Source organism: Muscardinus avellanarius (genome assembly GCF_963383645.1).
Source record: "Muscardinus avellanarius genome assembly, chromosome: 17".
Taxonomy (NCBI): Eukaryota; Metazoa; Chordata; class Mammalia; order Rodentia; family Gliridae; genus Muscardinus; species Muscardinus avellanarius.
In genome coordinates, this window is record NC_137803.1 from 53272432 (window position 1) to 53344059 (window position 71628).

The window sequence follows — 71628 nt, forward strand, 5'->3', positions numbered from 1 at the left end:
TGGGAGCTTTAAATGCTCTCTGCACCGAAAGATCCCGCCTGGCTGTTCCGCATCGGCTCTCCTGGCTTGCTGTAGCTGTCCATTGAGTTCGCCGCTGCCGCCGGCAGTATGGCGCTGCTGCCGCGTCCTCGGGCACGTGTGTCTCCTCTGTGGCCCTGAGCTCTGTTCTCAGTCCACTTTCTCTCTGGAGCCTGGTGGGTTTTTTTGTTTTTCTGGTGATGGTGTTTTCTGGCTATGAAAGGCGCTCTTTTTGTGGTAATGGAGATTGGTTGTTAGCGGGACTCTTAAGCCCCGCTTTTCTCGGTCGCCATCTTCCCGGAAGTCGATGGCAAGCCTGATATGACTTCTAATGGAAGACCTTGTCGCAGTTATTAAGGGAAGTTGGCAGGCACTGTACTAGTAATATATTATTACTGTACTCATAAGATCTTAGGATAAAGCTGGGCGTGGCGGCACACACTTAAAATCCCAGTACTTGGGAGGTTGAGACAGGAGGATCGCGGTTCGCAGACAGCCTCAGCTACTTAGTGAGGCCCTCCACAACTTAGTGAGACTCTGTCTCAAAATAAAGAATAAAAAATAGAAATAGGTCTGGGGGTGTAGCTCAGATGTAGAATACCCCTGGGTTCAATCACCAGTACTACCAAAAAATAAATCTTAGGCTAAAGCCAAAGCAGACAGATTCTAGACTTTTTCTTTTTTTTCTTTCTTTCTTTCTTTCTTTCTTTCTTTCTTTCTTTTTTTTTTTTTTTTTTTTTGTGGTACTGCAGGTGGAACCCAGGGGCTTTTCTACCTCTAGGCTAAACTCCCAGACCTATTTTATATTTTATTTGAAAACGGGGTCTCACTAAGTTGCTGAGAGCCTCACTAAGTAGCTGAGGCTGGCTTCGAACCTGTGTGATCCTCCTGTCTCAGCCTCCCAAGCACTGGGATTACAGGTGTGTGCTACCACACCCAGCCAAATTCTGTACTTTTATTGATGACAGGAAGAACAGGTAATTCCATATGGCACTTTTGTACTTAAAAAATCCTCTCTAGGGGCCAGGATGTAGCTCAGTGGCAAAGCGCCTGCTTTGCAGGTGTGGCACTCTGGGTTCAATCCCTGGTTCCAAAAAAGACCAAAAAAAAAAAAAAAAAGAACCCCTTTAAAAATCCTCTCTAGCCAGCTGTGACGGCGCATGCCCATAATCCCAGTACTAGGGAGGCTGAGAAAGGAGGAAAACCACGGGTTGAGGCCAGCCTCAGCAATGTAGCAGGACTCTGAGCAACCTAGCATGACCTTATTTCAAAACAAAAAAAAAAAAAATTTTTTTTTAGGGGCTGCAGTTGAAACACAGAGGTAGAATATCCCTGGGTTCATCTCCAGTTTCACAAAACTACAAAAATTTATAATTCCCCTCTAAAGTTCATCCCCAAGATGCAAATTAAAATGAAGACATTGTCAAGGAGTTCCGGTGCCCTCACCTGACGCCCCTGAAGGGTTATCCCGAGGCAGTCACCATCTCTGCTTCATCCCTGGCCCTGAATTTAACCTGACAGGACTCACAGCGCTCCGGAAAGTTGAGTGGACAGCACCCCGTTCTAGCACACACACAGACGTCAGTGTCTCCCTGACCCTCTTGTAGAAGCATGGGTAAGAAGTCGATGGCCTCCTTGTGAGGACCCTTTTGCTAATGGTCCTCCCAGGAAGCCCCCCATCTTTTCTAGCACTCATCTCACACCCCCCCCAGACCATCATCACCTAGCAACTTCCTCTTCTGCACAACTTAGCACAACAACGACACACATTTGCCGAGTCAGGGCTTGGGACGGAGGCAGCACAGAATATTTAGACATGTCACCAGATCAAGAGGCTGAGAAGATCAAGAGGCCGTGTCTGCTCCCTCCGCATCCCCTCCGCCTTCTGAAAGGAGGCAGCAGGCAAGGAAAGGGGGTGGTCCAGATGAGGCTTGGCCAGGGATGGAGGAACGCAGGAGAAGCCTGAGGGGCAGCTTTGGGTTGAGGGAGATGGAAGAGGAGTGGGAGAGGTTAAAGGCAGAAGCACAGAAGGAAGCGGGACTGAGAAGGCGCTTCAAAGAGCAGACCCGAGCCGGGCTGGTGGCGCCCTGGTAGTACCAGTACTTGGGCGGCTGAGACAGGAGGATGGTGAGTTTGAGGACAGCCTCAGCAACTTGGGCTATAACCACTTAGTAAGACTCTTTCAAAAGGGCTGAGGGTGTAGCCTGGAGATGAATGCTCCTGGGTTCAATCCTCAGTGCCAAAAAGAAGACTGGCCTCTCCTGGATGGCATGAAAGTCCTGTGTCTCCCCAGAGGGACAGAGGCAGGACAGAGGTGTGACCCCTTAAGTTCTTTTTAATGCTCATTTCTAAGATTTCCTTCAGGACATGATTTCTAACTATACATACACACACACACGCACACACACGTTAAAACAAGCGTAGTGGTACATGCTTTGTAATCCCCATACTTGGGAGGCTGAGACAGGAAAATCACAGGTTCACGGCCAGCCTCAGCAACTTAGACTCTCAGCAACTTAGTGAGACCTTGTTTCAAAATAAAAAATAAAAAAGGATTGGGGTATAGCTCAGAGGTAGAATGCCCCTGGGTTCAATCCCTAGTACCACATACACCCTAAAAATAGCATAATACCAAATAATATATTTGCTATTCAATACTGAGTTTGCCCAATGCTAAATAAATGTGTACTTTTATGGACAGACACTAGAAAATATGCAATCATAAATTGGGCGTGGTGGTGCACATTTATAACCCCAGTATTTGTAATCCCAGTACTTGGGAGGCTGAGACAGGAAGATTGCAGATTCACGGCCAGCCTCAGCTACTCAGTGAAACCCTCCATAACTCCATAACTTAGTGAGACCCTGTTTCAAAATAAAAAATAAGCCGGGTGTGATGGCGCACGCTTGTAATCCCGGCACTTGGGAGGCAGAGACAGGAGGATGGCGCAGGTTCGAAGCCAGCCTCTCTGGTTTAGGAGACCCTGTTTCCAAATAAAAATATAAAAATAGGTCTGGGAGGGTAGCCCGGAGGTAGAAGGGTTTCCAGAAACCCCAGTACAACCAAAATAAATAAATAAATAAATAAATAAATAAATAAATAAATAAATAAATAAATAAATAATAGGGCTGGAGGTGTTGCTCAGACGTAGAATACCCCTGGGTTCCATCCTAAGTACTACAAAATATTTTTTTTTCAATGCTCATTTCTAAGATTTCCTTCAGGACATGATTTCTAACTATCTACTCAGAGGTATATATAACTATCTATTTTGTAGCTATATATATAGTATATATGTATATCATAATATGCTATGCAATCACAGGGGTTTGCTGTTCTTTCGGCATTTTTGATATCTGTCTTTTCAAGGATAAAGTCATTCACACCCCGGTGGATTCAGTAACGGATCCTCCCTCCCCGAGCTGTTCCGGTACTTCACAAGAGAAAGAGAGAAGTCATTTTCCTTTTTAAACACCCACCCATGATTCAAACGGCTTCATGGCGAGAAGGGTGCTAATTAGTCATTTCTCACCTGGAGGTGGGCATGTGGGCCCAGGCCGGGCGCAGGGTGCGTTGGCTTGCAGTGGTGCTGTGAAGGCCTGCCCCTGCTCCACGCTCAAGTTCTGATTGCCCCTTTGGCACCAGGGTGTCACTGGGCTTCCTCTTTAGGTGATTCAAATGAGTCCTGAGCTTCCCAGCTTCCATTACTAAGCCACGCCTAAACATTTCTCTCAGGTATTTTCCCAGATTTTTTCATTTTCTTTTTGGTACTGGGGATGGAACCCAGGGGCATTTTACCTCCCAGCTACACCCCTGGTCCTATTTTGTAGTCTTTTTATTTTTGAAACAGGGTCTCACTGAGTTGCAAAGAGCCTTGCTAAGTATCTGAGGCTGTCATGAGCGTCACCGTGCCCAGCTCCTTTTTTTTTTTTTTTTGAAACAGGATCTCATTAAGTTGCTGAGCACCTCGATAAGTTCCTAAGGCTGGTCTTGAACCTGCAATTCCCCTGTCTCAGCCTCCCCAAGTACTGAAATCACAACACTGCACCACTATGCCCAGCTATTTTTCCAGATATTTTGTTCCTTAAAACTTAGCACATTGCCGGGAGTGGTGCAACACACTTGTAATACCAGCATTTGGAGGCTGAGACAGGAGGATCACAGTTTGCAGACAGCCTCAGCTACTTAGTGAGGCCCTTTGCAACTCAGTGAGATCTCGTTTCAAAATCTCGTTTCAAAATAAATAAATAAATAAATAAACAAACAAACAAACAAACAAATAAATAATAGGACCAGGGGTCTAGTTCAGAAGTAGAATGTCCCTGGGATGCATCCCCAGTACCAAAAAAAAAAAAAAAAAAGCACATGGCCAGGCATGATAGTGCATGCCTGTAATCACAGGACTTGGGAGGCTGAGAGAGAAAACTCACAGGTTCAAGGCCAGCCTCAGCAACTTAGATCTCAACAATGTAATGAAGCCCTGTTTAAAAGTAAAAAATAAGAAAGTACTTGGGAGGCTGAGACAGGAGGATCGCAGATTCACGGCCAGCCTCAGCTACTTAGTGAGGCCCTCCACAACTTAGCTCAGAGGTAGGATGGGTTTAGTCCCTAGTACCAAGAAAGAAAAGAAAAAAAAAAAAGTAGACCATGGATAAAAAATAAGAAAGGCTTAGTTCGGCGTGGTGGCACTCATTTATAATCCCAGCATTTGGGAGGCTGAGACAGGAGGATCACAGTTTGTGGACAGCCTCAGATACTTAGTAAAGCTCTCTACAAAAAAACAAAAATAATAATTTACCTTTTTTGCGGTACTGGGGGTGGAACCTAGGGGCATTCTACCTCCGAGCCACACCCCCAGACCTAATTTTTTTTATTCTTTATTTTGAAACAGGGTCTCACTGATTTGCAAAGGGCCTCACTAAGTAGCTGAGGCTGTCCGCGAACCACGATCCTCCTGTCTCAGCTTCCCAAATGCTGGGATTACAAGTGTGCACCACACACCCGGCTCAATGTAAATTATTTTTTAAAAAGGGCTGAGGATGTAGCTCAGAGGTAGAACGTCCATGTTCAATCCCTAGAGAAAGGAAGAAAGAAAGAAAGAAAGAAAGAAAGAAAGAAAGAAAGAAAGAAAGAAAGAAAGAAAGAGGGAGGGAGGGAAGGAGGGAAAGGAAAGGAAAGAAAGAAAGAAGGAAAGGAAAAGAATGGAGAAACCATGGCCCAAGGAATCAGAGGCAGGAGAGCAGGGCCATGGTTTCCAGGGTCCCAGAGGGCTGGGTGCTCCCCAGCCCCTCACCCCCTGCACTGTGCAGTGCTCACCACGCACCCTGTGCTTTCCTTGGACTGACTGTCAGATGAAGAGCTCACCCAGCCTGACAGGACACCCTCCCTCAAGGCACCTTTCACCCCAAAGATTCAGGAATTGGATTCAACAGGCATTATCTTGCTGGATACCCCGTTCCTGGCAAGGCCTGTGGCCTATATGTTCAGTTTTGAGTAGACTGCAGAGCCAGTTTTACAGCAAAAATGAGCAGAAAACACAGTGTTCCCAACACCCCTCCCCACACGTGCACAGCCCCCTGGGCACTCTCATCCTGCACCAGAGTGGTCCAGTCTTCACAGCCGGGGAAACACAGGAGCAGATTTCCCACACAGACTCCACAGCTTACGTGCGAGTTCACTCCTCTTGCTTCAAGGAAGGAAGCAGGTAAGAGGAGCCAGGAATGCAGAAACCATCACTGGAGCGCGGACCAGAGCATCCTTACCCCACCCCTCCTATGAAGCCTTCTGCTTCAGCCATAAAGCGAGGGAGCGCAGAATGTATTAACATGTGGGACAAGATTTTTGTTTAATGTTCGCCTATGCCAGGCATGGTGCCACACACGCGTAATCCCAAAACTTGGGAGGTTAGAGACCGCAGGTTCATGGCCAGCCCCAGCAGCACAGCAGGACTCTCAGCAAACTAGGGAGACCCCATTTTTCAAAACAAAAAGTTTTAAAAAGAGCTGAGGTGTAGCTGAATCATGTACAGATATAAAGGCAATTTTCTGCATTTGTGGTTCCCAGAGCTTGGGATTTCCACAGGCCAGGAACAAAAGAAAAGAAAGAAAGAAATTGTAATTGGAGGTGTCACCAACTTTTGACCCTGTCAGGTCCCAGTACTTGGGAGGATTACAGGTTGGAAGCAAGTCAGCGAGACGCTGTTTCAGTCAACCAATCAATCAATAAAAATGCTGGGAGCATATGTAACTCAGAGGTAGAATGCTTCTGGGTTCAAACCCCAGTATGAGAGGGGGGAGGGAGGGAAAGAGGAAGGGAGGGAGGGGGAGAGAGAGAGAGAGAGAGAGAGAGAGAGAGAGAGAGAGAGAGAGAGAGAGAGAGAGAGAGGAGGGAGTCTGTGTGTGTGTTTGTAATCACCATTCACTATCATCATCTTCTCTAAAATAATTTTTTGGGGTACTGGGTATAGAACCCTGGGGCCTTCTACTTCCGAGCTATGCCCCAGCCCCATTTTTTGCTTTTTGTTTTGAATCAGGGTCTCACTAAGTTGCGGAGGGCCTCACTAAGTAGCTGAGGCTGTCCGTGAACTGCGATCCTCCTGTCTCAGCCTCCCAAGTACTGGGAATACAAGTGTACGCCACCACACCCAGTTTAAAAGGATATTTTAATACAAAAATAGGCATAATCCCAGAATAAAAGACATGCTTATCATATCAGGTTTATAAGGGGAAAAACTTTGCATCTCTTTATTTTTCTCAGTCTATTACAAACCAGCGATCGGAAGTGGTCCCTGGTCCTTACTGTACTTTGGGTCATAAGTGTCTGTGAGAATCTCCTGACAGCCATGGACTTTTCTTCCGAGATGAACAGATCCACACACATACACGACTTCACCAGTGATTCCAGATGTTCGCAGGACTTATTTTGGGTGAAGAGCCACTGCTGTTAGCTGATGACTTCGCCTTGTCAGCCAGATCAGCACCTTATCTTCTGAGCACTGTTAATGGCCCCAAAGTCCTTGACCAGCCGTAGGAGATACTGGCGGGGGTCACGCACTCAGGCCCTGAGAACCTAAATTCTCTAACATGACGCAGATTTTCATAAAGAAGACTAGGAAGGAGCAGCTCTCTTTCTGCCCAGACCCTGACCATCAATTAAACTCCAAAAATGTTAAATAATAATAATAATTTTTAAAAAGCCCAAGGCCTCAAGTTCACCAGAATCTAGGACCAAACAGAACTCCAGTCCATGCTGCCAGATCAAGGCAAATCTGGGCAAAAAAAACCCAGGAGAGGCCGGCCACACTGACAGGGCAAAGGAAGACGGGACACTTGGCCGCCCACCATTACTCCCAGGTCCCGGAAAGTGAAGGAGACTGAGAACGGGCCCAGGTCCAGCCCAAGGGCCAGCTATCACCATGTGATGTGGGTACCATAATCCTGCATGGGGATTTCAGGAAATGGTAGGTTGGCAGGTACACATACCTACTATCTTTCTTTCTTCCTTTCTTTTCTTCTTTCTTTCTTTTCTTTCCTTTCTTTCTCTCCTTCCTTCTTTCTTTTACTCTCTCTCTCCTTCCTTCCTTCCTTCCTTCTTTCTTTCTTTCTTTCTTTCTTTCTTTCTTTCTTTCTTTCCTTCTTTCTTTCTGTGGTACTGGGATTGCTCTACCTTCGAGTACCCCCCCAGCCCTTTTTATTTTTGGCTTTGAAACAGTGTCTCACTTGGTTGCTGAGGCTGGTCGGGAACCTGTCATCCTTCAGTCTCAGCCTCCCAGGTACTGGGATTATGGGAGCATGCCAGCACACCCGGCATGCACTATGTTTTTGAGTGATGGGCAGGGCAGGATGTGCCTTGACCTTTTGCTGCAGGCAGACCCTCAGGACTGCTCAGAAGATGGCTCAGCAGCACGTGGCTTAAAAGGGTCCCATCTACTCCTATCGGCACCATCCGGCCACCCCAGCTTGCGACCTGTGACCCCCAGGGTCATCCACACAGGACACACGAGATCGTTGCACAATATCCTTGTGGAAAAAGCCAGAAGAGGAAAAAGAAAGAGCTTTGTTGCAGCTTCAACATCTGTATATTAAAGCAAAGAAAATCATACTCCCAATCTGACCCTTTGCTACCCCACCCCTAAAACAGAAACCACCTCAGCAGGTCAGCCGTTCCGCCAAGGAGACCGCTGCTGCTTCTGGAATCCTCGAAAGACTCCTGGCTCGCTGGGCGTGGTGGAGACTGAGACAGGAGGATCGCAGGCCTGTGGCCAGCCTTAGCCTCGGCAGCCTCCTGAGGCCCTCCACAGTTTAGCGGGACCCTGTTTCAAAATAAAATAGGGCTGGGCATGTGGCTCAGAAGCAGAATGCTCCAGAGTTCAATCCCCAGTAACACACACACACACACACACACACACACACACCCACACACACACACACGAGACTCCTGCCCCTAGTATTCCCCAAATTAGGAAGAACGGTGTAGCCAAACAGACCTCATTAATAGGAATAAGTCTTCCTGTGTGGATTTTCAACCCTTTTCCAAAAACAAAAGTTGAGGAAAGGCCTCTGTGGAGGCTGTTGGGAGGGTGTTGGGAGGCTCTGGGGAAGGGGCATCTTTAAGATCACTAGGACCAGGTGTTATCTGGAGGATGCCAAGAGAGGTGATAATTTGACATATTTAAATGTAAATGTGTAGTGGACTCAGACATTTGGCAGTGAATTCAGCTGGTGCCTGGGGACAGCCCTCCAGCCTCACAGGGTTCAGAGCTACTGGCTCTGTTGCTTAAGGTGGTGACCTGGGTATTTGCTTTTTTTTTTTTTTTTTTTGGTTCTGAGGATTGTAGAGCTATACCTCTAACCCTTTTTATTTTGATACAGGGTCTTGCTAAGTTGCTGAGGCTGGTATCAGGCATGCACGCCCAGCCTATTGTTATTATTTAAGCCATAAATATGGAAAGGTATAGTTTTGTTTGTAAATTTCATTAAAATGAAGATATTTAAATTAAAAAAATGACTCTCAGCCGGGCACGGTGGCGCATGCTTGTAATCTCAGCGTTTGGGAGACTGAGACAGGAGGATCACGGTTCACGGACAGCCTCAGCTACTTAGTGAGGCCCTTTGCAACTCAGCGAGACCCTGTTTCAAAATAAAGAATAAAAAATAGGGCTGGGGTGTAGCTCGGAGGTAGAACGCCCCTGGGTTCCATCCCCAGACCACAAAAAGAAAATACATACATACATACATACATACATACATACATACATACATACTGATTCCCAAGTTCCTGTACTCAGCTCGCAGCACAGACCTGCGAGGCCCACTCCCCCCTCTCTGGTCCCTTCCCTTCACTTCCTTTCCTTGCCTGGCTTCCTGTTTCCCGACCCTGCTGGGATGCCAGGGCCCGCCCTCTGTGCGGCCAGGACCATGCTGGCCACAGACCCCTTCCCTAGATGGCCCCAGGGACGCACAGCCAGGGTGGTCAGCCCCCAGGTCAGCCCCCAGGCCTGCTTTGCTGTGTGGAAAGAGCCCAGCAACAAGCCTGAGGCCCTGCTAGCCCCCCACACTCTGAGGGGCCCCCGGGAGAAGGTTCCAGAAGCACTCCTGCCTGTCCCCTTTCCTCCTAGCTTGGCTTTGTTGCTTTCTCTCCCTCCCTCCCCTCCCCCAGTGAGCCCAGAGGGAGGAGCTCAAGCCTGAGGGGTGGAGCAGCACCCAGCCACGTTGCCCCACAGAGGTGAGTTGCTGACAGCTGTTACCCCATGGGAAAGTGGAGTCCAGACCAGCCGCACGATCCCCTGCTGGCTTGTTGCTATTATCTTTTGGGGGGCTGCTTTTTGGGGGGTTGGTACTGGAGATTGAACCCAGGGGTTGCTCCACCTCTGAGCTACACCCCCAATCCTATTTTATTAGGTGTGTGTGTGTGTGTGTTACTGGGAATTAACTCAGGGTCCTGCTAGGTTGCTGAGTCTCTCTGGTTGCTGAGGCCGTCCTCCAACCCGCAATCCTCCTATCTCAGCCTCCCAAGTACTGGGATTATAATCATATGCCACCTCGCCCGGTTTTCCTGGTTTGTAGTAGTAACCAGCTGAGGAGTTGAAAGGCACACCGGACACCGTGTTCTGGCTACAGAATCTCAGGGTGCTGATTAAAGTACCACGGGTAGCTGGGCGTGGTGGCGCACGCTTGTAATCTTCATGCTTGGGAGGCTGAGACAGGAGGATTGCACAGGTTCGAAGCCAGCCTCAGCTACTTAGTGTGGTTCTCAGCAACTTAGTGAGACCCTGTTTCCAAATAAAATAGAAAATAGGTCTGGGAGCATAGCCTGGAGGTAGAAAAGCCCCTGGGTTCCACCCCCAGTACCACAAAAAAATAATAATAAAATAAAATAAAATAGCACGGGTGTGGTGGCACACGCCTGTGATCCCAGTACCTGGGAAACTGAGAAAGGAGGATCACAGGTTGGAGAACAGCCTCAGGATTGTTGTGAGACTCAGCATCCCAGCAAAACCATACCTCAAAACAGAAAGATAAAAATGGGCTAGGTGTAGCATGGATGTAGAATGCCCCTAGGTTTAATCTCTAGTACCCCAAAATAATCATCATCATCATCACCATCATCACTATAACACTATGACATATAATTACCATGTACTAATAAAAGTATAAAAGAAGAAGAACGTGTCTATCCAGGTGTGATGGTGCACCCTCGTAATCCCAGCATTTGAGAGGCTGAGACAGGAGGATCACAAGTTCACCACCAGCCTCAGCTACTGAGTGAGGTCCTCTGCAACTTATTGAGACCGTTCCAAAATAAAGAATAAAAATAGGTCTGGGGGTGTAGCTTGGAGGTAGAATGCCCCTGGGTTCCATCCCCAGTACCACGGGGGGTGGGGGGGAATAAGGTGCAAAGGGCTGGGTTGTACTCAGTGGCAGAGCGCTAGCCTAGAATGAATAAGGCCGCCCTAGGTTTCCTTCCCAACACTGCAAGAAATAAATAGCATGCAGAATGCAGCAAAGTGACTTCCAGCAGCCCAGCTAAAGGAAACGAGAAGCTAGAGCCCACCTTCTTTGAAGCGCAAAATAATTGAGAGAATCTGCTTACTGATAATTAGCCACCATTCGGGGGGACGGGCTAATGGTAACTAACAGCCATTTGGAGTTTGAGAGAAACCAGCAACAAAAGGTGAGGGCGCTGCAACCCAGCACAAGTGATCAGGAGGAAGAGCGCGCTCAGACCTCAGGCTCAGCCCCGGGAGCGGCAGCACCAGCCTTGGCACCGGCATCCGCAGCGTCCCAGGCCCATGCCCTACTGTTTTTTTTAATATGTAATTGGCAGCTGGTATGGTGAAGCACACCTGTAGTGCCAGTAGTCAGGAGGCTGAGACAAAAGGATCGAAAGTTTGAGACCAGCCTCAAAAATTTAGTGAGAAGAGCCAGGCGTGGTGGTGCACACATGTAATCCCAGTACTTAGGAGGCTGAGACAGAAGGATTGCAGGTTCAAGGCCAGCTCAGCTACTTAGTGAGGCCCTCAGTAATTTAGTGAGACCCTGTTTCAAAACAAAGAATAAAAAATAGGGCTGGTACCCCCCAGCTCAGAAATAGAATGCCCCTGGATTCAATCTCCAGTAACATAAAAACAAAACGAAAATAAAAAAAAGAAAATATGTAATTGACAAAGACTGAATATATTCAAGGTATACAAAGTGATGGCTTGGTATATGTATACACTGTGTAAAAATTAGCACAAATTAATCAACATTTCCATCACCTCCCATGTATACCATGCTGTCTTTGAAAGCTAAAAGGGCTTGTAATCCCAGCATTCAGGAGGCTGAGGCCGGAGGATCGCGGTTCGCAGACAGCCTCAGCTACCACTTAGTGAGGCCCTTTGCAACTCAGTGAGACCCTGTTTCAAAATAAAGAATAAAAAATAGGGCTGGAGGTGTAGCTCGGAGGTAGAATGCCCCTGTGTTCCACCCCTAGTACTGAAAAAAAATAAAAAGTCTGAAGCCTGCAGTAACTTTGCAGAGTACGTCTGTTAATTTGGTGATAACGGATCTGCAGGGGCACAGAAAGGGAAGCTGTTTGACTTAGCAAGTGTAGGTGTTGCTCCGATTTCCTGTGCTCACCCGGCTTTCCTTTACTCCAACAAATGTGGCCTGATGATTCACAGACCGTGGTCATCTGTGCCGCTCCCTGGAGGTTACTCAGTCAGGGCTCGCACTGGGGACAAACACAATCTTTGAAAACCCACGTTGGAGCCGGGCGTGGTGGCGCACGCTTGCAATCCCAGCATTTGGGAAGCTGAGACAGGAGGATCAGGGTTCACAGCTGGCTAAGTAGCCAGCCTCAGCTACTTAGTGAGGCCCTCTGCAACTCAGTGAGACCCTATTTCAAAATAAGGAAGAAAAAAGGCTGGGGGTGCAGCTCAGAAGTAAAAATGCTCCTAGGTTCCATCCCTAATACCACAGGGGAAAAAGAAAGAAAGAAAGAAAGAAAGAAAGAAAGAAAGAAAGAAAGAAAGAAAGAAAGAAAGAAAGAAAGAAAGAAAGAAAGAAAGAAAGAAAGAAAGAAAGAAAGAGTTTGAAATAAGAATAAAAGCCGGGCCTGGTGGCATAAGCATCTGTAATCCTAGAACTTGGGAGGCTGGGACAGGAAGAGCACAGGTTCAAGGCCACCCTCAGCAACTCACCAAGGTCCTCAGCAACATAGCAAGACCCTGTTCCAAAACAAAAAATAAAATAAAGCTAAGGGTGTAGCTCAGAGGTAGAGTGCCCCTGGGGTTCAATCTCTAGCACTACTACTGCTACTACTACTACTAGTAATAAGAGACACAGAAAAATATTTAAATAAATGAAAAGACATACTTCATCTTGAACAGGAAGATTTAACAAAATAAAAATATTAACTCTCTTGCCGGGCGTGGTGGCGCACGCTTGTAATCCCCGCGCTTGGGAGGCAGAAACAGGAGGATCGCGCAGGTCCAAAGCCAGCCTCACTGGCTTAAGAGACCCTGTTTCCAAATAAAATATAAAATGGGTCTGGGAGTGTAGCCCGGAGGTAGAAGGGTTCCATCCCCCGTACCACCAAAAAAAAACAAAAAATTAACTCTAAGATAATATGAAATTTGGACATTATTCCAATAAAAATGCCAACAGTATTTGTGTGTGTGTGTGTGTGTGTGTGTGTGTATGTGTGTGTTACTGGGTGTGGAATCCAGAGGCTTTTCTACCTCTGGGCTACACTTTCAGACCTATTTGTATATTTTTTATGTAAAACAGGGTCTCACTAAGTTGCTGAGAACCTCACTAAGTAGCTGAGGCTGGCTTTGAACCTGTGCCATCCTCCTGTCTCAGCCGCCCAAGCGCTGGGATTACAAGCGTGCGCCACCATGCCCAACTTATCAGTATTTTTTTTTTAAACTGAACAAGCAGATTCTAGTTTCTATGGAGATCTAGGGGTGTGGCTCAGTGGCAGAGTGCCTGCTAAGCAGGTACAGGTGCCAGTGCAGCAAGATAAAACAGAATAAGGTTGTTGTTGTTGTTGGTGGTGGTGGTGGTGGTGGTGGTGGTGGTGGTGGTGGTGGTGGTGTTATTGTTGGTGGTGTGTGTGTGTGTGTGTGTGTGTGTGTGTGTGTGTGTGTGTGTATGTGTATGGGGGGGATGTTTTGGTACTAGGAGTTGAATCCAGAAGCGTTCTCCCTCTCAGCTACACCCCCAGCCCTATTTTAATTTTTTGTTTTGAAACAGGATCTAAGTTGCAAAGGTCACTAACTTGCTGAAGCTGGGCATGAACCTGTGACCCTCCTGTCTCAGCCTCTCACTGGAATTACAAATACTGATTTGCAGTGCGCCACTATGGCCGGCTTATAATAAAGTTTATATGGAAAAATAAATAAGCAAGAATTGTTTATTGTTAAAGAATCTTTAAAATAAGATTAGTGAGAAATAACTAACCCTCTAAATATTAAAATATACCAGAGTATAATAATCAAAGCAACATGATATTAAAGCATTAAATAGATCATTGGTACAGAATTTTAAAAATCCAGAAAAGAATTCAAATCTATACGTATTAGATGCATATCCATATGAGAATTGACACAAGAATGTACATCCATGTGAGAATTCATGTATTTTCAAATCCCATTTTGAGTCAGTAGGAGGGAAATGCATTATTCAAGAAATACTGCTGGGACAATTAGGTTGCCATTTGAAAAATATAAGATTGAAATGCAAGCCAAACATGGTGGCACACGCTTGCAAGCCCAGCATTTGGGAGGATTACGGTTCGAGGACAGCCTCAACTACTTACTGAGGCCCTTTCCAACTCAGTGAGACCCTGTTTCCAAATAAAGAATAAAAATAAATAATAGGGCTGGAGGTGTAGCTTGGATGTAGAATGCCCCTGGGTTCCATCCCTAGTACTGCAAAAAAAAAATTATTTTATTATTTATTTATTTATTTATTTTTGCGGGTCTGGGGATGGAACCCAGGGGAATTCAACCTCCGAGCTACACCCCCTGCCCTATTTTTATTCTCTAATTTGGAACAGGGTCTCACTAAGTTGCGGAGGGCCTCACAAAGTAGCTGAAGCTGTCCGCAAACCGCGATCTTCCAGCCTCAGCCTCCTGAATGCTGGAATTACAAGCGTGCGCTACCACTCCCGGCTTAAAAAGAAAAAATTAATAGTAAGACTAATAACCCAATATGAAAAAAGTAAACAGGATATAAACAGAAATGGGCAAAGAGTTCGCATAAAAGGAACTACCCGTGGCCCTTAATCATAAGGAAAGATGTTCAACCTCATTCGTAATAAGATAAATGTAAAACAAGACCCAGAGATACAAGACTGACACAGATCTGCTTGATAGCAGCTTCATTTGACTAAGAATTCATTTGCACATTGCCAGCCTGCATACAAATCTACAAATTGGGACAGCCTCCGTGACAGCAATTTGGCAATAAAAATGAAAATGAGAAGGAGATGGCTTTGGCTCAGTCCGGCCACTTGAAGTTCTTTGTAGAGGCACATGCGCCTGGGTGCCAGACGACACAGCTACGGGGTGTTAACTGCAGCGTCACCTGGACATCGAAGAGTGGCCTGAGCACGGGTGAGACGGTGGAGGTGCACGGAGTGCAAAACGAAGGTGCCACGCAGGTGAATAGCACGCCAGCACATGGGTGGAATAAAGTGAGATACAGATGCTTTTATATGCTTGCGTGCCCGTGGTTTGTCAGTGTTTATAATCTATACAAGAAATAGACATTGTATGTGGGAGAGGGGCTGAGTGGCTGGAGAACAGAGATGAGGAGGACAATTATTTTCCGCTGTATTCCAGTTGATAACTTTGGAATTTTGCACTAGCCAAGAAATTTTAATGACTACAAGGCAAAAAAAAAAAAAAAAAAAAGACAGCTTAATGAACCTCAAACAGGACCTACAAAATCAGAACCTATGGGAAGCCGGGCGTGGTGGTGCACGCTTGTAATCCCCGCGCTTGGGAGGCTGAGACAGGAGGATCGCACAGGTTCGAAGCCAGCCTCAGCTACTTAGTGAGGCTCTCAGCAACTTAGTGAGACCCTGTTTCCAAATAAAATATAAAATGGGTCTGGGAGTATAGCCCGGAGGTAGAAAGCCTCTGGGTTCCACCCCCAGTACCACCACAAAAAAAAAAAAAAAAAAAAAAAAAAAACAGAACCTATGGGAAAGGACCAAGGGACTGCATTTTTGGGGTGGGGGAGTATAGCCCGGTGGTAGAAAGCCCCTGGGTTCCACCCCCAGTGCCACAGAAAAAGTAATATATGTGTATATGTGTGTGTGTGTGTGTGTGTGTGTATGTATATTAATTGGTGCATTTTAGTCTCACCTCATAATGCAGTTCAGAGTGACAGGGATACGCACACAGCGCCTGGTGAGCTGCCCCACTCCCTCCTCAGTTTCTCCCCTTCCCCACACAAGGCAGTGAGACTGGCATTGGTAATTTTTACGAGTCTTTCCTTCATGGATTCTCCCTCCGTCCACTCTCCTCTCGACCCCTCCGTCACTCCACTCCAGCCCTTTTTTATTTTTTACTTTGAAACGGGGTTTCAAAGTTTCTGAGGCTGGCTTTAACCTACAATCCTCCTGGCTCAGCATTCCAAGTCCTGGGATTACAGGTGTGTGCCACCACATCTAGCAGGAAGTGTGCGTGCGTGTGTGTGTGCGCGCGCGTGCGTGTGTGTGTGTGATACCAGGGATTGAGACATTCTTCCTTCAAGCTCCACCCTCAGCCCGATTTTATTTGGAAAGCAGGTCTTGTTGGGTTGTTGAGAGTCTCACTACTTGCTGAGGCTGTCCTTGAACCTCCTGTCTCAGCCTCCCACGTACTGGGATTACAGGTGTGCCACCACGCCCGGCAAGAAACTGCAATTTTAACAAGCACTATGTGTGCACCCAGAGTTGGAGAACCCCTACGCAGCGCGGCACTGCTAATGCACACTTATCAAAGTAATAATAGCAACAATGATGTAAGCAGTAATGAACGCTTACCAAAGAAGATAAAGCCCAAGAAACCACTGCCAAAACCTTACGCAAGTTTTCCTGAAAAAAAAAAAAAGTATTTGGCATAACTAAGCACAGAAAGAGTTGACACCACAGTGAGGTGTTCCATGTGCTCTCTGGTCTTCTCTTATAACCACTATTAATAAAATAAGGGGAGATAATGGTACAAGAGTGGAAAAGGATTTGGGGAGGGAGGTGGGGAGGAGAAAGGGGAGTATGGATGTTTGTTTTGCGTGGTACTGGGGATGGGACCCAGGGGCATTCTACCTCTACGTTACAACCCCAGCCCTATTTTATTTTTTTATTTTTGAAACAGGATCTCACTAAGTTGCTGAGGGCCCTACTATGTTGCTGGGGCTGGCCTCAAACCTATGATCCTCCTGTTTCAGCCTCCCTCTTGGGATTACAGGCATGTGCCACCACACCCAGCTGAAAGGGAAGATATGCTAAAATAAACTGTTCAAGCCAGGCGTGGTGGCGCACCCTTGTCATCCCAGCATTCGGGAGGCTGAGACAGGAGGATCGCGGTTCACAGACAGCCTCAGCTACTTAGTGAGGCCCTCTGCAACTCAGTGAGACCTTGTTTCAAAATAAAGAATAAAAAATAGGGCTGAGGGTGTAGATCGGAGGCAGAATGCCCCTGATTTCCATCCCCAGTACCACACAAACACACACAAAAAAAGTTCAAATAATCATATGTTCATATATGAAGTTATCAATACCAATTTAAATATATGAGCGGAGGGAGAAGGGTGGGACCCAGAGAGAAACCAGTACTGTGCGTGCATGTTTCTATCACCTAAACCTCGTTATGATGTATTGTCACAATGCGCCAATGAAAACAATTTTACCAGCTTTCTTTTTTTTTTTTTTGGTGGTACTGGGGGTGGAACCCAGAGGCTTTCTACTTCTGGGCTATCCTCCCAGACGCATTTTATATTTTATTTGTAAACAGGGTCTCACTAAGTTGCTGAGAGCCTCACTAAGTAGCTGAGGCTGGCTTTGAACCTGCGCGATCCTTCTGTCTCAGCCTCCCAAGCGCGGGGATTACAGGCGTGCGCCACCACGCCCGGCTTTTGCCAGCTTCCTAAATTTTTCAAACTGCTTTCTTAATCTTCCTAGTTAAGAACATAAGAAGACTTCCTTGAAATTACATGAAAAGGAGTAGGGAACTGCTTTAAACATAGCAAGATACCTGCACACTCACCGCTCTCCGGCTGACACCGGGCACTACGCTGTACGTTCTGAACAAATATATAAAGCAGGCGCTGTGATGCGCACCAGCGGTCCCAGCCCCGTGGGAGGCTGAGGTAGGACAAGCACTTCGCGCCCAGGAGTTCAAGGCCAGGCTGGGCAACATAGGGGAACCCAACCTTAAAAACAAAAAGCAAAATAAAACCCCAAAAATGTTGTATATCAAGCAGAGTGTGGTGACGCACGCTTGTAACGCTAGCATTCGGGAGGCTGAGACAGGAGGATCGCAGTTTGTGGCCAGCCTCAGCTACTTAGTGAGGTCCTTTGCAACTCAGTGAGACTCTGTTTCCAAAAAATAAATAAATAAAGGATAAAAAGTAGTGCTGGGAGTGTAGCTCAGAGGTTAGAATGCCCCTGGGTTCTATCTCCAGGACACTTGCCCTCGGCTCTTCAGTCTAGGATCACCTGTGTTACAAATGGCAACCGTGCACTTCTGAGATGGTCATGGAAGGAGAAAGGGCAGAGCCTCAAACCCCAGATGGTGCGGGCCACTTTACAGGTGTCGCCACCTTCAAATGAAGGTGAAAAGACAGTATGGTGTAGTGATTAAGAGCAGGGGCCCTGGCCAAGCGTGGCCGTCACACCTGTAATCCAGTACTTGAGAGGCTGAGACAAGAAGATTGCAGGTTTGAGAACAACCTCAGCAATTCAGTGTTTCAAAATAAAAAATCAAAGGGCTGGAGTGTCACTCAAAAGTAGAATGTTTGTGGGTTCAATCCCCAGTATCAAGGGAAAAAAATATTATTTTAAGAACAGGTGCAGTGGATGGAGCTTGACTTTGGAGGTTCAAATCCCAGCTCTGCCAGCATGGAAGTTTGGACAAGTTACTTCGTTGCCCTGTGCCTCAGTAGACACATCTGTAAAGGAGTGAAAGTAAGCCTGCTGTAGTAGTACTTGTAATCCCAGTCCCGGGGAGATTTAGGTAAGAGGGTCACAGGTTCGAAGCTGGCCTTGGCAACTTCGTGAGGCTCCCGGCAGCTTAGTGAGGCCCTGATTCTAAATAAGAAATAAAATCAGGTGGAGGTGTAGCTTGGAGGTAGAATGCCTCTGGGTTCAATTCCAGTACCAAAAATAAATAAATAAATAAATATGTAAATAAATAAATAGTGAAAGTGCCGCCTCACACACTCGGTATGAGGATTAAATAAACTGTATACGTAAAGCACTTAGTGCAGAACCCAGCACATAGGAAGTGCTACATCAGTATTTGTTACTATTATTTCTGGCCAGTCTTGGAGCATTAACTAAAAGAAGAGAATTTGGGTAAAGTCCATGGAAAGGAAGAGAAGAAAACTCCAGACTGGCTAAAGAGAACACAGAACGCCAACAGCGAAAAGCTGATGTTTCCAAGAAATAATAATAATAATAATAATAATAACAACAACAATAATAACGATAATAATAATAAAGCCTGAGCTTTCCGTTTTCTGGTCTGAGTCTATCACTGTATAAGTTGTACGTCAGGGACCCCACACCAAACGGTAGCACCCCTAGCATCTCCTACTCATAAATATGATGGGGACTCCTCCCTCCTGAGGCCATGGCCTCCACAGACCAGCCTCTGGGGAGGGGAGGCAGCAGGAGGAGCACCACCTAACACTCCAGCTCCTGCAATCTCCACTCTGGGACCCAGATCAGCCACAGACCCTCCACTACTTCACACAGCCTCTGCTCTGGGGCTGTGGACCCAAGCTCAGATGGAAGGAACCTGACACCATGCTGCTGGGCCATGCTGGGCCGTGTGTGGCGGTGTGCACCTGTAATCCCAGCAACTAGGGAGGCTGGGGAGGGAGGATCTCAAGTGTGAGGCCAGCCTGGGCAACTTAGCGAGACCCTGTCTCAAGTGAAAAATAAAAAGGGCTGGAGATATAGCTCAGTGGTCGAGCACCCCTGGGTTTAATCCAAAAAGAAGGGGAGGAAGGGGAGGGGGAAAAAGAGGAGGAAGAGGAGGAGGAGAAGCAGGAGGAAGAAGAGGAGTAGGAGGAGGAGGAGGAATAGGAGGAGGAGAAGGAGAAGCAGGAGGAAGAGGAGGAGGAGGAAGAGGAGGAGGAGAAGCAGGAGGAAGAGGAGGAGGAGGAAGAGGAGGAAGAGGAGGAGGAAGAGGAAGAGGAGGAAGAGGAGGAGGAGGAGAAGCAGGAGGAGAGGACCACACTGCTGTATTTCTCCATTTCATGGAGACTGAGGTCCACAGAGAGAAAACAAATTGTCCAAAGCTGCAGAATGTCGAGATAATTATCTTCACAGAGGGAACCACTGGTAACTGAAATGTAAGCACTCTACTAAGTAAACATTATTTCATCTTTTATTGCTATCATTTAGCCATTTTTAAAATGTTCATTTTCTTTAAAAAAAAAAAAAAAAAAGAGCCACCAGGCCAAATAAATCTCTCTTTAACTAAAATAGTGACATCAGCTCTGGAACCGTTGCCTCCTGTGGCCACCACCGAGCAGGAAGCGCGGTGCCACCCGCGCCACGCGGCTCCCTCGGGTGTGGGTGCTTAGGATGCTTGGGGGAGAGTCGGTGCTTGCTGCGGCCGGTGTTTCAGAGGCTCACCACGCACCGGCAGCATCCCGACTGAACCTCTGGACCATTTTGAAACTATAACCAGAACTGATTTACCCAAAGTCCCTATGGACATCCTTAGGCCCGCGGCCCACCTACGGCTTGCGATAAAGCCAACCTTAGAGCGGGCCTCTCCGCGCATCCCGCGGTGCCTCCCGCCTTCACCAGCAAGGCCCCCGAGCTCCCCACAGGATCCGCTGCACGTCTCACGAGGCCTGAGCTGTAGGTGCCAAATTTTGACTCACAGACCATGTTTTTAAAGACTTGATCCCGGAACCTGGCACAGACACTGGAGGTTTGCTGTCCTGCCCTCCCAGCAGCTACTTTATCTATGATCTGAAATTATACCCAATTTCCAAGTCCTGGGGAAAACATTCCCATGAGCAAGAAGTTAATTTATTTGCAGGGAAATGAATGGCTCCCTCTGCTTTCCTGACCCTCCCATAAGCACCAGGAAGGAACACCAAGTGGCCGTGGAGAGAGACCCCAGACAGAACTTGTTATATAAGAGGCCAAAATTAGCCAAGGGGACAGAAGATGTAAATTCTGGGTCTGAGGATCCTTTCAGTGAAGGAGCACCATCTATTTAAATGCATTCCCTAGCCGGGGCGTGGTGGCGCACGCTTGTCATCCCTGTGCTTGGGAGGCAGAGACAAGAGGATCGTGTAGCCCAGAGGTAGAAAGGTTTCCAGGAACCCCAGTACCACCAAAAAAATTAAAAATAAATAAACAAATGGCGTTCCCTATCAGGACAAAGGGTTGGTTTTCACCAAGCAGTCACGGTGGCGGGCTTGCCTGTCAGCCCTTGGGAGGCTGAGACAGAAAGATCACAGGTTTGAGGTCAGTCTTTGAAATTTAGTGACGCCCTTAGCAACTTAGAAACTATTTCAAAAAATGAATGAAAAGTGGCTGGAGGTGTAGCTTGGAGGTAGAATGCCCTCGAGTTCAACAAAAATGAGAGAAGCCGGGCGTGGTGGCACATGCCTGTAATCCCAATACTTGGGAGGCAGGAGGATCAGATTCCAAGCCAGTCTCAACAACTTAGTGAGACTCTTTCCACATACAAAACATAATAGGACTGGGAGTGTAGCTCGGAGAGTAGAATGCCCCTTGGTTCAATCCCCAGCACCCTAAAAAGGAGAGTGAGAAATGGTTTTGTTTTTCTATGACATACTCTAATGGGAGGAATGAGGAGATTGTGTATTTGGAACAAGTTACTGAACTTGGGCTCTATACAATCACAGGTAAGAAAGTAATCATTAAAAAGGCCCGGGTTAGTGAAGTTTGTATTGGGACAGGCTACAAGAAGCTTTGTTAGCCAGGTGTGGTTACTACCCCAGTACTTGGAAGGCTGAGACAGAGTCACAGGTCCAAGGCCAACTTCAGCAACTTAGGGAGACCCTATTTCAAAGGAGAAAAAATAAAAATAAAAAGCCGGGCGTGGTGGCACACACTTGTAATCCCCGCGCTTGGGAGGCTGAGTCAGGATGATCGCACAGGTTCAAAGCCAGCCTCAGCTACTTAGTGAGGCTCTCAGCAACTTAGTGAGACCCTGTTTCCAAATAAAGTATAAAATAGGTCTGGAAGTATAGCCCGGAGGTAGAAAGCCCCTGGGTTCCACCTCCAGTACCACCAAAAATAAAAAATAATAAAAATAAAATTAAAAAAATAAAAAGAGCTGGAGTGCATCTTGGAGGTAGAATGCCTCTAGGCTGGATCCCTGGTACCCAAGAAAACAAAAAAGGAAGCCCCAGCCAGGCGTGGTGGTGCATGCTTGTAATCCCAGCATCCAGGAGGCTGAGACAGGAGGATTGCGGTTTGCAGACAGCCTCAGCTACTTAGTGAGGCACTCTGTAACTCAGTGAGACCTTGTTTCAAAATAAAGAATAAAAAGATAGGGCAGGGGGTGTGGCTCGGAGGCCGAATGCCCCTGGGGTTCCATCCCCAGACCCGCAAAAAAAAAACTAAAAAATAAAAGAAAGAAGATCCTTGCCTTTCTTCTGACCCTTTTTACTTGGTGATAACTAGGATTCTTTTCAGTCTGTATCCTAAAAAATGTAGGGAGAGCTTTTGCAACTCAGTGAGGTCTTAGGATTGGAAGGAGCAATATTCAGGACCATCCCCCACCCCAAAGAGAACCATTTGAAAGCACAGTAAGAAAAATTCATTTTTCAATCATAGCATATTAACTTTAACAACTCCCAACCCACCAGAAAGCACTCAAAGTAATGAGAACCGTAAGAGGGAAGAAAAAACATTTCAGTTCGTGAGGGTAATAATTTTCTTCTGTCAGAGCGGCCCTGTTGTATAAAACACTCATCCCAAGGCAGACTGGAATGTCTCAGGTGTCCTCCCTCCAACTCCACCATGCTCTGCGGTGGGAGAATCCCTTTCTCTCTCCCCAGCCTGTTTCAAAAAGTAAGAGTGACCCGAGGGGGATCAGACAATGTGAACTTATGATACTGCACAGGGAGTGAGTAAAACGTTATTCAGAGCGCCCAAGTACAGGACCTAGTCACCACCTTTCAAAGTCAAGTTAACATTTAATGTTTACTGTGTGCCAGGCACACTGCGCTGGGTACTTTATATGGATTATCTCAAGAAGTCATAGGAGTTACACACTATTTGCCTTTCTTGTAGACTAGGAAAATAAAAGTTGGATAATTTGCCCAAAGTCACAGGGCTGGTCTGTTGCCGAGCTGAAACTTGAAGCCTAGTTGTCTGATTCCATACCCAGCACTCTTAACCACTGTTCTGGTCTCGCCCGTGGGTAGCAGGGAGTATGTGGGCTTCCATGAATCCCCCAGATTCACACAAACACACAAATCAGCACCACCTACTATTTCCTAACAGAAAGGCACCCACCACTCAAGAAAACTTTCTTCTCGTAATGATTTGAACTGGCTGATCACAGTGGCGCATACTTGTAATTCCAGTAGTTGGGAGGTTGAGACAGGATAGTAGCTTCAGGGACAGCTTCAGAAAACAGCAAGATGTCCAGTAACCTAGTGAGACCCTGTTTCCAAATAAAGAGCTGGAGGTGTAGTTCAGAGGTAGAATGCCCCTGGATTCAACCCCCAGAAACCCCTACACAACAGAGAGGGGGGGAGAGAAAGAGGGAGAGGGAGAGGGAGAGGGAGAGGGAGAGGGAGAGGGAGAGGGAGAGAGAGAGAGAGAGAGAGAGAGAGAGAGAGAGAGTTTGATTTTAGATCCAGATTCAGACTTAACCCCATAGAATCACCTTAATAGATATATGGGATATGGGGGGGGGGGGGTCCCAAATGTCACACCACACGTTAAAGAAGCCAAAGTTACGTGCTGCCACTTCCTGATGTGGAGCAGCCTCCTGGTTTCCTAAATCCCACCCAACAATGAAAACACGAGGCCATTCGGGTCACTCCTGAATGTCTCCTGGCAGCACAAGGCCTGCCAGCTTCGGTGACCCGGGGCTTCGTTGCTGAACAGAGGAACCAGAACCGAGCCGTTCTGTTCCCGGGCCACAGAGCGCTGCAAGGAAGCAAGTCCTGGACTTGCTCAGTGTCTTAAGCATCGATCCTAAACAGAATGCTTATCGTCTCAGACCGCGTCGCTCAACATCAAACTGTCCCGATGCGTCGGAAAGTGACAAGGCACTCCACGTGCCAACTTCAACTAAGCCGAGGCCACGCAATAGCTCGGAAGGGACAATTCTTTGGAAAGACAGCCTTCCGAGAGTTCGCAAACACCGCACGCCCTAGCTTACATGAAGACCTACAATCGTGCGCAGCGCTGAAATGAAGCGAACGGGGAGGTGCTCACTGTACAGAAGACAAAACAATACCCTTTTTATTTTTAAAACTCTGGTGAAATAGTTTGCCATATGACATCCCATTTTTTAAAAAATTAATGTAAACCAACCTGTGGGTTAGTCACGCTGTACAGGTTTCATCAGAGTGTTTACAGACGCCTAGAATATTTACAAATGCTACTTGTTAGGTAGTAAAGTTTTGTTGCGATTTTCCAGCACATATTCCACAGTAAATGAAGGGGGCATACTGGTGTTCTTGTATAAAAATCCTTAACAAATGGAGAAAGGCAATTTTCCTGAGAGAAGATTTGTTCTCGCAATAGTTTTCTTCAACAATTGGGGATATAGAAATGGGACGTAGACGTAAAAAGAAGCATAAGAGTGTCTAAGTTAACATTTCTTTCTTTTAAATTATTTTAAGTACCATTAAGTTAAAATGTTTACATTCATTATAAAAATGCTGTTAAATCTTATGCAAATGATTTAACACTGATTGCTGCAACGCAAATTGCACTTTTTAAAAAAATGATTGTATACATGGAAGAAAAATATCTTGTTTGCTACCCTGTTTATAAATTCCGACTGGCCTCAGACCAGCCGCACAAGATGAGCTTTGAGGAACCTCAGTCACAGTGTACGTCAGCGCGCCAATGCACTCGAGACTGAGCAGTACCCAGGCGGCCTCCGCGGCCTTCCCCGTGAAAGCTGGAGACGTCTGCACGTGGAGCAGGCATGAAGAAATCCTGGCAGAACCAAAATCGATCTGAAGAAGCACATGATTTGGGGCAACACACATAAAACCTGTTTGTAAAAGCCTCACTCTTCCGTCGCAGGCAAGGCCTGGTCCCGGTCCCAGTGTCTGCGAGCTGTGCGGGGGCTGGCTCAGGCCGGCCGGTCGGCCAGAGCAGGCCACGCGCCCGCCGCGCTGGCCCGCCCGAGGAACCCCATCTTCTCTTACTCTGCAGCACGTCTCTTGGGAAATACGTCTCTTTCAAAACAAAGGCACAGAAATCACGCATCTGAGGAATGTTCCGTCTGCAGCGCCGCCACCGTCTGGACTGCTGGACAAAATCAGACACTGGGGTGCAGGGCCCTGGGTGGAGCCCCCCAGGCTGCAGCAGCACCGGCTCAGGCCAGGGCCAGCGCGCACCAGGAATCCTGCCGCACTGAGGACGCGGCCTCGGCGGGAGAGGCCAGGCTGACGCCTATGTAGAGCCCGTCTTGACCTGAATACTTGAGCTCGCTGCTCTCCGAGTTAGCTCCGTCTCCTGCACCAGACATCACCGGGGCACCCGCCTGGCGGAACAGAGAGGAGAGATGGTTATCCACCGCTGCCACTGCCCAAGCCTGCCAGTCCAACTCACGGGAAAACCAGATGGTCAGTCCGATCAGGGTGGGAGCTGTACCCAAGAGCATCCCAGAAAGTCGGCCTGGCTCGTCCCTGCCCGCGGCAAGCAGGCGCTTTCCACTGTTCTGACCCCGGCAACTTACACCACCCGTGTGGGGGGCGCGGTGGCTTCAGAGCAAGAGCAGGTACAGTGGCCCATCCCTGTGGTCCCAGTGACTCAGGAAGGATCCAGCGTTCAAGGCCAACCTGGGTAACTTAGCAAGACCCTGTCTCAAAATAAAATCTTAAAAAGGTGCTGGGGTGTGGGTCAGTGATAGAGTTCGCCTACCATGTGCACAGCCCTGGGTTCAATCCCCAGGACGAGGGCGGGGGGCGCGGGAGGGCAGGACGCAGAGCCAGACAAAGCAAAGGGCACTGGAGAATCCTATTTGTAAATGTGCCAAATTCTAAGACCCCTGACAGTGAAACAAACCAAACCACACAGGTAAGCGCTGCGTGGGCCTCAGGATGCTCACACGAGCTAATCATTTTGAAAGACAAAACGCAGGGCCCCACACACCCAGCAGAGTCCAAAAAGGAAAGCCACACAGCTCCACATTCCCTGATACATGAAATTTTTGTACGCTGACTTCATGGAAATAAGCCCATGCAGAGAGGTTTTAATATCTACCTCAATTACCTTAAGTCTTTACAAGAGCAGGCCCTGTGAGCAGCTGACCACACCGGAAAGAAAATGCTGGCCTCCTCTATCTGTCCTGAGCGTGGCCGCTATCTCCTGAGGCAAAAGTTCGTCTTGCCCGTTTCATTTAGTTCTCCCATCCAAATGAGAAAGGCCGAATACAAAGCATCATCTAGTTTAGTAAAACCAAAATAACTGGAGCCTGTTTAGGCTACAATTTGAGAAAACAGTTGCATTTGAAAGACTTTCTCAAAAATCTAGTCATAGCCATGTACTTTTTTTTGGGGGGGGCGGTGCTGGGGTTGGAACCTAGGGGCATTCTACCCCTCCAACAAGCTACACTCCCAGCCCTATTTTTTTTCTGTGGGTCTGGGGGTGAACCCAGGAGCATTCAACTCTGAGCTATACCCCTGCCCCTATCTTTTATTCTTTTTATTTTGAAACAGGGTCTTACTGAGTTGCAAAGGGCCTCACTAAGAGGCTGTCCACGAACCCCAGTCCTCCTGTCTCAGCCTCCCAAATGCTGGGATTACAAGCGTGCGCCACCACGCCCGGCAGCCATGTCCTTTTTAGTCATGTGTTTTTCCTTTTAAAAGCCCCTGATGTGTTACAAGCCTTCCGGGCTCCATTCCATACGCTACTGGACATTGCAATCTGACACAGGCAGAACATTTTTTTTTTTACTTTTCAAATTAACTTTATCATACATGACTAGCCATTTACCTGGCTGCACTGATAGTACAGCCGCCTCAAAGAAACCCAGGGCGCTAGGCATGAGTGAGACTGGACGGGGTGCGGAGCCTCCGGGCCTGGAGCAAGTGCCCTCCCAGTCCACTGCTTTTCCAAGCAGGATCTGGTTGGCGCCACCTCTCCACCTGCTTCAAGCTGGGAGGCTCTAGCAGAGAGGGCCTACCTGCCCGTCTTCCACCCAGCCAGCGACCAAGCACAGCCCCTCCCCAGGCCTTCCCTTTCTTCCTGTCCTACTAAAATGGGGAATTATGGAAACCTAACAGCCATACTTCCATGCCCAAACTTTTGTTTAAATAACACAAGTGTAGAAACTAAAACTGAGAGCTTTGAAATGCATTAAAAAAGCAAATTTAGCTGGGAACAGCAGCGTGCACCAATATCCTCAGTACTTGGGATGATAAGACAGGAAGATCGCAAGTTCCAGGTCAGCCTGGGCAACAGAGCACGATGCTGTCTCAAAATAGAAAGGGCTGGGAGTGTAGCTCAGCAGTACAGCCACAGGGTCCAGTTCCTCGTACAAAGCCAGCGGGAGTGTGGCTGCGTGTCGACTCAGCAAAGGCATGGAAAGGGCAGGACGGACAGGTAAAGCACCAGAGCTCAGCATCAACTTTCTGTGATCGTTTCCTCACCTCCAAAATGGACATAAAGGAGGTACCTACATCATAAGGCTGTTGTGAGCTGGGCATGGTGGTGCACTCTTGTAACCTCAGTGTTTGAGAGGCTGAGACAGGAGGATCCCAGGTTCAAAGCCAGCCTCAGCAACTTAGTGAGACCCTGTTTCCAAATAAAAGAATAAACACAGGGCTAGAGGTGGAGTTCAGAGGTAGCATGCCCACACAAAGGGTTGTTGTAGGAATCAGTGTACCTTCAGGTACAGACAGCACTTCTGTCCTATACGAGCAGAGACTGTGTCTGTAAAGCTCTGTTTCTGCTCAGGTCAAGGAGTTTGGCCCCATTTCTTCTTCCCATTTCTATCTGCACTGAGGGTGCGGGGGAGTTCCCACCATGAACAGCAAACGCAGTGGAGACCCATCCAGAGTGAAGACAACACTGAAAACAATTCCGTCAATCGTCACCGCGAGGCCTTCGGTAGAGAAAGGGAGGCCCTGAGCAGCCATTCAAAGGCTCTACAGCTCTTTTGCACAAGCCACATTAAGGAATTCTTAATTTTCATGAGGTCCCTGAAACTCACTGCCATACGATTTTACAATGTTCAAATAAAATAAAATACGCCTTAACACCTTGAATGTTCTTATACCTGAGCTGTGGAAGGGGAGAGGGGGAAACTATCTGTTGAAATAACCAAGCACGGTGGCACATGCCTGAGTTTCCAGTACATAGGAGGCTGAGACATGAGGATCGCAGGCTCAAAGCCTGTCCCAGCAACTTAGTGAGGCTCTCAGCAACTTAGGGAGACCCTGTATCAAAATAAAATATGGCTAATGTGTGGCTTGGAGGGAGAATGCCCCTAGGTTCAATAGCATCCCACACAAAAAAAAGAAAAGAAACTTACTATCTCTTTTTTCCCCCTTCAGATAGAGTGTTAAGTTACAGCCGACTGAGAATCCTATAATCAAATGGTCAATAAGCCCCCCAATTATGAGTGACATCTAGGTTGTTGCTCAGGGGTGGAGCCTTCCAAACAGGTGCAAGGCCCTGGGCTGGATTCTCGGCACCACACACAAAAAAATATGGAAAAAGAACTGTGTCCAAAGCTTGATAAACAAAGGCATAATTTTTTTTGGGGGGGGGCAGTACTGGGGATGGAACCCCGGGACATTCTACCTCTGAGCTACACTCTCAGCCCTATTTTTTATCCTTTATTTACTTATTTATTTGGTGGTGGTACTGGGGGTGGAACCTAGAGCTTTCTATCTCCAGGCTATACTCCCAGACCTATTTTTTATATTTTATTTGGAAACAGGGTCTCACTAAGTTGCTGAGAGCCTCACTAAGTAGCTGAGGTTGGCTTCGAACCTGTGTGATCCTGGCTCAGCCTCCCAAGCGCGGGGATTACAAGCGTGTGCCACCACGCCCAGCTATGCTTTATTTTGAAACAGGGTCTCACCAAGTTGCAAAGGGCCTAAGTAGCTGAGGCTGACCATGAACCACAATCCTCCTCTCTCAGCCTTCCAAATGCTAAGATTACAAGCATGCACCACCACGCCCGGCTCACAATATTTAAACATGAAATATTACATGTTTAGGATGTGACAGAAGGCGGAGTGGCATCACACTGGTCCCCTTCTCCACGGCCGGAGGGACCGTAGTCTGGTATGTACCTTCCAGAAGGCAGTCGGCACTAGTGTTCAGGGCCAGAGAAGAGTACGCACCTGCTAACCCTGTCGTTTCAGTTCTGGAAATGTATTATAAGGAAATCATTCAAAAGAAAGGAAGGGCCCCACATAGGAAGCCATCCATTGCAGGGTTACTTAGAAATAGTGGAAACCATAGAAACAATCTAACGGCCAATAACATGAGATGGAAAAGCGGGGCATATCCGCTCAATGAACTATTATGCAATTATTAAAAATAATAAGATCATGTGACAGGATGGAGAAAAGCCAGTCATACAATGTAAAGTGAAAAACAGCAGGATATGAATTCTATGTCCCACGCTACGAGGGCTGCAAGGGAATCCAGGCGTGGTAGAAGACCAGGGACATCAGGAGGACCAGGCCTATCTTTACATGTTTTTCTTAGGTTTTTTTTTTTGTGTGTGTGTGTGTGTGTGTGGTGGTACTGGGGATTGGACCCAGTGGTGCCCTACCACTAAGCTACATCCCCAGCTTGAGACAGACTCCCATTAAATTGCGCAGGCTAATCTTAAACTGAGGTCTTCTTGCTTCAGCCTCCGAGTCACTGGGATTCCAGGCGGCAACATCGTGCCGGCTGCTTTGCATCTGCGTATTTTAATAGGCTTTTAAAGGCCAACCCAGCCTGAAAAGCTAGGGAGGAGCCTGGCATGGTGGCACACGCTTGTAATCCCTGTAGTTGGGAGGCTGAGACAGGAGGGTCAAAGGTTGGAGAATAGCCTAAGTAGCGAGACGCTCATCAACCTAGCAAGACCCTGTTTCGAAATAAAAATAAAATAAAATTGGGCAGGGAGTGTAGCTTGGAAGTAGAATTCCCCTGGGTTCAATACCCAGGTCCAAAAAATAAAAATAAACTAGAAAGAAATCAGAGCAAGGACACCAATGATGAGGGGTCCGGAAAAAATCCCCCTGCCTCCTGGATCACATAAAACACAGCTCCGCAGGGGCCAAAACACAGAACATCTACAGCCACTCACCAAACAATGTGAGCTCTCAAAACTGCAGGAAGAGCCAGCAACTCCCCCAGAAACCTGGCTCTGGCATCCTTTTCATGCTAAGTCCCCTCGTGAAGGATAGTCACAAGCTGCCTGAGAATCTCTTCCAGTTAGGGGGAAATGGGAAGAAGACTTATGACAGTTAGTGTTTTCCCACATCTAATTAAACCCTTCAAAGGACTTCAGTTCTGGTGGCAGACACTTCAACATGGCAAACGCAGACGCTCCGCCAACGTCATCCAACCTAGACAAATGTTGCTGAACAAAAGGAGCGACGGCCCTCGGGAATGCCCAGGGCCTGGCCCCCTTCCTCCCCGGTGGGCGCTGGTCACTGCGGGTCACAGAGGAGCAGAGGGTGGAGCAGAGTGTTTCCATTTGCAGCTTATCTGCCTCCGCCCTCCAGCAGACAGCTGAAAATGGAGGCACTTCCTGTTGAAAGAATGTGTTATCAGCACCAGACCCAGCCAGGGCTTAGCGCAGAGGCCCGGGAGGCAGGAGGCAGGCAGTGCTGCTGCCAGCAGCTGAAAAACTCCCTGGAAAAGAAGAAATGACTGTAGGGGAACCTGGGCTGCTGCAGGCGGGGACTGGGAAGCATCACGGGCACTGCACATCATCTCTAGATCACCCGGACTTTCTTCCTGTGGGACTGAGCCTTCGAGCCAGGCATAATGGCGCACACCTATGATCCCAGTACCGGGGAGGTCCCAGGTTTAGGGAGATCGTGTCTCAAAAAATAAAAAGGGCTGGAGGTGCCGATCAAAAGCAGATTGCCTCTGCGTTCAATCCCCAGTAAAAGAATAAGCCTGCCTTGTTTTGTTTGAGGATATTTAACTGAAAAATCAGAGACTACTCATTTGATAATCTCAGCAGTGTGTCTGGCCGCTCCAGGGCTGCCGGACAGTATTCCTCCTCCCTTTCCGCTGGCTTCACGCCACCCATAAAGGTAGACTGGAGGCAGCCTCATGGGCTGTCCATGCAGACTGTTCTGGGAAGGAGACACAGCACAGAAAAGGGGAACCCGTAAAGGGCACGGCCTGTTCTGAAAGAATGGAGAGGAGGAGAAGGAGCAACATAGTTCTCTGCCTGATGAATTATATATATACATTTTTCTTTCTTCTTTTTCTCTCCCTCTTTTTTTTTTTTTTTTGTGTGTGTTTGTGTGTATGTGTGTGTGGTACTACCGATTGAACCCAGGGGCTTCTACCTCAGAGATTCATCCCCCAACCCTACTTTATTTTGATTTGGAAACAGGGTCTCCATAGGCTGCTGAGAGCCTCACTACTTGCTGAGGCTGTCCTTGAACCTGTGATCCTCCTGTCTCAGCCTCTCAAGTACTAGGATTACAAATGTGCACCAACACGCCTGTCCATAAATTTCATTTTTGAGGAAGAAAGTTGTGGAGTACTCCTTTCTCCATACCCCTCCCTCCCTCCCTTTATTTTTCATGCATCTCGCACGCGCTAAGCTCGCACTAGCTCTGAGCTAGCCCAGCCTGCAGCTCGTCCTTAGAGGAGGGGACATGAGTCCTCTTCCCCACACACACTTTTGTAACCTCTAGGAGACTCCTACAGAACTTTACAGTGGCCCTCCTCAAAAGAAAAAAGGAAAACTATGCAGGAATCCCAACCAAGGGCAAACACTGGAGCTAACCAGCACTGTGACCAGCACTGTGAAAACGCCGGCATTTCAGCTTGGAAGGACGCAAAACCGCTCCAGACACAAGTCATGGGATAATTTAGAAGGTGACAGGAGAGCCGGGCATGGTGGGCATGCTTGTAATCCCGCGCTTGGGAGGTGGAGACAGGAGGATCGCGCTGGCTTAAGAGACCCTGTTTCCACATAAAAAAAGTTAAAAAATAGGTCTGGGAGTATAGCCCATGGGAGTGTATCCCGGAGGTAGAAGGGCTTCCAGGAACCCCAGTACCACCCAAAAAAAAAAAAAGGTGACAGGAGAGAAATGGACAGGAACACAGATCCTGTCTCCACCTGGACACCAGAAAAATGTCAATCAAACAAGAAAACCTGGTGTGTGTGTGTGTGTGTGTGTGTGTGTGTGTGTGTGTGTGTGTGTGTCTCTCTCTCTCTCTCTCTCTCTCTCTGTCTCTCTGTCTCTCTGTCTCTCTCCCTCCCTCCCTGATACTTTAGATTGAATGGAGCGGCATCTACATCTGAGCTACACCCCTACCCCTGTTCTATTTTTAATTTGGAAACAGAGTCTCATGAAGTTGCTGGCGCTGTCCTCAAAGCTACAATTCTCCAGTCTCGACCTCCCGGTTCTGGGATCACGGCGTGCGCCACGGCGCCAGCTAAGCAGATTGCTCCCAGGGATTTCACTGGCTGCGCTTCCAGGCCAGGCTTAAGTCCACACCTGGGAAGTCTTCCCTCTCAAGCCTTCCCCACCATCTGCTGTGGGTAAAGCAAGAAGCCTTTATGCGTGTGCACACACTCAAAAGCACGAATGTGGCCGTGAAGGCTCTCTGTGCAATCAGTGAAGTACTGATGTGCCACAGAAATTGCCCGCAGGAGCCGGGTGTGGTGACGAACGCTTGTAATTCCCCGCGCTTGGGAGGCTGAGACAGGAGGATAGCATGGGTTCGAAGCCAGCCTCAGCTACTTAGCGAGGCTCTCAGCAACTTAGTGAGACCCTGTTTCCAAATAAAATATAAAAAAGGTCAGGGAGTATAGCCCAGAAGTAGAAAGCCTCTGGGTTCCACCCCCGGTACCACCAAAAAAAAAAAAAAAGAAAGAAAGAAAAGAAATTGCCCGCAGGAGGGCTGGTCCCACTTGAAGTCAACAAGCTTACGAAAGGAAGAATAAGCCTATCTTCTGAAATGGCATGAATGAAACTCTAAAGGATCCCGAGGCAGGATTTTGAACCTATGAGTGAGTACCTTAACTTCTACAACTTTTCAGAAGATCCATGGGTTTCTTTCTCCACCTCAACGAGAGAAAACCCCACTGTCAAAAGATCAAGTAAGAACCTGGCGCGGTGGCGCACGCCTGTAATCCCAGTGCTTGGAGGCTGAGACAGGAGAATCACAGGTTCAAGAACAGCTTCAGCAAGGAGTGAGACTCAACCTAGTGAGACTATTTCAAAATTTTTTAAAAAGCCGGGCATGGTGGTGCACGTGTATAATCCCAGCATTTGGGAGGCAGACAGGAGGATCACAGGTTCACAGCCAGCCTCAGTTACTTGGAGAGGCCTTTTGCAGCTCAGTAGAATGCCCCTGGGTTCCATCCCCAGTACCTAAAAAAAAAAAAAAAAAAAAAAAAAAAAAACAGGGCTGGGGGTGTTACTCAGAGGTAGGCTGCCCCTGGGGCTCAACCCCCAGGACTACAAAAAGGACAGCATTTCCACACCCTCTTACTACAGAAAGCCCGGGGGGAGCACAAAGTAGCAGAAGGTATGAGGATCTGCTGTTATGAGAGAAGTAAAAACCTTTAAAATATGTTTACTCTTAACACCGTCACTTGATGTCTTTAAGTGTCCCCTTCAGGAAAAATAAGGGTTTCTCTTTTACTTCTTGGGATGAAAAAAAAAAAATGCCTTGCGAGTGACTATTAACTTCTAAGATTGTATTAAGCAGTGCCATCCTTCTTGGGCTTCAGAGCGGTCCGCAGGCATCTCCCACTCACGCTGCACAGGAGCCCTGAGGACCAGATGGCAGGCGCTACTTCTCTCCTCGAGGAGAGCAGCAGCTTTACACACCTTGGCCTTCGGTAGCCAGCGGAGGCCGCCTGAATCGGTCCCTCCCAGAGGCTATCCACAAAGGCCCAGAATCAACTTCAGACTATAATCCCGCTGTACTACAAATCAAGCAACCAAATTGAATGAGAGCTTTAAAAATGTAAAGTCTTGTGCTTAATAATAATATATAGTGCCGGACTGGGTGCAACCCTATACGTCAATAACCCAAACAAGCAGAGTGACGCTGTCAACCGTCACTGAAACGTCACCAGATACTGACCTGACACTGCTCACGAGACGCTGCTGTCCCTGCAGGGACAGTGAAACCAAAGCCTTGCCGTGTATGACTCAAATGGTTCTGAAGATCTGAAGTCAACAAAATCTTAGTGCCCCATCTCAAAAACTGAGAGCACCGGGTCTTTAGAAAGCCCGACGTGATAGGTAGCCAAATTATGACAACGCCCGTCTTATGAGACGCCTTTTGAAATTATTGACACTTCAGAGAAAATTAACAGGTAGATCTAAGCATGAACTCAACTACCAGACTGCATTAAGTTCATACCCACTGGATCTTCATACTGCTAGTAACTCTTTTGGCAGACACCCATAAAATGCATAATAAATGACTTTGGTTCCAGTAAAGGAATGCATTTCCTTCGAAGGTTCATTTAGCAATAACATTTCAGAGCATTCGAAGCCAGATTCCTTAAATTTGGCCGTGTTGTTCCCGTAACATTATTTCATGTTTTGTGACAATTTTGTAATTTTGTATATTTTCTTTGCAGGAGAAAACGGCCACGAAATCTATAATTTGCAAAGGAAAGCCAAGCCAGGAGAGGAGCCGTAGGAAGTCAAGTAACTTCTGCCCACACTCCTTCCTTACCGCCTATTCTGGCTGAGAGATCATGAGTCACTTATTAAGTAAACCACAGTTATGTGATAAATTGGGTGGACATGTATATTACAAACTATTTAAAGAGCGATATAATGTTACTGTTTCCCAGTACACCTAGGGAGCCATCGGACACTAATGTACTACAATGTATTTTCATGCCACGCCTTACCATCCTCCCCCTTACACAGAAGAAAGTCTAAAAAACCCTTGAGAGCAAAACGAAAGTGTGCTCGGCCACTCGCGGAGGCCCATGAGGTCTAACAAGAATGTGCGTTACTGGAAGAGGCCGTGAAGAGAGAGAGAAAGGGAGCCTGGCACGCGGGGAGCGTGGAGATAAAATGCCAACACAGTATTTATGTGCGTGGCTTGCAGCCTGTGGCAAGTGGGATATTAATACCCGTGAGGACTGAGCCGGGGAGGGCCGGCCCGGGTGGAGGCAGGAGACGTCGGCTCCTGTCCCGGCTTCAACACGGGCTGTTCTGTGACCCTAAGGACTCGCTCGGGATCCTGGTTTAGCAATGAGGCATAACAAGACCTAACCGCAGCTCTCTCAGACCCTTGTCGGAGATTAATGACTTCTTAACTTTTTTTTTTTTTTTGGACTAGCAGTACCTTGAAAAAAAAAAATGGGCACTTGCCTACTAAGGAATACATGTTAAATGAATTCCAAAAACTAGAAGGCAATTAGAACGTTCAGAAGTTAAAAAAAAAAAAAGTAAACATTCACTGTGTGTGGCTTTAAATCATACCATTAAGAGGATTTTAGTACTGTAATCTACTATTTGATGTTTTTATTTAGTTTTGTCTGATACTGGGGATTGAACTCTAGGACATTTTACTTCTAAGCTATACCCTCAGTTCTTTTATAAAAAGGTTTTTGTTTGGAAGCAGGGTCTCATTACGTTGCTGAGAGTCTGATACTGAGGCTGTCCTGGCATCTCTGAGCCTCCTGTCTCAGTCTCCCAAGTACTGGGGTTACAAGCCACTGCAGTACAACCCCCAGCCCTATTTTATTTTTTTTATTTTTTATTTTTGAACAGGGCCTCACTGAGTTGCAGAGGATTTTTACAAGTTTGCTGAGCCTGGCTGCAAACTTTCAGTCCTGTCTCTGACATGCTCAGTATCATTTGGGATTTTTAAAGAACCTTGTTATTTCAGTATTAAGTATCTAGTATATTAACAATGCTAAATTTTGCTATTTAAGAATAATCATTTTACTAATGATAAAATACTTTTCTACTTAATATCCACCTGCCATAATCTTAGTACCATAATACTTTATTTCTATGCATGAGTGAGCATGTGTATATATAAATACTTTTTGGGTTGTTTGGAGGGTTCCTGGAGATTGAGCCCAAAGGTGTTCTACCTCCATGCTACACCCCCAGCCCTTTTTTATTTATTTATTTTTTATTTTCATACAAAAGTCTTGCTAAGTTGTTAAGGGCCTTGTACCTACGATCCTCCTGTGTCAGCCTCCCAAGTACTGGGGTTACAAGTGTGCACACCATGCCAGGCTTTCTAAGTATATTATAGATTGAAATTTTATCTTAAGGGCCTTGCATACTTGGTCACTATTTTACCACATTTCTTTAAGAAAACATTATTTGTTCTCTCTAAAAAGATTTGAAGAGTTGAACCAATTCCACACGTTAACCTAATATGCTCTAGCGCTAACAACACTGACTGCCAGCCAGATGCAGCCCTGCAACTTGAGACGCAACCTTGGGCCTGTTACCTCTGGCGTCTCGCTCAGGAGGATTAAAAAGGGACATGTACGAAGGCACCTAGTACATAAAAAATAAAAGGTAGAAGCAAGGTTCACATCTCCCTAGATCCAGTATCTTATAAATAAGAAAGTAGATGCTAAAATGCACATTCGGAATCCTAGTACTTTGGGAAGCTGAGACAGAAGGATCACAAGTTTTAGGTCAACACACCTTCGTGAGAACTTGTTTCTGGGTTTGTTTGGTTGGTTGGTTGGTTGGTTTTGTTTTGGTTTTGTTTTGTTTTTTCGTTTTGGTTTTGTTTTGTTTTTTGGCAGCACTGGGGATGGAACCCAGGGGCATTCTACCTTCAAGTTACAGCCCCAGCCCTATTTTTTTAACTCTTTATTTTGAAACAGGGTCTCACTGAGGTGAAAAGGGCCTAAGTAGTACCTGAGGCTGTCCACAAACCACAATCCTCCTATCTCAGTCTCCCAAATGCTGGGAGTATAAGTGTGCGCCACCATGCCTGACTCCCTGGCTCTTTTTACGTATTTTTATTTTAAAACAGGGTCTCAACTGGGCATGGTGGCTCAAGCTTATAATCCCAGTATTTGGGAGGCTGAGACAGAAGGATCACAGCACAGACAGCCTCAGCTTAGTGAGGCCCTCGGCAACTCAGTGAGACCCTGTTTCAAAATACAGAATAAAAACAGCAGGGCTGGGGGTGTAGCTCGGAGATAAAATGCCCCTGGCTTCCATCCCCAGTACTAGAAAATAAGAAATCGCGCTTGGGGGGGGGGGGTGTAGCTCAAAGGTAGTACAGCCCCTGGGTTCCATCCCCAGTACTGGGGAGAAAAAAAAGACTAATGAGTGTTTGGTTTCTAAGACTCCTATAGAATATTTCCATTCAGAGTGGAACAGGGCTAAGGGTGTAGCTCAGTGGTGGAGTGCTTGCCTAGAACATGCAAGGCCCTAGATTCAATCCCCAGAATTGCAAAAATAAATAAATAAATAGCCGGGCTTGGTGCAACATACTTGTAATCCCCGCACTTGGGAGGCCGAGACAGGAGGATCGCACAGGTTCAAAGCCAGCCTCCACTACTTAGTGAGGCTCTCAGCAACTTAGCGAGACCCTGTTTCCAAATAAAGTATAAAATAGGTCTGGAAGTATAGCCCAGAGGTAGAAAGCCCCTGGGTTCTATCCCCAGTACAATAAATAAATAAATAAATTCCCAAAGCAGTAAGTTGCTACAACTAAGTCCTTCATAAATGTACCTTTCAGCTTTTTACCAGGTCACAGTAGTGACCAGCCTCAAGGCCATGGTAAATCCAATGCGCTTTCAATCCTTGGAGAAAGTGGAGTGGAAGTCTGACATAAGCAGCCAGGCTTCTTGAAGAGACTGAGGCAGGAGGATCACAGGTTCCAAGGCTAGACGGGGCAACGTCGGGAGACTCTGCTCCAAAACTTAAGAAAGCTGGGGATGTAGTTCAATGATAGAGTACCCCTAGGTTCAGTCCCCAGCACCACAAAAGAAAAGAAATTTGCAAATAAAAAATTTTCAAGAAAGAAACGAATAAATAAGCTCAGGACTAAAATTATAATGTTCAGTTTCTACTACAGGATGCAAATACACGAAATAAAATATATAAATAATTTTTTTTTTAAATACTAACCCTGGAAGGTGCCTAAACTCTCTTCGGAGGCCGTGTAAAAAGCACATCTGGCCAAATCCTACCCTGGGCGTCCCTAGGCCGCTGTTGGCGCTGAGCGCCTGGGGCCGCTCACTCCCTCAGGTTGGCGCATGGTGGGGAGCGGGCCGACTAGGCCAAGCCCGAAGCACAGAGGACGAGGACGGCGGTAGGACGGACGAGGACGGCGGTAACCCACATTTAGCAGCAGAGAACCGACCAGCCTGTGGTGAAGGTGGACCCACAGGACTCGCCCCGGCGCTGACCAATCTGAGACAAGGACCTCAAAGGTCAAGAAACCTACCCCCCCGCATCCTCGCGCTCAACACACCAGGCCTCACCCGGCCAGCATCCTGACCACCTCGTCCCGCACAGAAAAACTGCACGTGGCCCCCAGGGTAGGGCCTGAGGCCAGTGCGTACGGTCAGTTCTGAGACACTTCTCACCTCGATGAGGAGGAAAACTTGTCTGTGAAACGGACAAGCCCATGTGTGCTAACATGATTGACACCAGTTATCAAAATTCCTCCAATTAATAATGTTGTTGCTGACTCAGATACCTAACACAGACAGAGAAAACACCTTTGTCGCTGACCCAGGAGCCAGTTAAGTCCATCACTTAGAAATGAAGGAGCTGGACGAGGTGGCCCACACGCAAGGCCAGGCTCAGCAACTTAGCGAGACCTTGTTTTGTTTTGTGGTACTGGGGTTTGGCCCCAGGGGTATTCTACCGCCAAGCAACACCCCCAGCCCTATTTTATTTATTCTGCAACAGGGTCTTGCTAGGTTGCTGAGACTCTCAATACTTACTGAGGCTGACCTCCAACCTGTGATTCTCCTGTCTCAGCCTCCTAAATACTGGGATTACAAGCGTGCGCCACCACAACCTTGTTTCAATTTTTCAAAAAATCATAAAAGGGCCGAGCGTGTAGCTCAGAGGTAGACTGCCCCCTGCATTCAATCCCCCTCTCCATATCACAGGAAGGCAGGAGAGAAGAAGGAAGAAAATGAATTAGTTTGGGCCCTATGTATGATTTATTATGGACTTCAATATTTTCAAACATCTATTATCCGCCTGTTTTATTTAGCAGCTTCATTTTTTTCAGATTCTTAGACCTTCACTCCAGCCACCTAAACTCTCTTTCCTTCAGGACCATGGATTCCTGTCCTCATTTCCTACATACTTCTACCCTTATTCTGGCCTGCAAAACCCTACCCAACCAATTCAAGTATCCCCCGCTTTGTAAGCCATCAGGATTCAGCACCACCCGATTCCTACAGCGCTTGGTTCATCCTTCACTTGGGGCACCTCTAAATCTAATGAGCAGGGCGCTGTCCCTACATGAACGGTCCCGGGGCAGGACCCTGTTGTACCCAGCTGTAAACGGCGCCTCCTCCAGAGTGGGTCCTGATTAGGAGCTACCTCTCAGATGCCCTCTCAGAGGCCCTCAACCTCCGTGAGCTTCAATACTGTACAACTAATGATGGCGTCAAATCAACAAATCAACCTCCGTGAGCTTCAATACTGTACACCTAATGATGGCTTAGCGTCAAATCAACAAATCCCAGGGACTTGAGGAATGGAGGCAAGGGGTTATGTGGGAGGCCTTATCTCAAAATTAAGGGGTGGGGGGTGGCTCAGTGATAGAGTGTGCTGACTTCAGTCGTGTGTGTGTGTGTCTGTGTGATATTAATACATAACACACATATACATACATAAAATATTTGCCCCCCTTCCCTAGTACTGGGGGTTGAGCCCAGGGGCACGTTACTGCGGAGCTATATCTCCGAACCTTTATATTTTTTATTTGAGACAGGGTCTCACTAGGCTGCTCAGGCTGGTCTAGAACTTGCAGTTCTCCTGCCTCAGCCTTCCCAGCACTGAGATTACAGAGGTGCACCACTGGGCCTAGCATACTTGCTGTTTTAATATTAAAGAGGTTATTTTGGTACTGGGGCTCAAACCCAGGGGTATTCTACCTCTGAATGATACCCCCAGCCCTTTTTATTTTGAAACAGGTTTCAAAATAAATAAGTTGCTGATGCCGGACATAGTGGCTCACGCTTGAAATCCCAGCATCTGGGAGGCTGAGACTGGAGGGTCGCAGTTCACGGACAGCTTCAGCTACTTAGTGAGGCCCTCTGCAAGTTTGTGAGACCCTGTTTCAAAATAAAGAATAAAAAACAGGGCAGGAGGTATAGCTCAGAGGTCAAATGCCCTTGGGTTCCATCCCCAGACCCGCAAAAAAACAAACAAACAAACAAACAAACAAATAAATAAATAAATAAATAAATAAGTGGCTGGGGCTGGGGCTGGGGCTGGCCTCAAACCTGAGATCTTCCTGTCTCAATCTCCCAAGTATTGAAATTACAGGCATGTGTCACCTTACCCAGCTGCTTTATAGTAAATTTTTAGGCAAGAAAAATATGTTCAGTGATTCCTTATTCTCAGGTATTAAGTCTTAGTGCTAATTTCATCCCTAAGAAAAATATTTTACCTACAAATTTGAGATTGAGCTAAAAAGTTTATATAAAATATCCCCAGCTGGGTGTGGCGGCGCATGCTTTTTAATCCCAGCATTCAGGAGGCTGAGACAGGAGGACTGAGGCTCACGGACAGCCTCAGCTACTTAGTGAGGCCCTTTGCAACCCAGTAAGACCCTGTTTCAAAATAAAGAATTAAAACTAGGGCTGGGGTGTAGCTCGGAGGTAGAATGCCCCTGGGTTCCTCCCCAGTACCGCAAAAAAAGAAAAAAAAAACAGTTTGAGGTTAAGTCATAGGAAAGATGAAATCACTTTATGAGCTGCTTATTCTCACTAGAAAATCAATAAAATAGCACATGCTACCACATTTTCCCTTAAATAACAATAAAAACCCTACAAATATGATCAGTTAATAATAAGTAGAATTTTAAAAACTTGTGTGTGGGATACTGGGTATGGAACCCAGAGGCATTCTACCTCCAGGCTACATTCCCAGACCTATTTTATATTTTTCTTTGGAAACAGGGTCTCAGTAAGTTGCTGAGAGCCTCACTAAGTAGCTGAGGCTGGCTTCGAACATATGCAATCCTCTCATCTCAGCCTCCCAAGTACTGGGATTATGGGTCGGCTTTAGCTCAGCGGTTACTTCCTCAGATGGTTTCCAAGTTACTGGGATTACAAATGTGCACCACCATGTCTGGCCTCAAAAATTTAATATTCTGGTACTCCATAGTAAATAAATGCCAAAGAAAATTTGATGCCTAATGTTAAATGTTTTACAGTAAATCTACACAAGAAAAAATTTAGCCATAATGAAAGACTGTCACAGAAATTAACTATCTATCAAAAATAAAGTTTAACACTTTGTTTATTTTTTTCAGAACTGAGGATTGAACCCAGGGGCACTCTAACTACAAGCTACACCTACCCTATTTTTTATTCTTTATTTTGAAACAAGGTCTCACAAGTTGCTGAGGCTGGCCACAAACCTGTGATCCTCCTATCTCAGCCTCCCAAGTACTGAGATTACAAGCATGTGCCACCACGCCCGACACACATTTTTTAATAAACACAAGGAATTCCAAGGAACAAGACAGCACTATTTTAAAATCAGACTACCTGGCTGTGAGTCTTCCTAATCTCAGACCAAAAGAAAAAAAAATGCCCTTCTGACCCATGCATGCCACATGCAGAGCCTACAAGGAGAAACTGAGGCATGAGTGGCCAGGTCATCAACCAGGTGACTCTTATCAGAAGAAATGTCTCCTTTTCTTCCAGACAGACATCTCGTTAAACCCCAAATTTGCAGCAAGTGTATCGAGCTAAGACCCAAAAACCAGCAAAAGAAATTAAGTGTCAGAGAAAGGCAAGAATCACTCCCGTGGCATTCAGTGCTGATCCAGAGGAGTGCCATGCCCCAGGAACCCTCCCCACACCTCCCCTGCAGTTGGGGACGAGCCCTGAAGCCTGCTCACAGCTCACCAAGGCAGACAGCCTCCCTCCAGGATGCAAAGCTGCTGTGGCCCCTTTCCTCTGAGCCAGCAGAGCCCAGGAACCTGCTGCCCCCCTCTAAGAAGCCTACTGAAAACAGCTTCTCAAGGACGGGTTAGAATGAGCAGCAGGTTTAGCAGGACATGGTGGTACAATCCCAGTACTTGAGAGCCCGAGACAGGAGGATCACAGACTGGAGGCACCGGATACCTTCGCAAGACCCGTTTTCAAAATAAAATTGGGCTGGGGTTGTAGCTCAGAAGTAGAACGCCCCAGGGTTCGGTCATTACTACCAAATAATAATAAAAATTTAAAATATGCTGGGGCTATACCTCACAAGTAGAATAGAATGTCCCTAAGTTCAATCTCCAGTCCCCTCCCCCAAAATGGGGCTTAATGGTGCTCGCCTGCAATCCCAGTGAGCTTTGGAGGCTGACACAACTCCCCAGCCTTAAAATCCTTACTGCTCTGGGCTCCAGTCCTCCAGAGAAGAGCTGATCTTTACTCTGAAGGGCTCTGACCCTCAAGCCTACAGGCTTAATCCCAGGACACCAACAAGCCTAGGACCAGCGGGGACCCCAGAGACCCCTGCGGGGCCGGACCAGCACCCCAAGCCCACACTCTCCTTTCCCAGGAGTGCAACCGATTCAACTTACTAATAGTGTTAAAATGTAACAACCAAAACCACAGAGACTCCATCCACAACCACCACCCAGTCCCAAAATCCATTTGTGGTCAAAACCTCTATTTCTCTGCCATTTCTCATTCAAAGCAGGGTAGGCTTCCCCACGGTTAAACTAAATGGTGTGGTCACAACAGCGATTTGGAGCAGGTAGCGTTTAGTTCACCTGGGAGACAGCACCCTGACCCAGTCCGCCCAATGCCTTGGAAAACCAAGCTCGGCTTTGCTTCCTTTAGCTACATAATTATTTCTGAGGATGTAGGGCAGAAGAAGACCAGCATGGCTAAGTACTTTTGACCATTTTATTGCCCACGAGTACCATGTTCTATTTACCACTTCAGATCCTTAAGACACGCGCGCGCGCGCACACACACACACACACACATACACACACACAAAATGATAGTGTCTACCTTTAGAAAGTACAGAAAAGTTTTAACATGCATCTGTAACAAAAAATAAACGAAATTTTGTTTTCTTGCTAAACGTCTTGATTCATTAAATAAAGCTCAAAAGAATTTGGGTCAGGGGACAAAGAGAAATGTCAAAGACGATTTTAAGCCCAGTTTAAATATTTTGTTTTATTTTTGGTGATTAAAGCCAATTAAAATAAAACAGAAGAAAGAAGAAAAAAAAACCTGGAGGTATTTGTGGTTCCCAAACACCTCCAGGGCAGCAGTTTCAATTTCACCTGTTTCAAAAACACAAATTTCCAAGCCCCACCCCCAGAGACTTCAAAAATCCAGGGTGGGGCCCAGGAATCTGCAGTATTTTAAAGTACCCCAAACAATTCCAAGGCAAAACTAAAAGTTGAACACAATTACTAAGTCAATATGGATTGAAATGGCGTTTTGTCCAATCAACTCGGGCCCATTTTAAAGTCCTGCCAGGGCTGGGGATGTAGCACCTCCCTAAGCCCTGAGAAACCTCGAACGAAACAAAACAAGACAGCTGATTTCTGCCTCGCTGAGGCTTAAGAGGTTAGGTAGCCTTTTCTTTTTAAGAACATTGCAAGCCAGGCATGGTGGTCCATGGTATATCAGCATCTGGGAGGCTGAGACAGGAGGATGGAGGTTCGCGGACAGCCTCAGCTACTTAGTGAGGCCCTTTGCAACAACTCAGTGAGACCCTGTTTCAAAATAAAGACTAAAAAAATAGGGCTGGGGGTGTAGTTCAGAGGTAGAATGCCCCTGGGTTCCATCCCCAGTACCACAAAAAATAAATAAATAAATAAATAAATAAATAAATAAATAAATAAATAAAAGAATATTGCAGATAAATTGGGAAAACACTAAGGTGGGGAGCCGACCCAACTCATAGCTGACAGCTTAACTTCACAGACCCCAGGCAGTGTCTCCCGTCCTGGCAGCACAGTTTGCTCCCAAGATGGAAAATAAGCCTGAGCACAATTAAACCATGCCCCCCGGGAAGAGGGACAGAGGAGCAAAGGAGCCGGCACGCTTCTTGGCTTTGGGAAGCTGATGAGAAGGAAAAAGAAAGCAGGAGTTGGTAGAATTAGAATAAGCAAAAACACGCCGGGCGTGGTGGCGCACGCTTGAAATCCCGCGCTTGGGAGGCTGAGACAGGAGGATCGCACAGGTTCGAAGCCAGCCTCAGCTACTGAGTGAGGCTCTCAGCAACTTAGTGAGACGCTGTTTCCAAATAAAATATAAAATAGGTCTGGGAGTATAGCCCGGAGGTAGAAAGCCCCTGGGTTCCACCCCCAGTACCACAAAAGAAGAAAAAAAAATAAGCAAAAGCAAACGTAGTGAGAACCTGTTTCCAAATAAAACAGGGCCGAGGGTGTGGCTCAAAGGTAGAAAACCCCTGGGTTCAAACCCTGGTACTCAAAATATAAACAAACGAAGGCAACTTCAATACTGTTGGCTCCAGGATCTCTGGAATCACAGACCTCTAGTAGCTTTCCTGATCTACATTAGAAATACATAGAGCAACGCTGAATTTTTTTAAAGAAAGAAAAACCTATAGAAAAACAATTTAAAACTTCAAAACTTACTCTTCCTTGGGTTAATTTAAGCGTAAGAATGAAAGAGATCTTAATTAAGAGCTTTGCAGAGTACTTAAGTTTGTCATTTTGTTGACATTTAGATGTAACTTCCTTTAAAAACTATTCTTGGGTATCAACTAACTAAACTGTTGGTTTAGGTTATTGTACTGCCAGATAAGATAAAATTTGAGATAATTTACTGGAGAGCAGTCCAGTAAGTCAGGAGTCGACTTCATTTTCACACTCACCCCTGAGGCTGTAGGTTGTGTTGGAGAAGTATTCTTACTGCAGTCGTCTGAGTTGGAGGAGGTGGAAGTCGGAGTGATAGGGACGGAGTTACTGCCACTACCTGCAAGAGTCAGAACAAGCCTTATAGTAAACGCGTATCTCCTGCTAAGGTTGGCAAATACTTTACGATCCAAGGGCATTTTATTATATTTACCAGAGCAAGTCTTTGACTTATTGATGTTTTTAGGTTTTCGTTTCCTGGTTTGAATTCCCTCTTTTTTCATAGCAAGCGGCCGAGGCACCTGAAAAATTTTTCACATAAGCCTTGAGTTTAATACTGAAGGAAACCGAAGACTCAGCCCTGGCACTAAACACCCTCACGGAAAAGAACTTGGCATAAGTTTCAACTTTTGTTTTCATACATACTCAATAGATTGAGTACACACACTATACTTTCTCCATCAAATATGCACATTTCTTCTTCAAAAAGAATGGGACAAACGGCTGGGGAAGAGGCTCAGGGGTACTGCACTTGCTGAGAATGCACCAAAGCCCTGAGTTTAATGCCCGGCACCAAAAAGAGTGGGGTGACTAGCCAAGGAGAAGTTTTCCAATTTAGTACTAATTGTTTGAAATAAATTTAATTATAGAGTAAATACTTCTTGAATGGATGAGATCGTGTGAGCTGGGCTTGGTGGTGCACACCTGAAATTCCCAGTACTCGAGAGGCCGAGACAAGAGGATCACAGGTTTGAGGACAGCCCTCAGCTACCTAGCAAGGCCCTGTTTCAAAATAAAAATTAAATAGGCCTGGGATGAAGCCCGGAGCTAGAATGCCCCTGGGTTTAACTCCCAGTCTGTGTCTGTGTCTTCTGTCTGTCTGTCTCTCTCTCTCTCACACACACACACACACATCATGCACTCTTCGTCCTACAATGTATACTATTTTTCTTTGTAAGATTGACATGTCTGTAGTATCTTGTGCAATCCTTCAAAATTAAGGATATACTTTAACCAAAACTATCAAGTGTATATCACGTCTAAATCTCTTTGATATCATTCAAAATTGCTTAAAGATATAAACTAGGTTGTTGTGCTTTTTCCAGTCGGTTTCTTTGCTTCCAATTTAAACACACGGTTACTATCATGCTCTCGCCTCTAAAAACGCAAGTTCCGTGTCTTCTCCTTTCTAACATTGTCATGGATCCTACAGTGAATGTTTGACTGGCAGCGATCTGTTTCTTACTGGTACATAACATAGTTCCTATTATAAATAAAAGCATTCGTTAAGGTACAGATACACATTCACACGTTTCACTTTCATTTGTGATTTTTTGTAACTGAAGCCATGCACAGACCACATGTTGAATGCAATACTCATGAGCAGAGTCGGAGGCGCACCCCGTGGAGTTTCATGTAGAGTCCACACGCATTGCACACAGGTTCTCCCTCTGCATTCCTGCGCCATAGGGTGGTGGTCGTGGTGTGACAGTTGGCACAGGACAACCCAAGCCGCCGTGATGAAGGCTAGAAAAACGCACAGGAATGTAAGTGGAAGTATACGTGTGATTTTGAGGTGCTTTAAACTATTTTGGGGAGTCAGGGGCATCCCTCCCCCCCGCCAGGCATGCACCTAACCCCTTTTATTTTTTATTTAGAAACAGGATCTGGCTAGGCTGCTGTGAGTCATGCTTGTTACTGAGGCTGGGCTCGAACCTGTGGTCCTCCTGTCTCAGCCTCCCGAGTACTGGGATTGTAGGCTGCACCACCATGCCCGGCTAGCTCAACTATTTTAATGTATGCTATATACAAACACTGATGTATCATGTTCCTGTCTTCATTATAAATGAAATATCCCTTGAGAAAAAGATCTGCAAGGTAATCGGGCCGACCTTTGACCTTCCTGAAGAAACTAGGCTGACCTACGATGCCGAATCACATACACTTGATTTTTTCCCCCAGCCTATTATTACAGATTACAGAATAACCCTGTGAGTACTGGCTCCATGCAAAGCCCTACCAGCAGCACATGGAGAACTTCAGCTGTTTCTTGACCAAGAATTTACTTTCCCACTTATCGCTGTTACTTTTTAAGGGGAATTAGATTTTCTTAAAGTCGCCAGGTAAAGAGTTTTATTCTGAAGTGCACCAGAAGTAAAAATAGAGCTGGACATTAACAGGAGTCTCCCCAAGCCCCAGCCACCGACAGAGGGCTTCGGGACTCCAGATGCAGTGCCTGTGGGAGGTACAATCATGAAGCCCCCGAGTGCTCCGAGGCTTTAGGAGATAACATACACAGACCTTAGGAAAGGTCCTAATGTTTGGGAGAAAATTCTGTTCCACTTCCTCTAAAATACCACGTGTGAATTACAAAGAAGGAGAATTTATTTATTTAGCTATTTATTTCGTGATACTGGGAATGGAACTTGGGGGCCTTCTACCTCCGGGCTGCACCTCCAGACCTACTTTATTTTTCATCTGGAAACAGGGTCTCGCTACGTTGCGGAGAGCCCACGTTGCTGAGGTTGGCCGAACACCTGATATGCTTGTCTCCACCTCCCAAGTACTGGGATTACAAGCGTGCGCCATCACGCACAGCCTGAGAATAAGAATTTAAACTAGGATTTCTTCCCCAGAATAACAGAACGTTATGTTTTCAAATTACCAAATTTGAATTTCTTTTAAAACCTGTATTAAATTACTATAAAAATTACACTGTGACTTCAGTTAGGAAAAGAAAAAACTAGGAAAAATTCAGTGAGCAAAGTAAACTTTTTTTTTTTTTTTGGGTGGTACTAGGGGTGGAACCCAGAGGCTTTCTACCTCCGGGCTATACTCCCAGACCTTTTTTTATATTTTATTTGGAAACAGGGTCTCACTAAGTTGCTGAGAGCCTAAGTAGCTGAGGCTGGCTTCGAACCTGTGCGATCCTCCTGTCTCAGCCTCCCAAGCGCGGGGATTACAAGCGTGCGCCACCACACCCGGCACAAAGTAAATTTTTCACTTAGAAAAAAGTTAGCTATACGGAGACGACCAAAATATAAATTCATCATATATTGGATAGTCCCAAATTAAAGGATAGAGATTTCCATATCCTCTGCTGGAAGACTTAAAAAAGTCAAATTGCGTTTTGTATCTGCAGTTCTCATCTGTTGCCTTCCTTCAGCATCATTCTTTACAGTCAAGTTGGAGAAGCAACGGCACCACTGAGAAGCTGGCGGTGATGCTTAGCGCTGAGCCCTACACCAGCTCCTTAGAGCGGGCCCAAAGGGCTGACAGGAGGACTGTCTGGGGGCTTGCCTTGCCAGAATGGTAACAACATTAACAAACCTTACAGCAGAGTTTCTTTTCTTTGGAGTTTAAAAAAAGAAATCCATTTTCTACGCAAGTACTCCTTTTCTCTCCATAAATGTGAAATCAATAAACAAGGGACAGAAAGATTCATTTTACAAAGCTGGGCATGGAGGCACACACTTGTAATTCCAGTATTTCCAAATAAAGAATTAAAAATCGGGCTGGGGGTGTAGCTCAGAGGTAAAATCCCCCTGGGTTCAATCCCAGCACCACAAGAAAAAAAAAAAGATTCATTTTACAAATAGTCCGTTTATGATAGCTTCCAGTGGAATTTGGAGCCAATGTAAAGCAAACTTGTTATCAGAATTTGCCATCCTAACAGAGAATTTTATGACTGTCAACTACAGATCCTAAGTGAAGCCATCCTCAGAAACATGTGAATTGAAGGTGAGTGGGTTATAAAAGTTCCTTGTAACAAGCAATCTCAGTGATATTCCTCATTGACAAAGAATTCAAGTTACACCATAAATCTCTTATTTTGCAATGTATATTGCAAGTTCAGAGTCGCAGTTATTGGTTGGGTACTGCTGGCTAAACAAACCTGGGTCCAACATTCTGTTTCTAAGAACAGTCACAGCCAAACTATACACAAGAAGCCCACAGGAGAACGAAATCGACAGGGACACGCCCCGCAACGGGTAGCATTGATAACCCACTCATGGTTGACCTTGGCTGCCGCCAAGACACCTGCCACGACAGCAGAGAAGACGACTTGATTCAGAAATATTAAAAACAGCTTTCTTGCTGCTAACAAGTTGTTTTTACTAGTAAGTGGACAAAATAAATGCACTGTCTAAATGTGGATGTTTCTGGATCAAATGTACGATTTAACTAAAACCTAAATGGCTACTGTTACGCTCCTTATTTGCTCAAACTTGAGAAAATGCTACTTTCCAGAGTTCAGCTGTACACTCTTTGGTGGGCTTTCCAAAAATTAATATTCTCACTGTTCATGCATTGTCTGATACACAAGAATAAGAGACTTTCTTGGAATGTTTTCCAGTGACTGTTCTTTTAGTGTGATACATTTAAGAAAAATAACTGCAAAATATATCGCACTGAAGGCCACCCTTTAAAAAAAAGTTCTAAACTGTGGGAGGTTTTAACAAGTTTAAGGCACATAAGCTCATTAAGTTAACCTCAGCCACTTTATTTTAAATGCATTAAAAACAAAACAACCATAAAGCTAATTGCTTCTCTTTAAGGTGTCAGACTTACATTGTGATGCAATTTCCCTCTAATCTGTTTAACACAAACAGCTTGTGTAGCGTTTGTTCTGCTAATTACAATTAAATAAATTACTCGGATACTTAAGATGTCTGGCAACTAACTGTAAAAATATTTTCCTTTAAAAAGGCATTTAGAAGCCGGGTGTGGTGGTGCATGCTTGTCACCCCAGTACTTGGGGAGCTGAGACGAGAGGCAAATGAGTAGTGAGGCTCACCAACCTAGTGAGACCCTGTGGCTAAATAAAAATAAAGTGGTGGGGGTGCATCACAGAGGTAGACCGCCCCTGGGACCAGTCCCCAGCACATAAATAAATAAGGCGTTCGGACTATTAATATTTGGGCTAAACAAATGCTGGTCGTGCTTTTTTTTTTTTTTCCTAATAACTACCTTCTGCTAAGTAAGCTCAGCGTGAGACTAATCCCTGGAGAAAATTCGAATCCACATACATTAAAAGACGCTGGTGAAAAGCCTCAACTTGGGGACATACTGCCTACATTTTCTCTGGCGCTACAGTGTTTCTCCGAGGAGCCCGATCTCAAAATGACCAAGCTTATGAGTAAATACAACTTCACCGGACGCAAGGACGACCCAAAGACGCCGGGAATTTGGGGGCGACCGGTCCTCCCGGGGCAGGAGGCAGAGGGGCCAGAGGGGGGGCTGAGGGAGCCGGGCCCGCAGGCCTGGCGGTGGAGGCCGGCGCGAGCCCCCCAGCAAGCCCCCGCGGCCCGCCCCTCGCAGGCTCCTGTGCTCCGCGCAGCCGCCCCCGTCCCCGCGGACTCACCACGCGCTTCTGCGGCTTGATGAGGGGCCGGCTGAGGCCGTTCATCTTGCTGTAGAGGCCGCAGGCATTGCACAGGTAGTGGCCGGTGCCGTCCCGCCGCCACAGCGGCGTCTGGATGGAGCCGCAGTTCACGCACTCGCGGCCCTCGGGCAGGTCCTCCAGCAGGTCTGCGGACAGGAGGACAGAGGCGGTGAGGCCCGGCCGCCGTCCCTGCCGATTGCCCCCCAGCTGTCACAGGCTGGATCCCTCACGACCCAGGGGCCCGTTCCCCAGGGCCTTGGAGCCGGCCGCACCGGGTTAAGGGGGATCCGGATCCCGGCCCTGCGACCACCAGGCCAGCACCAGGCCCCTGCGCCTTTTTCTCCACTAATATTTATAAGTATTTTCCATATCCACCATCTTTATTTCTTACTCCTTTTCTCCAGTTTTATATGCAAGTGAAATTCCAAGTATTGTTCTTCGACACTCATCTCAATTAGATGAGAAAATGACCCAGGTCCGCTCAAGAAAATGAGAAAATGACCCAGGTCTGCTCAAGAAAAAGAAAAAAAGCACTAACATTATTAAGCAGAGTTGAATGTTATTTCCGTGCCACAAGGACCAAGCATAGAAATACTGATTTCATTCTGTACTATTTTTTTTACAAAAGATTGACATTTTACTGACTGAAAAAAATCACCATGACCTTCCCAGCAACAAGTAAAACCACCGCCTGTCTTCCTACACTAAAATTTCAACTCCTGTGATCTATTTTAGATGTGTTTATTTTACATCATTCACATTATTTGGTTTTCAGAATTCACAACGAACCTAGAGCTGCTAATTAAAATCAAATCTGCATTAAGAGTAAATGGTTGTGACATTACTGCTTTCCCTCCAGAAGGCTCAATATGAAAGAATAATCTGCTCTTTTAAAGGAGATAGGTACTTACTAAATACAGACTTTTAAAAAAATAAATGTCTCCTGTTTCCGGCTCTTTATATTAAGATGGGTTTAAATGTTCTAATTTGGCATTCTTCAAGTATTTCTGAATCATTTTTAAATATAAACATCACACTTCTGGTTTTATTTGAAGATTAAGCATGCTCATTCCCCTGCAGTTAATTGTTGGGTCTGCCATCCGTTGTGGTAAAGAAATTTAAGTATGACTTTAACATTAAAATGCTTTAATCCATTAATAATATTTGCCCGACAAAACAAGTATCCTTCTCCTTTCTAAAATCTTGAGTTTAAAAGAAACTGGCGTTCTGTACAAGACGAGTTCAAAGTTGTCCTGGGGTTACTGCAACTTAGAACACATCACAAAGATTTATTCTTCTCCGCCCTAAAAGCCACTATTGACTGCGGTAATCAGTAAAATACTCAGGACTTCAAGGACGCTGAAGTTAAACAAGGTATTTGTCTTTGTTGTTGACTTTAAAATGTTACCTATCAGAGCCCCCTCAGCAGAGGAGTTGGGCATTCCCTGGAAGAGCCGGCCTGGCCTCCTTCCCCTCTTCTGGGAACAATTAAGACAGCCTCTCTGGAGAAGACAGTGTGAGCTCCAGGTGGAACTCTACTCATCCGAAACCCAGGGACAAAACTAAAAGCCCACTCTGGATAAAGAAAATGTAGATTTGTTTCCAATTTTTAAAAAATTCTTATTTCACTTCTACCTCTTCCCCACATCTACCAAGCGGCTACTTAACTATAAAATAAGAAATAAGATCTGTTTTTATAAAAATTGCAAAATCTGACTGTGCTGGAAGCTTGTGTCTCCCTCCTAAGTGGCTGTTTGCGGCGTCTCTGGGAGAGTGGCAGGCTCCGTTGTCAACTAGTAGAGCACTGTTCTGAGGAGCTCAGGGCCAGGGAGGGGGCACTGAGCACAGAGCCACCCCATCAGTCCATCCTGCCAGCAAGGGTGTGTTTCCAGAAGCATCTATACTGGGCGGGTTGATAAAGCTCAGACAGAGATCAGGTCTCGGTCCTAGTGTTTGTTCAAATTAATTAAAAGAACCTGTATCCAAACACAGTTTGTAAGCATATATATTTTTTAAAAATCAAAGCGAAGAAACAGGAAATCTAGCTAGGAACTGGATTAGAAGCCACACGAGGGACAACATTAAGGTCTCTCATCCCAACACTGGCTGGTCCCAGGGCTTTTGCTTTTGTAAGAAGCCCTGCAAATTCATGTTCCCTGACCCTTTCACCCCCACCCTTATTTTTAAGCAGGTTCTTAAAAGTCTACAGAAGATTTTTCTAACTTTGTAGTGCCATGCTCAGAAGGTGTAAAAATTAGGGAAAGACTGGGCTAAGTTTAAAACACAAAGGCACTAACTTGCCTGTAACTGTATTGTCCTCTTTTAAAAGATTTCTCAAACTTTATTTCCAAGTTACTGTTAGCAGCAGCTGAAGACTCGGGCTGTCTTTGGACTCAGTCATGTGACTGGTGGAAGCCTAGGGACCTGCAGATCCAGCTGAGGTGTGTCCAGAAACAGGTGCAAACTCTCAAACTGCAGCCCCTGACACACCCTTCAGAGTCCCTACAGGACCCAGACAAAAGCTGCCCGAAGACCGCCCTCAGCGCTCCAGCCCAAGTCTCTACCGGGTCCTCTGGGCCTGCTCCACCTACAGAGGGTAAGGACGCCTCCGGAGCCAGCCTTGAAGGATTACAGGGGGGCTGGAGCTCAGTGTCCCGATGCCCTTGGGAGAAGTGAAGTGCCTGTTACCAAGAAGCTGCCTCAGAATGCAACGTGGGCACTGCCGTTTTATCTAATCAGGGCCCCCCAAAGAACTTGATGTCCCGACAGGAAGCCGGACCTGGGGCACAAGATACCAAGGTAGTACAATTTGGACCAACATGCCTCCCTCCTCCTCCCCACTTCTGTGATCCTAGGGTCCCCCCGCCCCGCCCAGGACTCCCCTCAAAACAACAGAAGACATGTTATTCCTTGGAGGAAAAGTTATCATCAAACTTCTAGAAGAGACCCGTAAAGGTGTCAAGCACACCGCAGCTGAGAACTCTGCAGGGCCCAAGCCCTTCCCGGCTAGAACCAAGCATGAGCCAAAGGAGGGGCCTCCAGGCATTTGACCACCGTGTCCCCTCTTCACCCCAGTGTCCCCTCTTCACCCCACGACTGCCTGCCACAGGAATGAGTGGACGTGGAGCTTGGAAACCTGGTGGGCTGGAGTCTGAAGGAAGAGTAGGTGGTCTTGCTCTGGGCTCCTCGTCCCGGCCCTGCTACTGAGAAGAGCAGCCCAGAGCCCTGCCCACATGATGCCAAGGCTGAAGGCCTCCCGGGACCCTTACAGGGCAGCCGGCTACTGTCCTCTCGTCCCCTCTTTTCCTTTTTCTCACTGGAGGGGAGAAGGATGCCAACTAATTCCTAGGCCATTTACTGCGCGGTGGAGCACACTTAAATGCCCTTTTCCACCGCCCCGGCCCTGGTTGGGACTGCACATAATCCCGGCTGCTCTGGAGGCTGAGGCAGAGGGTCCTGGAGACACCAGCAGCCTCAGCAGCCGACCAAGATCCTGTCTAATAACTGGCAACAGCAACAACCCGGGACTGGTGATGTAGCTCCGGGGCAAAGCACCCCTGGATCTTAATCCCCAGGGCGGGCAGAGGGTGTCCTCCAGAAAGCACCGGAGCGCAAGTGCGCACGTGCATTTGGGAGACCTGAACCAAATGCCCAGCACCCTCCCAAACACCCCCCCCCCGCGGGACCTCGCTTTTGCGCCCACCCAAGCTCGGGCTCCTGGCAGAGCTCAGTGCCGCCCGTCCCACCCCGGCTGCTGCTCGTCCAGGCCCATCTCTCCCTTCCCTGCAGAACGGCCGCACCGGCGCTACCAGCCGAGGCCATGCTGCCCCAGGCCCGGGAACCCGACCGGGGGCCGCAGGGCGCAGGCCCGGCTTACCTGCACTGGGGCCGCGCGGCACGGGCAGCGGCGCCCCGGCGCGGCTCGGCAGGCTGTGCAGCACCGGCGTCTCGAAGGGTCCGGCCGGCCAGGCGGGCGTCAGCGGCGCGCCCATGTAGGGCGGGTAGGGGCTCGGGTGGTGGTGGTGCGGGTGGTACGTCCCGTTCAGCGGCCGCGCCGCCGACAGCGAGTTGTACTGGTGCCCGCGGCCGCCCATGGCCGCCAGGTCGCCGCCGCCCGCGCCCCCGCCGCCCGCCGCCGCGTAGCCCCCCGGCTCCCGCGCCGCGCCGTTGGCCAGCGGGGGGCTGGGCGGGTAGGCGAAGCGCGCGGGGGCGCCCGGGCCCGCGCCCCCCGGCCCCGCCGCCCCGCCGCCCGCCGCGCCCCCGCCGCCGTACGGGGGGCTGTCGGCCGCGGCCTGCGGCCAGCCGGGGTGCGCGGCCGCGCCCGCCGCGTGGCCGCCGGGGGGGCCGCCGCCCGCGCCCTGCAGGTAGGGCAGGCCGGGCAGCATGGAGCCCACGCGCGTGGTGGGCACGTAGACCGGGGAGCTGGCGGCCGCCGCCGCCGCCGCCGCCGCCGCCGAGTGCACGAAGCCGCCGGCCGCGCCGTCGTAGGCGGCCGGGCCGGGGCCGGAGAGCGCGGCCAGCGTCTGGTACATCTCCTCGGGCTGCTCGGGCGCGAAGGGGCTCAGCTTGGCGCCGCGGCCGGACCACAGCAGCTTGCCGGCGGCGGCCGCCGGGTCCAGGTCAGCGAAGAGCAGCAGGTCCTCCCAGCTCGGCGGGGCGCTCCCGGGGCCCGCGACCCCCGGCGCCGACGGTCCGTGCGCCGCCCCGAAGGGGTGCGAGGCGTAGGGGCCGGGCCGCAGCGAGCGCGCCGGGGCCCCCGCCGCCGCCTGCGCGTCCAGCTGCGGCGTCCTGCGGCCGCCCGCGCCGCCGCGGGAGCAGGACGACGAGGACGAGGACGAGAGGGGCGAGGGCGGCGTGGACGGCCCCCGCGCCGCCCAGGGCCCCGAGTCGCCGGCGTCCGCGGCCCCGAAGCGCTTGGGCAGACCCCAGCCGCCGTCAGTCAAGGCCATCCACGGTCCCGCGCCGCTCGCAGCCGACTTCTAGCTCCTGCGCGGGGGGGAGAGGCGGACGGAGCGGGAGGCTCGGGACGCGGCCGCGCGCCGCCCCCCGCCGCCGCCCCTCCCGCCCCGGGGCTCCCGCCGCCGCCCCGGCCGCGGGCGCTGGGAGGGAGCGGGACCGCGCCTGCGGGGCGGCCGCGGGGCCCGGCGCCTCCCCCCGCGGCCCTGGCCAGCATCCCGCGCCGCACGCGCGCCGGCTCCCGGGGGGCCGGCCCCGCTGGCCCCGGCTCCCTGCCGCCCAGGGCTCCCCTCGGGGCCGAGGACACGCCCCGCCCGCCCCGGGACGGCCCTCCCCGGAGAGCCTCGGGGCCCGGGGTCCCCGGGCGAGGGTCGTTAGGTCACGGAAGGCAACCTGCCCCCGAAAACGAAACCGCCGCTCCGCCCCACCTCCCGGGGCGCCGGCCGGACCCCGCCGCGGGGCAGAGCCGCGCAGCCCGGCAGAGCGGGCGCCGGGGTGGGCAGGGCGGCCGGGACCCCCGCCCGCGCCCCCGACGGCGCGCACCTCGGCGCGGCCCCCAGCGCCGCCGCGTCGCGGGGTGGCGGGGCGCAGCAGGGCGGGGGCGCCCGGGCCACCCGGAGGCCGGCGGGTCGGGGCCGGCGCCGAAACCCACCCGAGAGCAGCAACGCAGACCCCGCGGGCCGGGGAGCCTGCCCGGCCGCGCGACCCCGCTCCCGCCCTCGGCGCAGACGCCGCGGAGATGAGGCTGCGCGCCGCCGGGACTCGGGGAGGAGAGGACCGCAGAGTCGGCCCCGGGCCGGCCGGGACGCGGGAGCCGCGCGGCCTGGGAGGGGGCCGGGGCGGGCGGGGCGGCGGCGAACCTGGGCCGGGCGCTGGGCATGGAGGCCGCGGGCCGGAGCTCCGGGCGCGGGGGGCCGGCGCCGCGGGAGCGCGATCGTCCGGGGTCTGCGGCGCGAAGCTGGAGAATCAGAGGGGAGAGGAGGCGCCGCTCGCCGCGCCGCCGGGAAGCTGCAGCCCGCGCCGCCGGCGGCACTCGCCGGGCCCTGACAAGCGGCGCTCGCGAAGGGCGCCCGGCCGCGGGTCGGGACTGCGCCGTGCGCGGCGGGGCGCGGAGGTGAAGGCGGAGGAGGAGGGAGGGAGGAGGGACCGAGGGAGGGCAGAGGGAGGGAGCGGCGGGGGGCGGGGAGCGCCGCCTGCGGGCGTGGGCTCGGCGCTGCCGCCGCGGGGCGCCCGCCCGGGGGCGGGGGCGGCGACCCTCCGCCTCCAGCCGCGGCACCCGCTCGCCCCCCGGCCACGCGCGCGCGCACACACACGCGCGGGAGGGGAGAGAGCCGCGCCCCCCCAGGAGTGCCGGCTCCTGGGTCGGCGCGCCCCCCAAATAAGGGGAGAAAGCGCTTCGCCCCGAGGCCTCCCCGCCCTGCTCCCGGGGCCTTTGCGCCAGGCCGCGGGGCTGACCTTAAACCTTCCCCGACCTAAGTTGGGGATGCTGGGTCGCGGGGGCCGTCAGGGATCGGGGCTCCCACGATCTGGGGCGGAGGGGACTCGGGTACCCACGCCCCCCCCCCCCGTTCTTAGAGTATGCACTAAGCTCCAGGAGAGTTCAGCACCGCGGGCCCCCGCCAACCTCTGGGAACTTTGGACGGGCCGTCGAGTACAGAGAGGTTGGCTAGGCGGTGCGCGGGGCGGAGGATGGCCGGCGCGCTCGGCCCGGCCGCCCGGGCTGGGCTTTCGCTGGCGGCAGGTAGGTGGCCGAGAGGTTGCTGGACAGGGGGGGGCACCTTCCCTGGACACAGCGCGAGATACCTCTCCCCACCCCAACTGCACACACACACACACACACACACACACACACACACACACACACACCTCTTCTCTGCTCCCCGAACGATTATCACAACTGTGTACAAACTGATACGGTCCTTGGCGGCCCCGGGGCTGGAGATGGCCGCGCGGGGTTATCAGCGCCTATCTGTCAGCAGCGGGTCGCGCGGCCGCCGGCTCGTCCGCGGCAGCGCCGTGATATATGTCCCGCTCCCTTTCGCTCACAAAAAGGATTTCTTCCGACAGGCGTGACCCCAGAAGCCTTCGGAGAGAGAATTAGCTAGGGCGGGAGGAGCTGTCCCGTGGGGATGGATTTTTAGACGACCCACACGCCCCCCCCCCCCCGTAAATCGAAGTAAACGATTTTCTAAAGGTCAGTCTCCCTGAAAGCGTCCGGGCTCTTGCTTTGTTTTGGCATTTATTTATTTATTGTGTTTTCTCGTCTGGGGGAGAGGAGCCGAGTTGAACGCGGGCAGGCAGGCGCTGTGGAATATGGTTTCGGGAGAAGGTGAGACCTGGCCTGGAGGGTGTTTCCTCGCCGAGGAGCCGCGGGTTGGAAGCTCGGGGTGCGGCGGAGCGGGCCGGAGCCGCTGGCGAGCCGGGAGCGGGGCGCAGCCCGGGAAGCTTGCGGGAATTTCTCTCTCTCTCTCTCTCTCTCTCTCTCTCTCTCTCTCTCTCTCTCTCTCTCTCTCTCTCAATTCTTCGTTGTAAAGTGCTGCTAGACGCTTCTGAATTTTAAATTGCTACTGAGAAAGTCCATAAACCGTTCTCGTCCAGTTTAGTCACTTTTATTACGTTCCCCTTCTCCTCCCCGTCGCCGCGGCGGCTCCCAGCGTCCGCGCGGTCGCGTGGGGAAAGGCTGACGGCGGACAGCTCTGGGACGCGAGCGCTGGCGCCTGGAGCAGGATCCAGACGCTTTAAAGTTTAACCTGAGTTCGATCGAAGGCAACTAGCAGAAGAAACGGCCGGCGACGGCGGGCCGCCCAGGCCCACCCCGGCTTCGATGTCTTGCGTTCGGTTCTCCGGTGAGTTCTAACCCAAATGTTAAGTGCACTGGGCTTTGCAAGGCTGATTTGTAAGCAATGGTATTAATGTTCTGGACACTTGGTTTCCTTTGAGTCCAATTATTTTGAAATAATGTTTCTCAGGTTTGCTACTAAAAGCAGGGTGTGTGTTTTTAAGTTCTTGTTTGCTAAAAATAAATGCTTTGACTAATTATGCGTCCAGACTGTGAATTGCCCAGAGGAGGTCGGGCCCCACGGCCAGCCTGATTCCTGTCCTGTACGTGTTTTATTATTATTATTATTATTATTATTATTATTATTATTATTATTTAAAAGTACGAGGTCACCGGCGTGGGTTTCCGGGGCAATAGTAAACCCCGGTGAGCTGCTCGCCCACAGCCCCGCGGCGTTGGTTGGGCAGCGGCCCGGTGAGCGAGGGCTGGATGGTTATTGATCGGTTCGACAACCTTCGGGCCATGAGGGTTCAGGAAGAGACCCAGCGTTTACCCTCCAGATTCCCATTCACTTTAAACAGTTCCCAAGCCAAAGTGGGTAAAATAGGTAATTGTTCTCTTTCAGGGCCGCAAATTGTACTTTTTTAAAGACTGGTTTTTACCAACCAGACGAGGGAATAGGGAGAGAAATACTTTTTTTTTCAGTTAATTTAAAAATAAAACAAAACTATGAAACCCATACGGCTGATTAAGACAGAAAACCAGGCTGGCCGACCGCCCCAGTCTGCCATTTTCCAGCTATCATTTCTGAGCTGGGGACGAACTCCCTAGAGCAGAGGCAGGTTTTCAGACCCTCCCCCGCGGGTCCCGGCCTGCGCGGAGCTGCGTCCACCCAGGTCTGGACGGCCAGCCGACCCCAGAGTGTGGAGAGAGGCCCCAAGCCTGCGAGAGCCCGAAGGGCTGCGGAAGGCCCCGCAGGGCCCCAGGACTCGGGTATACGCTCAGAAGATGTTTCTTCTTCCTTTTTTAAACCTCTCCTTTCCTTTCACCTCCTCCCGGCTCTTCTTTGGGGTTTGCTAATCTCAAACGAAACCCTTCCTCCGGGGACTATTTCGACCCCCTTTCGTAGCGGGCTGTCCTCCCCCTGCGGAGAGGGCCGGCTCTGGGGCGCGGCCTGTCCCCAGGGCTGATTTATTTGGGCCGCGCCACAGTCCGGTTCGCGATTCGAATCCAGCCAGGACCTAGCGGCCACTGGGCAGGGGGCGGGGGCTCTGCTGTTTGGGGACCCCGCGGAGGGCCGCCCCCCCCCCAGAAGACCCGGGACGGACGCGCCGCTGGGCGCCTTCACCCCGCAAAACCAGCGCGTGATAGTGTCATTTCCCCAGGCTCCTCCTGGCTGCCCCAGTGACGTCTCAGAGAAAGAGAGAAAGAAAGAAAGAAAAAATACAAATTCTGGTTTAACACTTAAAAAAAAATAGGTTCATAAAAAAGAAAACAGGTTTATGGGGCCTTCTCGCGCCTAGACAGCTCTTCAGGCCTGGACAGCAGGCCCCGCACCCTCGGCCCGCGGGCAGTGTCCAGGCCAGAGCGCCCCGGATGGACTGGCTTTCTTTTTCTTCCATTTTTTTCTTTCCTTCCTCACTCCTCTTTCCCTTCCTCCCTCCCTCCCTTTCTTCCCTTCCTTTTATTTCTAATTCTCCAAACACCGAAACGCTCCAGCAGGGTCAGGTGGCGGCGGAGGCGCGAAGGCCGCGGCTGGGGCTGGGGTCCGCCGGGGTCCGGCTGGGGCGGGGACGGGGCGCAGCCCGGGGCGGCGGCGGCGGCGAAATTCCTGCCCCGGCGCTGTTTACGCGACTTAATGTACTCCCCCGGCCCGGAGAGCCGGCGCGATAAGGGGGCGGCCGGGGAGGGGCCGTAAAAGCCCACGCGGGCGCCCGAGCCCACCCCTCATCCATTAACCTTTTTACTTTCTTCTCCCCTCTCTTTAAAGCTTTTATCTAGGCCACCCAATGACCGACGAAAGATTTCCCCTCCCTCTTCTCCCATAGCCGTTTTAAACCAAATAAATTTAGCTATTAAGGGCCAAGATGTCTGACACAAGATCGAAAGGTGTCTTTCTGTGATCGCTTAAAGGAGCGAGGGAGAAGCTCGCGGCTCTCAAATCCCGATAAAGACATTCCAGGCGGCGCCGGCTCCCTCCCGCGGCCTGCCAGCGCCCGGAGGGCCGTGCGGGGCGCACCCTGGGGTCCCCGGGGGCGCGCTCGGGCTCGAGCTGGGGTCCCCGCCAGGGAACTCCGGCGAGGTCATTGGGACCTCAAATCCGGCTAGATTCGTTCCCAATACCAAGCCCTAAAGACAAAGCCAGCCCCCTCCCGGCCGCCCCCCCTGCAGCCCTGGGGCGGAGGGCGCCCCGCATCTGGCGGGGGGTCGCGAGCAGCCCTCCCTTGAAGCCGCGGCACAGCGCGGGGGGTGGACCCGGGCGAGCAGCCCAGGGCGTGGACTCCGGGCTAACAGCGTGCAGGTGGGGGGCAGAGAGCCAACCGTCCCCTCATCCTCAGGCTGGTTCGGTTATGAAGTGTGGTATTTATTATCATTATTAATTACTACTGGCATCACTACCTCAAGCCTGGGGCTGCCAGCTGGGCCGAGGCCCTGCTCCAGCAACGACCGCTTCCCTGGCCAAGGGGTGAAGCCTGGAATATCCATTTTTTTGGTTCCGGACTCTGAAGTGGCTTGGGGAGTCTCGCGGCCCTGGGCGTTTGATGTTTTCTTTCCCCCTTAGGTATATGGAGTGTCCCCCATACTCCAGACCAGCACAAGCTTTTAATGCCGCTTTAAAACAGGACAGACTAAGAAGCTGGGGGAGGCGGGAGCTGCGAGGAGACCCCTGGAGGGGGGGGCTCCACTCTATCTGGCAGACCTTGGAGACAGCACTCTCAATTCCAAAAGGCAATCCGGGCAGTCTGTCACCTCCTGCTGGGACTGGAAGTGGAAGATACCTATCTTTTCTCCTTGCCCTCCAAATAAAGTGAATTTCAAAATCAAACACTGCATCTAATCTTTCCCCCCAACCCAGCTTCTGGGGCTGGGAAAACCAGGGCATCGGGAGAAAAATCATTTTTGCTCCCACAAAGGTAAAAGAGGCAGAAATTCCCAATACGCTCAATGGGCAGGACCTGGGCGTTTCCTGAGTTTGCCGGCGTCGCTAGTTGAGCGGGTCCTGTCAGTTCTAGGGTCAGGGTCCAGCTCACACTGTCTGCCCTGCCCGGGGCAGAGTCAGTTCAGAGACCGTCCCAGCTGTTGGGTAGTGTGTTTGGTTTTTGGAAGAGGTGGGGCTAGGATTACTAAAGGGAAGGGGGAAATGGAGGAAATGGGCTTTGGGAGATTTGCTAAATTATAAATACTTCCTTGAGTCAATTAATTGAGGGAGAAAAGTGTGCACAAAATTTAAAAAGTTGCTGGGCGTGGTGGTGCACGCTTGTAATCCCCGCGCTTGGGAGGCTGAGACAGGAGGATCGCACAGGTTCGAAGCCAGCCTCGGCTACTTAGTGAGGCTCTCAGCAACTTCGTGAGACCCTGTTTCCAAATAAAATATAAAATAGGTCTGGGAGTATAGCCTGGAGGTAGAAAGCCCCTGGGTTCCACCCCAGTGCCACACCAAAAAAAAAATTTTTTTTAAGTCACTACATTGGACACTCAGAAATGTGACCTTACCTGCCCGGCACGGTAGTACGCATGCCGGAAATATGTGCTACCAATAGTAGTATACATGCCTGACATGTGTGCTACCGTGGGAGGTTGAGACAGGAGGAGCTGGGTTCAGGGTTGTGAAGACAGGGAGGGAGTCGCTTCCTCAGGGTCAGCCCAGGATGCCGGGGCCAGCCTGCCTGGGTTTGAACCCTGACCTACCCATAACCTGCTGCGGGAGCAGCACAAGCTGCCAACTTCTTTGTGCCATCCCAAATGGCATGTAGAGATGATGTCTTAGATCTAGAGTGCTACTAGTACCTGGCACACAGTAAACACTATTTAAGTGGGAACTCTTATTGTCGTAGACTTGCATATGCTATGCCAAATCTCAGTGTCTTGTGAGACCTAACTGTCCCCCGAGCTAAATGAATTCCCAGGAAAGCGCTTCTCTGAGGACTCTAACTGTGGGAACTGCCATCCAGCCTTCTCTGTGTAGCAGGGCCCAGGCTTCCTTTACTGCCTGCCACAGGAGGGCTGGGGAGGGAGACAGGCAGAGGTCCTTCCCTTGCTTTTGCTTTGAAGAGGAAACATTCCTTGTTGTTACTCTTGGAAGAAATGTCAGCAGCCTGCTCAAGGTCTTCCACGGAGAAAGCTGGTAATCTTCAAGCTTCTCCGGGCTCTAACGGAGGAATCCCAGTCCTCGGCAGCACCTCCCTGCGAACTCCTTTCTGGCAGTAGATAGGAAGGAGTTATCAGAGCGCCATTAAGGAGGGCCTTGACAGCGGGCATTAGCTATTGGGGGAGGGGTGCTAAGTAAATCGATCTGATCAGCTAATTTATTATCTTATTTTGTGGTCCTGGGGATTGAACTCAGGGCCTGTGCAAAGAGGCCAATGCAGTGCCACTGAGCCACACCCCCAGTTCTAGAGCATGTTGTGAATGAGGGAAAATCTAGGCCACTCCAGGTATTTTCCATCCAACCTCCTTTTTGGTGGCTTCTTTGTCTCCTCTTCCTTCCTCTCCTTCTTAGCCTTCTAAGGCAAGACCCAAGCATCAGTACTGAGTACCGAAATCTCAATAAAATGACAGGGGAAGAGATTTTGTTTTCCAAAACGCAAAGTCTGGGGCTGGGGGTGGCATGAGCGCTCCCTCCCCGTGGATTTTTCGTTGGGTTTGCGCCCAGCGCCTGCTCCTCTCCTGTCTTTGACAGTCTTGATCTTCTCTATATTTGATTTACTAAGTGTTGTCATATCTCTGCTCTTTACTTGCACAATCACACATTCAAACCTGATAAAGTTCAAGACCTTGAATACTTGCAGCTCTCCCGGATTCACAGTCCGCCTGCCCCTCACTCCAGCCAGCCAGCCCACGGCTGATTGAATCCGCATGGGCAGAAGCCATCGGGATCAGCAGAGAGCCAGTGAGTCCAGGAGGGCTGGGCTGGAGGGGACAGAGAGCAGAGCCATCCTTCAGCCCTGCTAGCCCCGCAGACCTCTCGCCCCTTCCACTGGGATTGTCAGCATTCTCTCACGTCCTTTTTTTTTTTTTTTTTTTTTTTGGTGGTACTGGGGTTCCTGGAAGCCCTTCTACCTCCGGGCTACACTCCCAGACCTATTTTATTTTTCGAAACAGCGTGGCTGGCTGGCTTCGAACCTGCACGATCCTCCTGTCTCCGCCTCCCAAGTGCAGGGATTACAAGCGTGCGCCACCACGCCCGGCCTCTCTTGCATACTTTCTAACTTCTAGTCTATAACCCGCCTTTGGGCACAGAGAAGAACTGTAACTTGCAACGTTTACGACTGGTTAGAATCAGACACAAAACCGTGGACTTGCACAAGTCCAGGATTCTGCTGGATCTCCCAGCAGCCCAGGGATCAGGGACAAGAAGACACTTAACCTTTCTGTGCCTCAGTTACCCCATCCATAAAATGGTAGAAATATTACTTTCTACAGACATTAATCACAAACTAATGGCTCAGGTCCTCCTCCCCACACTCTGTGCTCCCAGGCTCCAGGAAGGCTTCAGCCTGATCTGGGTTTTTGGTTTCTGTCAGGTTAAATGCAAACTCAGACGTTAATCTAAATACCACAGCAGTGGGCTAAACCAAAGGAATGCTTCCCCTCCCAAGGCTGAACAGTTAGCTCAGACCCAAGTGTTCAAGTCGCTGAAATATCTCCTGATCCAAGATGCTATCTAAATAACTTATTCCTTGCCTGTAAATATATGTCTACTAGACTACAGAACACTAACCAAAAGCAACCACCAAAGATGGGCGGCCTTATCCTGAACGTGGATACTATGTGGGAACTTCTCATTTACTAAATAAGTCATTCTTTTGCATGAGTTGAGTTAATGTTTGCATTTGTCTTGAACTATCAGAATTTTCTGAATTGGGGATGTAGCTCAGTGGTAGAATATATGCTTATCATAATGTACAAGGCCCTGGGTTTAATCCCTAGCACCTCCTCTCACCCCAAGAAAAGAATTTTCAGATTGCGGTAACAAATAGGACTTTTGCGTACTATACATTTATATCACCTGATTTTATACATATCACAATATTATATGTATATAAGTAGCTGAGGCTATCCAAGAACCGCAATCCTCCCATCTCAGCCTCCAAAATGCTGGGATTATAAGCATATGCCACCATACCCGACTATATGTATACCATACATATGATATATAACTGTTTGGGTACTGGAAATTGAAACCAGGAGCATTCTATCTTTGAACTACTTTTAAATTCTTTGTTTTGAAACAGGGTCATGCTAAGTTGCTGAGGCTGGCCTTTAACCTGGGCTCCTCCGGTCTCAGCTCCTAAGTACTGGGTAGGCATGCACACTTTCGGGTCTTCCCTCTCTTTATTTTTTGTTTATTTATTTATTTGTTTTTTTGGTGGTACTGGGGGTGGAATCCAGAGGCTTTTCTACCTCCGGGCTATACTCCCAGACCTATTTTCTATTTTATTTGGAAACAGGGTCTCACTTAGTTGCTGAGAGCCTCACTAAGTAGCTGAGGCTGGCTTCGAACCCGTGTGATCCTCCTGTCTCAGCCTCCCAAACATAGGGATTACAAGCGTGCGCCACCACGCCCGGCCTCTTCTCTCTCTTTAATATGCATAGACTAAAGAAAGCTAAAGTGCCATAATACTTAAAGGGACAAGTGTGTTAACCTGTTTGGGCACGGTGGCACACACCCATAATCCTTGTACTTGAGAGGCTGAGACAGGAGAATCACAGGTTAGATGCAAGCCTCAGCAATTTAGCAAAACACTGTTTCAAAAATAAAAAATAGCTGGGCATGGTGGCACACGCTTGTAATCCCCACGTTTGAGAAGCAGAGACAGGAAGATTGCACAGGTTCAAAGCCAGCCGCGCTGTTTCCAAATAAAATATAAACTAGGTCTGGGAGTGTAGCCCGGATGTAGGAGGGCTTCCAGGAACCCCAGTACCACCAAAAAATAAAATAAAATAAATAAATAAATAAATAAATAAATAAAGCCAGGCGCGGTGGTGCACGCTTGTAGTTCCAGCATTTGAGAGGCTGAGACAGAAGGATCTGGATTTGCAGTCAGCCTCAGCTACTTAGTGAGGCCCTCTGCAACTCATTGAGACCCTGTTTCAAAATAAAGAATATAAAATAGGGCATAAGGTGTAGCTCAGAGGTCAAATGCCCCTGGGTTCCATCCCCAAACCCTCTAAATAAATAAATAAATAAATAAATAAATAAATAGCCGGGCATGGTGGCGCACGCTTGTAATCCCAGCATTTGGGAGGCTGAGACAGGAGGATGGCTGTTTGTGGCCAGCCTCCGCTACTACTTAATAAGGTCCTTTGCAATTCAGTGAGACTTTCTTTTTTATTTGGGGGGGCGGGTACTGAGGATAGAACCCAGAAGCATTCTACCTCCAAGCTACACCCTCAGCCCATTATTATTATTATTATTATTATTATTATTATTATTATTAAATTTTGAAACAGGGTTTCACTGAGTTGCACAGGGCTTCACTAAGTAGTAGCTGAGGCTACCACGAACCACGATCCTCCTGTCTCAGCCTCCCAAATGCTGGGATTTACAAACGTGAGCCATCACGCCTAGCTTATTCTTTATTTTTGAAACAGAGTCTCACTAAGTTGCAGAAGGCCTCACTAAGTAGCTGAGGCTGTCCACGAACCTGGATCCTCCTGCCTCAGCCTCCCAAATGCTGGGATTGCAAGCATGTGCTACCATGCCTGGGTGAGACCTTATTTAAAAAAAAAAAAAAATAGGGCTGGGGGCGTAGCCTGGAGGTAGAATGCCCCTGAGTTCCATCCTTAGTACTGAAAAACAAACAAACAAACAAACGAACAAATGAGCAAACAAGCCTTGGGGTATGGTGGCTCACACTTGTAATCCCAGTGCTTGGGAGGATGAGACAGGAAGATCACAGGTTCATGGCCGGCCTCAGCAACTTAGTGAAACCATCTGCAACTCAGTGAGACCCTCTTTCAAAGGAAAATAACAAAATAGGGCTGGAGATATAGCTTGGAGGTAGAATGCCCCTAGGTTCCTTCCCAAATACCACAGATAATAAACAAAATAAAATAAAATAAATAGGGATGAGGGTAGAGCCCAGAGGTAGAAGGCCCCTGGGCTCCACCCCCAGTATCACAACAAATAAATAAATAAAATAAAAAATAAAGTAGTCTGGGGGTATAGCTTGAAGGTAGAATGTCTGAGTTCAATACATAAGAACAAAAATAAAGTAAAATTTAAAAATAAATAAATGAGCCAGTGTGGTAGCGCATGCTTGTAATCCCAGCATTCGGGAGGCGGAGAGTAGAGGATTGCAGTTTGCGGACAGCCTCAGCTATATCGGAGGCCCTTCGCAACTCAGAGAGACCCTGTTTCAAGAATAAAAGAACTAAAAAATAGGGCAGAGGATGTAGCTCAGAGGTGGAATGCCCCTGGGTTCCATCCCGAGACCCGCAAAAAATAAAAATAAAAAAATAGCCGGGCATGGTGGCGCTCGCTTGTAATCCGCGCTTGAGAGGCGGTGACAGGAGGATCGCGCAGGTTCGAAGCCAGCCAGGCTGGTTTAAGAAACCCTGTTTCCAAATAAAAATATAAAATAGGTCTGGGAGTGTAGTCTGGAGTTAGAAGGGCTTCCAGGAACCCCAGTACCAAAAAAATTAAAATAAAAATAATAAAAATATATACATGAGCCAGACATGGTAGCACATCCCCGTAATACCAGCACTTGGGAGGCTGAAGCAGGAGGATATAGGTTCAAGGGCAGCCCAGGCAATTCAGTGAAACATTCAACAACCTAGCAAGACCCTGTTTCAAAGCAAAGTATAAAAAGGGCTGGGAGTGTAGCTCAGAGGTAGAATGCCCCTGGATTCAATCACTGGTATCACCAAAAATAAAAAATAATAAGGAAAGAAAAGAAGGACTAGGGGTGTAGGTCAGAGATAGAATGTCTCTGGGTTCAATCTCCAGTACCAAAAAATAAATGACAAAAACGTCTGCTTGTCAGGTGAGGAGATACACATTATTTACCAAGTTGTTCTTCCCTGGCCATAGCAGCAGTCATCTCTTTATAGGTGCTAAAGGTAGACTTGACGGCTATCAAATGACTTTTTCTAGCTACTCCTGAGCCAAGTCGCTACTCTGTATATAAGGCCACAAATTAAAGGCATGCAATTATCCAACAAAAACAGTGTGAATGTTACATCATTGTAAAGACTGACCACCACATAGCCCGTGTCCAGTGAAGTCCAGTCAAACCCACAGTGTGGCTCCGGTAATGAAGCTGTCGACATTTCAGAGGCATCAGTGTCAAGAGCCCGGCGTGCTCTGGGCAGCCATGACAGTCTGAGGAGTGGACAACAGCCTCCCCCGCCAGGCAGGCGTAGTGACACACACCGGTCACCCCAGTGCTTGGGAGGCTGAGAAGGGAGGATCAGAGGTTCAAAGTCAGCCTTGGCAAGTTAGCGAGACCCTCTTTCTTTCTTTCTTTCTTTCTTTCTTTCTTTCTTTCTTTCTTTCCTTCCTTCCTTCCTTCCTTCCTTCTTTCCTACTTTCTTTCCTCCTCCTCCTCCTCCTCCTCCTCCTCCTCCTCCTCCTCCTCCTCCTCCTCCTCCTCCTTCTTCTTCTTCTTCTTCTTCTTCTTCTTCTTCTCTATTTTGTCAGTACTGGGGATAGAACCCAGGGACATTTTACCTCCAAGCCACACACCCAGTCCTATTTTTTTAGTCTTTATTTCATTTTATTTTATTTTTGCAGGTGTGGGGATGGAACCCAGGGGCATTCAACCTCCGAGCTACACCCCTGCCCTATTTTTTATTCTTTATTTTGAAACAGGGTCTCACTACATTGCAGAGGGTCTCACTAAGTAGCTGAAGCTGTCCACGATCCCATGATCCTCCAGTCTCAGCCTCCCGAATGCTGGGATTACAAGCATGGGCCACCACACCTGGCTTTTAGTCTTTATTTTCAAACAAGGTCTCACTAAGTTGCTGAGGGTGTCTAAGAACCATGATCTTCCTGTCTCAGCCTCCCAAATGCTGGGATTACAATCATAAAACACCACGCCCAGCATTTTTTTTTTTTTGTACTGGAGATTGAACCCAAGGTATTCTACCTCTATACCTGCAGGATTATTTTTCATTCTTCATTTTGAAACAGTTTCACTTAGTTGCAGAGGGCCTTACCAAGTTGCTGAGGCTGTCCACAAACCCATGAGCCTCTTGTCTCAGCCTCCCAAGTGGGGTTGGGGATTTAGCTCAGTGGCAGAGCACTTGCCCAGCACAACAAAGCCCTGGGTTTGATCCTCGACCCTATGAAAACAAAAAACAAAACAAAACACACAAAAAAACAATGGAGCATCAATTAAAAAAAGAAGAAAACAATGGAAAAAGTACTTTAAAAATACAAAATTAAAGCCGGGCGTGGTGGCGCATGTTTGTAATCCCTGTGCTTGGGAGGCTGAGACAGGAGGATTGCACAGGTTCGAAGCCAGCCTCAGCTACTTGGTGAGGCTCTCAGAAATTTAGTGAGACCCTGTTTCCAAATAAAATATAAAGTGGGTCTGGGAGTATAGCCCGGAAGTAGAAAGCCTCTGGGTTCCATCCCCACCCAGTACCACAAAAAAAAAAAAAAAAAAAAATTTAAAGCCTCCCAAGTATTGGGATTAAAAGTGTGTGTCACCGCACCGCACCGAACCTTCTGGGGATTAAGACCATAAACTCACTCAATCTGTTTAGAGCTAATAAGTTTTTTTTTTTTTATTTGATCATTCAGAATCTTTGATTGAATGCCTGCTGTGGTCAAACACGAGGGTGGCGGTGGGATGCAAAGCTGGGAGCCTGGGCCCTGCCTTGGGCTGCTCACAGGCCAACAGGAGGGACAGACAAAGAAACCGAAAATGCCCCTGGGTGGAGTGTGCTGGGCGCCCCTGGGACAGGCAAAGCTTGGCCTGTGGGAGGGAGCTGGGGAAACAAGTGATCACAGGGCTGCTATGTCCTTTAAAACAAGAGCTAAGACAGGCCAAAGAGGAAGGAATGATCAAAGACTCAAAGGACTGGTACCCACGTGGAAGTCCAGATAAAGGAACGGGAGAGGGGGTGGACTAGCACAACGCAGCTGACACTTGGCCTCTCCTGTTCCTCAGTTTCCCCAGGTGGGCGTGCCTGGCGGGGCAGAGGCAGCCCAGGTCATGGAGTGAAGGGCACAGGAGAATACCTGGGCGCTCACCCCTGGCGCTCACTTCTCTGGTGCCGGAGCGCATCTCCAGCCTCCTGGGGAGGCCGGCCTCATGGTTGGCTGTGTCCTGAGTTCACTAGTTGGGAAGGTAATCCCCTAATCCAGCTCTTGATGGGATTTGGAGGCCAAGCCTTGAGACGCAATTAGGAGTCCATGAACCCAAGGGAGGGGTCTAGATGGTGGCCTAATTGAGGAAGAAACAGGCCCCAGCGGCGACTTGGTCTCCTCGCCATCTGATGAGGCAGGATTCAGCAAGAAGGCCCACGCCAGGTGCCAGTGCACGCTCTGGATGCCCCAGCTTCCAGAAGCACGAGCCACACAAAAGTCTATTCTTTACAAGTTACCCAGTCTTCAGCATTCAGTTCTAGCAACAGAAAACAGACGAAGCCACCACCACCTGTTAGGAATTCTCTAGCGGCTCTGCACCTCGTTGTGACCTGCTCTTGGTTACCATGCCTGTAGCATCTTTTCACCAGGCCTTCTGCCGCACGAAACAGGGGCTTGGTCACATTGGAACCGCGAGCCAGTTCTCTACCTGGCATTCAGACGTCACTGACTAACCCTCAGCCTTTACTTTTTTTTCTGGAACTGGGAGTCTGAACCCAGGGACATTCTACCTCCGAGCTACACTCCTATTTTTATTTTTTATTTTTTATTCTTTATTTTGAAACAGGGTCTCACTAAGTTGCAGAGGGCCTAAGTAGCCGAGGCTGGCTACAAACCTGTGATCCTCCTGTCTCAGCCTCCCAAGTACTGAGATCACAAGTGTGCGCCACCACGCCTGGGCCAGCCTTTACTTTTAAGGTCCTTCCCTCCATCTCTCCTAACACTGAAATCACACTCTAACGCTCCTCACTGTCCAGCCAGCCTGTGCCCCCCACCCCAGTACTGGGAATTAAACCTAGGACCGTTCAGCCCTGGGGGGCTGAGCCACACCCCCAGGTCTATTTTATTTTTACTTGGAAACAGGGTCTCGTTCACTAAGTCGCAGAGGACCTAAGTTGCTGAGGCTGGTTGCACACCTCCAATCCTCCTATCTCAGACTCCCAAGTACTGGGATTACAATCATATGCTATCACACCTGGCTCCTATTTTATTTTTTAGTTTGAAACAGGGTCTTGATAAATTGCTGAGAGCCTCACTAAGTGGCCAAGGCTGGCCACTAACCTGTGGTCCTCCTGTCTCAGCCTCCTAAGTACTGGGATTACAAGCATGCACCCTACTCCTACACATCCTGGTATCCAGAGAGGAAAGGGGAAACCCCGGCATACAGTCCCCAGCAGGAATTCTGAGGTTTCCCTGGCCGGACTCCAGAAGTCCTGTGTCTTTGTGTGAACCAGTGACCTTAACTCGAGAATGGGATAGGATGATGTTTAAGTTTAACAGGAGGAAGGTTGAGACTTTCCCCCCAAAGTACGTGGGTGATGAGGTAAGCTAAAATTTAAATGTAAGCCAGGCATGATGGCGCACTTTCTAACCTCAGCGCTTGGGAGACAGGAGGATTGCACACCTTCGAAGCCAGCCTCAGCAGCTTAGTGAGGCTCTGTGAGACCCTGTTCCCAAATAAAATATAAAATAGGTCTGGGAGTATAGCCTGGTGGTAGAAGGCCCCTGGGTTCCATTTCTAGTACCACAATTTTTTTTTTTTTTTTGGTAGTACTGGGGTTCCTGGAAGCCCTTCTACCTCAGGCTACACTCCCAGACCTATTTTATACGCTTCGAACCTGCGCGATCCTCCTGTCTCTGCCGGCACAGTACCGTAAAATTTAAAAAATGAATAAAATATAGACCCAGTGAGACGGGTCAGGGAGAGCAATGGGTAGATAGCCAACAGTGTCCACTGAACCATCGCCCCGCTGTCCACAGCCCAGCCACTGCCTGGCAGTGTCCTGTGGCGGAGCTGAAGAAGCCAAGAAGCCGGGTTAAATGGAAGCAGCACCTGAGCGGGGAAA

General features: G+C 48.8%; 1 protein-coding gene across 1 annotated transcript; it reads right to left on the minus strand.

Moving 5' to 3' along the window:
* Positions 1–25283: 25283 nt before the first annotated feature.
* Positions 25284–55450, minus strand: GATA6 (GATA binding protein 6; the record flags this gene model as incomplete). Its single annotated transcript, XM_080714847.1, has 6 exons — positions 25284–25451; positions 45136–45236; positions 45330–45417; positions 46517–46642; positions 50481–50647; positions 54379–55450. 6 exons carry the CDS (start codon positions 55448–55450, stop codon positions 25284–25286), a joined length of 1722 nt encoding a protein of 573 aa, XP_080570973.1.
* Positions 55451–71628: the final 16178 nt, after the last annotated feature.